Source organism: Rosa rugosa, chromosome 4, assembly GCF_958449725.1.
Source record: "Rosa rugosa chromosome 4, drRosRugo1.1, whole genome shotgun sequence".
Lineage (NCBI taxonomy): Eukaryota > Viridiplantae > Streptophyta > Magnoliopsida > Rosales > Rosaceae > Rosa > Rosa rugosa.
In genome coordinates, this window is record NC_084823.1 from 24,374,242 (window position 1) to 24,436,583 (window position 62,342).

The 62,342-nt window shown below is 38.3% G+C and overlaps 4 protein-coding genes and 1 long non-coding RNA gene across 7 annotated transcripts; 1 reads left to right on the forward strand and 4 right to left on the reverse strand.

Annotated features, from left to right (window-relative positions):
- Positions 1 to 6,535: 6,535 nt before the first annotated feature.
- On the reverse strand, positions 6,536 to 8,458 carry LOC133744534 (uncharacterized). The gene has a single exon (XM_062172629.1). It carries the CDS (start codon positions 8,456 to 8,458, stop codon positions 6,536 to 6,538), a length of 1,923 nt encoding a protein of 640 aa, XP_062028613.1.
- Positions 8,459 to 28,619: 20,161 nt separating this feature from the next.
- LOC133742459 (ion channel DMI1) lies at positions 28,620 to 39,679 on the forward strand. Of its 2 annotated transcripts, none has more exons than XM_062170120.1 (12): positions 28,620 to 29,262; positions 29,844 to 29,912; positions 30,014 to 30,619; positions 32,243 to 32,425; positions 32,739 to 32,798; positions 32,874 to 33,077; positions 34,957 to 35,205; positions 36,282 to 36,383; positions 36,966 to 37,160; positions 37,405 to 37,497; positions 38,038 to 38,298; positions 38,983 to 39,679. In XM_062170120.1, the coding sequence occupies exons 1-12, from the start codon at positions 28,792 to 28,794 to the stop codon at positions 39,199 to 39,201; spliced, it is 2,712 nt and encodes a 903-aa protein (XP_062026104.1). In that variant the 5' UTR covers positions 28,620 to 28,791; the 3' UTR covers positions 39,202 to 39,679. The 2 variants fall into 2 exon arrangements, with proteins under 2 accessions (XP_062026104.1, XP_062026105.1); XM_062170121.1 differs by having other exon boundaries at positions 28,622 to 29,262; positions 36,285 to 36,383.
- A 621-nt stretch (positions 39,680 to 40,300) lies between these two features.
- On the reverse strand, positions 40,301 to 41,576 carry LOC133745169 (protein DMP3-like). The gene has a single exon (XM_062173169.1). The coding sequence runs from the start codon at positions 41,204 to 41,206 to the stop codon at positions 40,535 to 40,537; it is 672 nt and encodes a 223-aa protein (XP_062029153.1). The 5' UTR covers positions 41,207 to 41,576; the 3' UTR covers positions 40,301 to 40,534.
- A 2,349-nt stretch (positions 41,577 to 43,925) lies between these two features.
- On the reverse strand, positions 43,926 to 46,471 carry LOC133746149 (uncharacterized). 2 transcript variants are annotated; one of them, XR_009863986.1, is made up of 4 exons: positions 45,571 to 46,471; positions 45,404 to 45,485; positions 44,663 to 44,745; positions 43,926 to 43,976 (listed from the first exon to the last, which is right to left on the reverse strand). It is a non-coding gene; the product is annotated as an uncharacterized LOC133746149 (long non-coding RNA). The 2 variants fall into 2 exon arrangements; XR_009863985.1 differs by lacking the exon at positions 43,926 to 43,976 and having other exon boundaries at positions 44,128 to 44,745; positions 45,571 to 46,465.
- A 9,967-nt stretch (positions 46,472 to 56,438) lies between these two features.
- LOC133744535 (mitochondrial uncoupling protein 2-like) lies at positions 56,439 to 57,975 on the reverse strand. Its single transcript, XM_062172630.1, has 5 exons — positions 57,899 to 57,975; positions 57,149 to 57,386; positions 56,977 to 57,047; positions 56,662 to 56,803; positions 56,439 to 56,558 (listed from the first exon to the last, which is right to left on the reverse strand). The coding sequence occupies exons 1-5, from the start codon at positions 57,973 to 57,975 to the stop codon at positions 56,439 to 56,441; spliced, it is 648 nt and encodes a 215-aa protein (XP_062028614.1).
- Between the last annotated feature and the right edge of the window lie 4,367 nt (positions 57,976 to 62,342).

Genomic DNA, 62,342 nt, shown 5'->3' on the forward strand with positions numbered 1-62,342 from the left:
TGTTCGATTGTTAAAAGAAGCCGCCCTCAACCTTAAGAGGCCTGAATCAGGTACTAATAAGGGGTTTAGGCTAAAATTAACAAAGGGACTTCACCTATTCCATATAATTCACGATCCCTTACCAAAATCATACATACAATAAACCAAGCAACGAAAAATAAGAAATAATAAACACACAAAACACAAAACCTAAAACAAGTTAACACAAAATTTTTTTTTTTTTTTTTTTTTTTATAACCACAAAAACTAGCTAAGTGAAACGTTAACCCTTCCCCCACACTTAAATCATGCATTGTCCTCAATGTAAAAACAAGTATAAAGCATACAAAGCATCAAGCAAGCATGGCAGAAGAGATAACGCAACAAATCCTAAAACAAAAACAAAATGGACGAAAATAAAAGAGAAGGGAAGAGTTCAAGAAAGCAAATCTGCGTTGATGGCTCCTCCACAGCTACGGATGAATTGGGTTGCCTCCCATGCAGCGCTTAATGTTTAAAGTCTGTCAGCCTAGACTTGCACCTTCAATTAATCCTCAGTTGGTGGCGCCTCTTGGAGGGGTACATCCTCCACATTGTGCTCCACAAACGCCTCATAGTAAGGCTTAAGACGATGGCCATTCACCTTGAACTCACTTCCAGTTGCAGGGCTCCTTATCTGTATAGCACCATGAAAAAAAACTTTAGTAACAATAAAAGGACCAACCCATCTAGAACGCAACTTACCAGGAAAAAGGCGTAATCTAGAATGAAATAAAAGAACTTTTTGACCAACTACAAAGGTCTTTCCACGAATCATCTTATCATGAAAAGCCTTTGTCTTTTCCTTGTAAATCCGTGCACTATCATAGGCCTCATTCCGAATTTCCTCAAGTTCATTGAGTTGCAACTTTCTGTGGAGTCCAGCTTCGTCCAGATCCAAGTTAAATGTCTTAACTGCCCACCAAGCTTTATGCTCCAACTCCACAGGCAAGTGACAAGGCTTTCCATACACCAAACGAAATGGTGACATCCCAATTGGTGTCTTGTAGGCCGTCCTATATGCCCAAAGAGCATCATCCAAATGTTGGCTCCAATCCTTCCTTGAAGGTCCCACGGTCTTCTCAAGTATCCGCTTGATCTCCCTATTCGAAACTTCTGCTTGCCCACTTGTTTGAGGATGATAAGGCGTTGAAACCTTATGTGTCACATGATACTTCCTAAGCAAAGCTTCAATGGTTTTGTTGCAAAAGTGAGAACCTCCATCACTAATGATAGCTCTAGGCATGCCAAACCTATTCAAGATGTTAGACTTTATAAACTCTGCAACAACCTTAGAATCATTAGTCCTGGTGGCTTTCGCTTCCACCCACTTAGAAACATAATCAACAGCCAAGAGAATATACAGAAAACCATTAGATGAAGGAAAAGGACCCATAAAATCAATACCCCATATATCAAAAATTTCGACTACAACGATAGAATTCAAAGGCATTTGATCTTTAGGTCCTAAATTACCGGTTCTTTGGCATCTATCACATGTCATACAGAATTCATATGCATCTTTAAACAAAGTAGGCCAATAAAAACCACATTCCAACACCTTCCTAGCAGTTCTATCAGAGCCAAAGTGACCACCACATTGTCTAGAATGGCAAAACTCAAGTATAGCTTTTTGTTCAGTATTAGGCACACATCTCCTTATCAATTGATCAGAACCATATTTCCACAAGTAAGGATCATCCCAAACATATTGCCTAGCTAAATTCTTAAGTCTAGCACGTTGAGCACTGAGCATATTACTAGGGAACGTTTTAGACACCAAGTAATTAACAATATCAGCATACCAAGGCTCACTTACCTGGATTCCGAAGAGTTGTTCATCCGGAAACATCTCCACTATAGGTATGGCGTCCTCCTCACTTACTAGTCTGCTCAAGTGGTCCGCCACGACGTTGTCAGAGCCCTTCTTATCCTTGATCTCCACATCAAACTCTTGAAGCAAGAGTATCCAACGAATTAGCCGAGGTTTTGCCTCCTTCTTTGACATTAGGTACCTTAAAGCTGCATGATCAGAATAAATAATAACTTTAGTACCTAATAAATAAGATCGAAATTTTTCTAAGGCAAAAACGACAGCTAAAAGTTCTTTTTCAGTTGTAGAGTAATTGAGTTGAGCATCATTGAGTGTCCTTGACGCATAGTAGATGGCATAGGGCTTCTTGTCCTTCCTTTGGCCTAGCACGGCCCCAATGGCATAGTCAGAGGCGTCACACATGATCTCAAAGGGAAGAGACCAATCTGGTGGAAGCATGATAGGAGCAGACGTCAGAAGCTCCTTTAAAGCATTGAATGCATCCTTGCAATCCTCCTTGAACTCAAACGCCACTTCCTTTTGGAGAAGACGACATAGAGGCCTAGAAATCTTGGAGAAGTCTTTGATGAAGTGCCTGTAGAAACCTGCATGTCCAAGAAAAGAGCGGACCTCCCTCACACTTGTGGGGTATGGTAAGTACTTAACAAGATCTACTTTAGCTTTATCAACTTCTATTCCACGTTTAGAAACAATATGCCCTAGGACTATCCCTTGTTTCACCATAAAGTGACATTTTTCCCAATTAAGCACAAGATTAGTCTCTTCACAACGCCTAAGTATTAATTCTAAGTTATTTAAGCAATCATCAAAGTCTTTACCAAAAACCGAAAAGTCATCCATAAACACTTTAATGATTTTCTCAATAAAATCAGAAAATATACTTACCATGCACCTTTGAAACGTGCCTGGAGCATTGCAAAGTCCGAAAGGCATCCGTCTGTAGGCAAACGTCCCAAATGGACATGTGAATGTCGTTTTCTCTTGATCCTCATTAGCAATGGCGATTTGGTTGTACCCAGAATACCCATCCAGAAAGCAATAGAACTCATGGCCAGCTAACCTCTCAAGCATCTGATCAATAAATGGCAAAGGGAAGTGATCCTTCCTAGTAGTGGCGTTTAGCTTCCTATAGTCTATGCAAACTCGATGTCCAGTCACAGTCCTCTGAGGCACTAACTCATTCTCTGCATTCTTCACAACAGTTATCCCAGATTTCTTTGGCACAACTTGAACTGGTGAAACCCATTTGGAGTCTGAGATAGGGTATATGACGCCACAATCAAGGAGTTTGATTACCTCCTTCTTGACAACCTCCATCATAGGTGGATTCAAACGTCTCTGAGCCTCCCTAGTTGGCTTGGCTCCTTCCTCAAGCAAAATGCGATGCACACAAGTGGTAGGGCTAATTCCCCTGATATCTGCTAAAGTCCAACCAATTGCAGTCTTGTGTTGCCTAAGCATCTCTACTAATCTGTCCTCTTGAGGTGACGTCAAAGATGATGAAATAATGACAGGTAACGTCTCCTTGTCCCCCAAATAAGCATACTTCAAGTGATCTGGTAATTGCTTAAGTTCTAGAGTAGGTGCCTGAATCACTGAAGGTAAAGGTTTATTAGTAGATGGGGAGATAAATAAAGAAGGACCTGACCTACTCACAAAGGGTGTTGCCTCAAGGAAGGCAACGTTTTCAAGGTGAATGTTTCCATAAGAAACTGTGAGCTCCTCCTTAGGTATGGTGGCGCCATTCTCCATGTATCCCTGATAGGAGCATTTTAATGCGACGTTTTAACTGTATTTCCCTACATTTTCTGCGTTATTTCCTTAATAAAACTCTGTTTAGGAAAGTTTCCATTCTTTGATTGGGAAAGTTCCTATTTGTAGAAAGTTTCTATTTTTGTAGTTTCTATTTATCAATTTTAGTAAGTTTCCATTTTCAGTAGTTTCTATTTTTCATTTTTAGAAAGTTTCCCATTTTCAGTTTAGGAAAGTTGCCATTTTTCATTTTAGGAAAGTTTCTATTTTTCTTACTAGTTTCTATTTTCAGGACCTCCGAGCTAAAAAGTGGAAATGAACTCATAAATGGAAAGAGGAGCTTGCGAACATCAAGACAAACAAATATGAGAGAAAACGGTCCACACATTTGAGCAGAAATGAAGAAACAAGCTTTCCTAGTGCAACCAGGAAACCCTGCGAAATGGAGGAGAGTTTACCAATGAAGTTTCCAACGCAACTATGAAAAGAAATGAAGAAAATGAAGTGTTTTGCGTTGGAAAAGAAGAAGGCTTGAAGATGAAGCAACAAAGCCCAAGAGCACTTTGAATTTTCGGCAAAATGGATCATGGCCCATCATGGCCCAAGAGATTAGGGTTTGTGACGCATGAAGAAACCCTAGGAGAGTTTTGCCGTCCAAAATGAAGAGAGAAACAAGGAGTTGGCGTCCAAAAATCAGAAATTAAAAGGAGATATTCTAGGGAGATTTTCTAGGGTTATTTTTATGGAAATACATCAAGAGATAAACCCTAGAATATCTTTTGCCGTCCAAGCCAAGAGGAAAAGGAGGAATTGCCGTGATATTCATGAAGAAACCCTAGAGAATTCGGCAAAGAGAGATTCTAGGGGAGAGTTTTAAGGAAAGCCAAAGTGTGGAGACCAAGAAACGGCCAAAAAGGAGTCTAGGTTCGTTCCCTATTTTCTCTAAGGAAGTTTGGCCGAAATTGAACTACAAAATCAGAATATATCTTTATATATTTCGGCCAAAATATTAGGGAATTAAAATGGAGTTTTGTGATTGGTTGAACCATGTCATAGGGCTTATTTGGCAAGCTATTATTGGAGGAAATTATGTGGCATTTTCAGATTAATTCCTTGGGATATTAAGAGGTTTACACGGCTTGGAGAGCAAGGAGGCGTCCAATATATATTCTCACACATTCTCAACGTCAAGGGGTCCCTTCCTTTGTGTTTTACAACTTTAGAAAAAATTCAGAAAAGCTCTCTAGCCTAGCCGTGCTCTTCTCCATCCTCTAAGGCAACCACGAAGTGCAAGCAAGGCCAAGGAAGAAGAAGACAAGCCGTGAACACCATCCATCCTCCACCTTGAAGATTGCTTTCGAAATTCAAGAGATCACATCACCTTTTCGTTCATCACCATCTCCATCTCTTGGTGTAATTCGATTCTTCCTTGTAACTTTGTTTGTATTTTCGTTGGTTATGCCTTAGTTGACACATATGTTTGAACAATTTTCGAATTCTGAAATTTTATGATTAATTACTAATTTTCAGATTCATGTTTTGCGATTTATAGTTGCTTATGTGTGAGTGTTTGATTAAATTTGCATGATAGAAATCTTTTGTATGTTAATCTTAAAGGGTTCGAAACTTTTAGGGTTTTTATATAATTGGTGCTACGAATTTAAGAACATGAATCAACTTTTTGGTTTTGTGTTCTTGAATCAATAAGTAGTAAAGGTTTTGTACAAAAACCGAATTTAATCAAAGAAGATTGCAATTAGGTGGACTTTTTCATACTAAGTTGCACATTTGAATTGATAGCCTTTCTAGATGCTTAATGCGTTAGACATGTATGATTGACTAGCTTTCTAGGGCTTGAATGCATGTTTGATAGGATTAGTCTATGTGCTTTCACTTAGATTAATTAGCGTTGAAAGTAAAATATGGGAAATTGTTTGCTTTGAACGTTTCACATGATCAATTCCTCTTGCATGACTATGATGAACAATGATGAACTTGAATCAACTTTAATCATGAGTTTCGACTTTGATCTTTGTTCTTGCATTCCATTTATAATTTTATGTTTTTGCATTTTAATTGTTTTATTAACTTAGTTTTAATTTCAGAAAAACCAAAAATCAAAAACCCCCTTTTAATTCGTAAATAATGTGCATATGTGTGAATATTATACTTTGTTTTGATTTTAATTGTTTAATTGTTTGACAATGACAGGTGTACCCTCAATCCCCGGAATAGAACGATCCCTATTTACTTATACTACTAATGACATTTCAGGGTTAAATTATGCGCTTGCAAAAAGCTCATCAATCCCACGCCATTTGCAATGGTAGAATCCATGGCATCCTCTTCCATAATCTCCATGAATTTCTGCGCAAGATCATCAAGTATATCAGTAGAAAAACATGATTGAAAATCAACTAAAGGATACCTCATAGCTTCAAAAATTTTGAAGCCAACAACTTCTCCATCAAATTCCATTGTCAAGGTGCCAGAGTACACATCAATTTTAGTCCTAGCAGTCCTCATGAAGGGACGACCAAGCAAAAGTGGCGTTGACTTGGGAGAAGGCTCCTCCTCCATCTCTAGGACATAGAAATCAGCTGGAAAGATTAGCTCACCAACCTGCACAAGTACATCTTCAACTAACCCCTTAGGGTATGCATTAGATCGATCTGCCAATTGAATAATAACATTATCATGTTTAAGTTCACCTAGACCTAGAGATGCATAAACAGAATATGGCATAACATTTATAGAAGCACCTAAGTCTAGCATGGCATTTTCGAATCTAGTAGTTCCAATGACACAAGGGACAGAAAAACTCCCTGGATCCTTACACTTTTCTGGCATTCTGCGTTGAAGCACAGCTGAGACATTCTCACTTACCTTAACCACTTCTTTTTCACGGTTTTGTCTCCTTGTGGTGCAAAGTTACTTCAAGAATTTGGCATACTTAGGAATTTGCTTGATGGCCTCAAGGAGAGGGATGTTGATTTGCACCTTTTTAAAGGTTTCTAAGATGGCCTTTTCGGCCTCATCCTTCTTGGACTTAGCATATCTGCTTGGGAAGGGCAAAGGAGAAGAAGATGGATTAGCAATAATTGAATTGAAAGAGTTAGAAATATGTCCTTGAATATTCGGTTTTGCATTGGAAGGTGGAGACGTCATTTGAGCCTTTGACGTTGCAGGGTCCTCCTCCTCTTCTAATATTGACGTTGAGATCTTCTTGGGAGGCTTAGGGAGGTCTACAAGGGTCTTACCACTCCTTGTAGTGACGACTTTGGCTTGCTCAAAGTGAGGATTTGGGATGGTACCACTTGGTAGCTTTCCTTGCTCATGAAACTTACCCATAAACTCCACAACTTGACTCATTTGCTTCTTCATCTCATTGACATCCGTAGATATAGCATTGATTTGATTCCCATGATGAGTTTGACCTGCAATCAGAGCTTGAGTAGATTTAGTTAGAGTTCGGATCAATTCATCATTAGAAGAAGAAGAAGCATTTGAATTAAAATTCGAATTAAAAGGAGTAGGGTTAGGAGGTTGAGGCTTTTGATAAAAGCCTTGAGGACGTGGTTGGAACCCTTGAGGTGCATTTTGAACATTCTCATTGTCCTTCCAACGGAAATTAGGGTGGTCCCTCCATCCAGGATTGTAAGTATTCGAGAATGGATCATTCCTAGGACGTTGGAACCCTTGTTGAAAACCTATGGCGTTGACACCTTCTTGTCCTCCACTTTCCATGAGTTGAGGGCATTGGTCAGACACATGCCCTTGCATAGAACATACTCCACACACCATGACTTGTCCTTGTGCTCCCTGAGACACAAGAGAAGTAAGTTTGTTAATTTTCTCTTCCAATTGAGCTAAAGTACTTACCTCATGGACCTTTTCACGATTTGTGGTGGTGATTTTGGACCTAGAGTTCCCATATTGTTGTTGATTCAAGGCCCTATTCTCAATAAGGATCATTCCAGCTGCAGGCTCCTTGTCAACAAACGATCCACCAGAAGCTGCATCAAGCATGTCTCGTTCCAAGCTTGTGAGCCCATCATAAAAACAAGTGAGCAAGGTCTCAGTCTTCAAGCCATGTTGAGGGCATTGAGTGGTGAGAGACTTGAACCTCTCATAGTAATCTGCGTAGGACTCATCTTGCCCTTGTTGGATGCCACTTATCTTCTTCCTTAACATGATGATGCGAGATGTAGGAAAGTACTTCTCAAGAAACGCCTTCATCATGTCTCCCCAAGATGTAATTCGTCCACTAGGCAACTCGTAGAGCCATTGCTTTGCCTTGTCAGCTAACGAAAATGGGAAGGCCTTCAACTTCAAAATATGCTCATCAGCTCCTTGAGGCTTCATGCTAGTACAGATGAACTGAAATTCCATCAAGTGGTTGTTGGGATCTTCCATAGGGAGTCCATGGAATGTAGGAAGACGATGAAGCAACCCAGACTTCAACTCGAAATCAGCTGTTAATCCCTCAGCTGCAGCAGGGTAGGTTATGCCAGTCGGTACTCCCCCAAGTGGGATGACAGATGTAGAGAGTTGCCTTATGGTGAGAGCCATTGGTGGTGGTGGTGGTAAAAGCAAAGGTAGTGGGGCGTTGGGTGGTTCTTGATGTGGTGAATGTGGTGTATGTGGTGGTGATTGATCAGATGAAGTGGTTGAAGCTTCTAATCCTCCCTCTATTCTGTTCCCTTCACTATCCAATTCAAGCTCACGAATTTGAAGTGGAGTAGAGACTTGAACGTCAAAGATGTCCGAGTTCTGCTTTAGTTTTGCAATTCGTTTTTGGATGACGTGAAGGGGCGTTTTGGTGTACTTGGGTGGTTCAGACGATCCAGACATTCATTGATCTGTAGTGAAACAAAAGAAAATAGTTAGTAAGGTATAAACAAGACGTGGACCAAGGTACACACATTAAAAACGTCACATATATGCAAGTACACACAAGGCCAATGAAAATTTTAGTGGTTAGGTACAATCTTTTACAACTTTCGAATTAATCAACTTTGATAAGAGAATTGTAAGTCAAGGTGTAGACGTGCGGCCCAGAGATTCTAATGTTAATACAAGTCTCCCCTCCTAAATCTTTTGGTAACTCTTTTCACACAGAGCCAGGTAGTAGAGGAACGATTTTGGCGGGGCTACTCCCACATAGTGGTTTACGCCCTCTTGTATGCACTTCTCGTATCCAATCAACCTAGACACCCTGTGCTACTAAGGTGCGCCTACTTGATAAAGAAGGTTGCTTGACAAGTATTAATAAAAGAACTCTCACCTATTCCGTTATGACTTACTTTCTTCTTACCAAAACCAATTATCTCGAAAATTGTCTAAGTATATGACTTTAATAAAACATCATGGACTATTGTTTTGGACGTGCGGCCCAAGTCCTTGTCTCCACACATATTTCTTCGCAAATCCTTTGGGCAACCTTACTGAAATGGCCAGTGCGGGGGAGGACGAGCACGAGAGGTAGAAACCATTTTGGCACAAGCTACTCCCACATAGTGGTTTACGCTCGTTTGATTGCCTTTCTGATTTCAAAACCCGTCATGAACGTTGTCCCCTTCCTAGTCACCATCTCACATAGGCTATACTTACTAGGATAAGGGAAAAATTAAGTGCAAGACATTTTTCAAGTGTTGACAAAAACCGCCCACAACCTTAAGAGACCTAAATTAGGTGCTAATAAGGGGTTAAGGTTAATGTCAACAAAAGAGACTTCACCTATTCCATAATAGTTCATAATCCCTTACCAAAATCATACCTTAGTGGCGTTTTTTTTTTCATCACATGAAGACTTTTCAATCCCCGGCAACGGCGCCAAAAATTGATACGTGCAAAGCATCGCCAAATTAAACCCTGAAAAATATCATCATTAGTATAGAGCAAATAGGGTATCGAACAAACCGGGGATTGAGGGTGCTAACATGTGAGAAATAATTTAAAGAATAGAATATACAATTTACGAAATCAAAGATAAAGAATTTACAACTTACATGAAAATATTTTACAAGTTTACAAGCATGCATAGAATTAGAACAAACAAAGAATCACAAAGAGTTAGAGAGAACACATACATTCACACGAATTAGAGAGAAAAGAATGAGAGAACAACAAAAATCACAACTATATATATAGACAAGGACGAAAATAAGAGAGAAAACAAGTTAGAAAAGGTTTTGGAATCCCACTCCTATTTATACACAATTTACAAATCCATATCACATTGGGAATCCATATACAAGAAGGAAACAAAAATCCCTAAAGAACACCACCAAAAATCCCTAAGAAACAAAAATTCCTAAAAAACACCAAAGAAATCCCTATTTTTTAGCAATCCCTAAAAAACACAAGACAATTTCCTAAAAACCACCAAATTAATTCCTAGAAAACACTAACACATATTTACTATTCACGGAGACACTATTCACGAATTTTAAAACATTTATTTATTTATTTTATTATCTAAGTTAACATGCTACCTAAAAACTCTAAGTTAATTTTAATTATTTACAAATATACAAAAACACATAACATAAAAGATAGGGGGGGTTTTTGAAGATTGAAGTATAAATTTTCAGAAAACATTAAAAGAATGAAAATCATTTTATTTACATAGGTGGGAAAAGAAGGATTTTTGGAAAACAATTTATCAAGAACCAATCAAGAACAACATATTCATGCATCCCTTAATCTTGTTAATTACCATGGAACATCATCAACCAAGAAACAAAGATCAACGCAACCAATGTCCCTTATTTTACTTCCCTTTACTTAGTCAATTAAGCAACGCACTTAACTCAACCTATTTCAAATGCAGGTATCACACAATCAACGCAACTCATGATCTCATGCATTCAAATCATTAAGAACAAGTGAAAGTTTGGTCAATGAACATGCAAATCCAAGTACTCAACGCAAGTCAATTCATCACATGCATAATCTGATTTCGACCTTTGTCCAAAGCCTTTACTACTTAAGTGAATTAGGGTTACAACGCATAAACCTAATTACTAGCTCCAATTACATGCAATCACTCTAAGTTTCGAACCAAAGAACAAGAACATGCAAGAGTTTTCCATAAAACAAAATCAGATCATCATTCCATAAAATCGGCAATCAACAAGAATCAAACACACATAAACACATCAAACATTGAAAAGACTATCCAAATCGCATTCAAAAATCAAAGTATCAAATCATTGTTTCGGTTTTACACAAAGAAAATCAAAAACAGAAAATCTAACTACAAGAACACTAAACCGTGAAGAATACATAGGGAAGGTGGTATGAACAACCCTTAGACACGTCCCAAGGTCCAACGCAGATCCAAGGTGGCGGCACAAAGTGAAGATCACGGCAAAGATGGAGGATGGCACGGCTAGGAACTTGTAGTAGCGAAAACCTGAAACTCAAGAGCACCCAAGTGAGAAATCGAAATTGTGGAGAAAGTTCTGAACCTTGAGACGTCTAATACACTAGGTATATATAGGAGAACGTCTCAAAGCACTCCCAATTCGTTTCTACTTGGTTTCTCCAAAGTTGTGTTGATTTAGGACTTGTTTGGCACAAAACAGATTTCCGGCAGGATTGACCTCAGTCCACTAAAACGGCCATAACTTCCTCTAGAAAATAGATATCGACGAGATGTAAAATTTTCTGGAAACTAGACATCTGTAGCTTTCCAACCATATAAAGATCATAATTTTCTGAGCTCTGAGAGATTTTGTATGCTCCGTTGAAGTTGACTGATCTGCACAGGCAGTAATCCGAATCTGTAATGGATTTGACTTTTAAAGCACAACTTAAGTCCAACTCGGTTTTCCTTCACATCACATGCCTCTCACATGTCTTCCACGCCTTATTGAAGAATGAAACGTCAAGAACTCCCTAGAACCTTCAAGAATCTCACGGCAATTCCAATCCATACTCAACTAGAAATCCAAACTCCACATTGCTTTGAAATCCGAATTCCTTGTTGCTTTCTCTTCCATGTGCACGGCATATGATCATTCTTGAGACTTCTAGATACTTCATGAACGTTCCAAGGCACTCCTAGTATGAGTAGAAATCCATATGCAAGTAGGTTTCCTAGTTGAATACTGCTTTCTTTTCCGAGATGCTTCTACACTCTTCCGGAACCTTCTTGAGTAATCCTTATCCAACAGGGACTCCTTATCACAATAGGTTTCCTTATCTGAATAGAATTGGGTTTCCTTGTCCAAGTAGAACTCCTAGTCCAAATCAGCTTCAGACTCCTACTTCAACTGGGATTCCTTCTCCTAGTCAAACTGGGAAAACTTCCATTTCTTCATTTCTTTCCATTTTTGCACTACTTGTGCCTTCCTTATCCATTTTTGGACTTTGAGACTCCATTTACACCTGTAAAACACTAACTAAGTTAAATTGATCAAGATAAAGGAAATAACTTAGCAAAATATAGGGTTTAAACATTATAAACGTCGCATTTTATGCTCCTATCATTTCAAAACCCGTCATGAACGTTGTCCCCTTTTCTAGACACCATCCTACATAGGCTATACTTACTTAGATAAGAAAAGTCCTAATTGCAAGATATTGTTCGATTGTTAAAAGAAGCCGCCCTCAACCTTAAGAGACCTGAAGCAGGTACTAATAAGGGGTTTAGGCTAAAATTAACAAAGGGACTTTACCTATTCCATATAATTCACGATCCCTTACCAAAAGCATACATAAAATAAACCAAGCAACGAAAAATAAGAAATAATAAACACACAAAACCTAAAACAAGTTAACACAAATTTTTTTTTTATTTTCTGATTTTTCTGATTTTTTATGTTGTTTTCTTTTTATAACCACAAAACTAGCTAAGTGAAACGTTAAACCTTTCCCCCACACTTAAATCATGCATTGTCCTCAATGTATAAACAAGTATAAAGCATACATAGCATCAATCAAGCATGGCATAAGAGATAACGCAACAAACCCTAAAACAAAAACAAAGTGTACGAAATTAAAAGAGAAGGGAAGAGTTCAAGAAAGCAAATCTGCGTTGATGGCTCCTCCACAGCTACGGATGAAATGGGTTGCCTCCCATGCAGCGCTTAATGTTTAAAGTCTTTCAGCCTAGACTTGCACCTTCATTTAATCCTCAGTTGGTGGCGCCTCTTGGAGGGGTACATCCTCCACATTGTGCTCCACAAACGCCTCATAGTAAGGCTTGAGACGATGGCCATTCACCTTGAACTCAGCTCCAGTAGTGTTACTTCTTATCTGTATAGCACCATGAGGAAAAACATTAGTAACAATAAAAGGACCAACCCATCTAGAACGCAACTTACCAGGAAAAAGTCTTAATCTAGAATGAAATAAAAGAACTTTTTGACCAACTACAAAGGTCTTTCCACGAATCATCTTATCATGAAAAGCCTTTGTCTTTTCCTTGTAAATCCGTGCACTATCATAGGCATCATTTCGAATTTCCTCAAGTTCATTGAGTTGCAATTTCCTATGGAGTCCAGCTTCATCCAAGTCCATGTTAAACATCCTCACGGCCCACCAAGCCTTATGCTCCAACTCCACGGGTAAGTGACAAGCTTTCCCATACACCAACCGAAATGGTGACATCCCTATTGGCGTTTTGAAGGCTGTTCTATACGCCCACAATGCATCCTCCAGTCATTTGCTCCAATCCTTCCTTGAAGGTCCCACGGTTTTCTCAAGTATCCTCTTGATCTCCCTGTTTGAAACTTCTGCTTGTCCACTCGTTTGAGGATGATAAGGTGTAGAAACCCTATGGTTAACGTTGTACTTCCTAAGCAAAGCCTCAATGGTCTTGTTGCAAAAGTGAGAACCTCCATCACTAATGATTGCTCGAGGCATGCCAAACCTACTAAAAATATTAGACTGTATAAACTCTGCAACAACTTTAGAATCATTAGTCCTGGTGGCTATCGCTTCCACCCACTTAGAAACATAATCAACAGCCAAGAGAATATAAAGACAACCATTAGATGAAGGAAAAGGACCCATAAAATCTATACCCCAAACATCAAAAATTTCGACAATGATTATAGAATTTAAAGGCATTTGATCTTTAGGTCCTAAGTTTCCAGTTCTTTGGCATCTATCACATGTCATACAGAATTCATATGCATCTTTAAACAAAGTAGGCCAATAAAAACCAGATTCCAACACCTTTTTAGCAGTTCTATTAAAACCAAAGTGACCACCACATTGTTTAGCATGACAAAACTCAAGTATAGCTTTTTGTTCATTATTAGGCACACATCTCCTTATTAACTGATCAGAACAATATTTCCACAAGTAAGGATCATCCCAAACAAATTGTTTAGCTTTAGACTTAAGTCCTTCACGTTGAGCATGCAACATATCACTAGGGAACATTTTAGATGCCAAATAATTAACAATATCTGCATACCAAGGCTCACTGACCTGAATTCCGAAGAGTTGTTCATCCGGAAACATCTCCACTATAGGTATGGCGTCCTCCTCACTCACAAGTCTGCTCAAGTGGTCTGCCGCAACGTTGTCAGAGCCCTTCTTATCCTTGATCTCCACATCAAACTCTTGAAGCAAGAGTATCCAACGAATTAGCCTTGGTTTTGCCTCCTTCTTTGACATTAGGTATCTTAAAGCTGCATGATCAGAATAAATAATAACTTTAGTACCCAATAAATAAGATCGAAATTTTTCTAAGGCAAAAACAACAGCTAAAAGTTCTTTTTCAGTGGTAGAGTAATTTAGTTGAGCATCATTAAGGGTCCTTGACGCATAGTAGATGACATAGGGCTTCTTGTCCTTCCTTTGGCCTAGCACGGCCCCAATAGCATAATCTGAGGCGTCACACATGATCTCAAAGGGAAGAGACCAATCTGGAGGAAGCATGATGGGTGCAGACGTCAGAAGCTCCTTTAAAGCATTGAATGCATCCTTGCAATCCTCCTTGAACTCAAACGCCACTTCCTTCTGTAGAAGACGACATAGAGGCCTAGAAATCTTGGAGAAATCCTTGATGAAGCGCCTGTAGAAACCTGCATGTCCAAGAAAAGAGCGGACCTCCCTCACACTTGTGGGGTATGGTAAGTACTTAACAAGATCTACTTTAGCTTTATCAACTTCTATTCCACGTTTAGAAACAATATGCCCTAAGACTATCCCTTGTTTTACCATAAAGTGACATTTTTCCCAATTTAGCACAAGATTAGTCTCTTCACAACGCCTAAGTATTAATTCTAAGTTATTTAAGCAATCATCAAAGTCTTTACCAAAAACCGAAAAGTCATCCATAAATACTTCAATAATTTTCTCAATAAAATCAGAAAAAATACTTACCATGCATCTTTGAAACGTACCTAGAGCATTGCAAAGTCCAAAGGGCATCCTTCTGTAGGCAAACGTCCCAAAGGGGCATGTGAATGTCGTTTTCTCTTGGTCCTCATTAGCAATGGCAATTTGGTTGTACCCAGAATACCCATCCAGAAAGCAATAGAACTCATGGCCAGCTAACCTCTCAAGCATCTGATCAATAAATGGCAAAGGGAAGTGATCCTTCCTAGTGGTGGCGTTTAGCTTCCTATAGTCTATGCAAACTCTATGTCCAGTCACAGTCCTCTGAGACACTAACTCATTCTCTGCATTCTTCACAACTGTTATCCCAGACTTCTTTGGCACAACTTGAACTGGTGAAACCCATTTGGAGTCTGAGATAGGGTAAATGACGCCACAATCAAGGAGTTTGATGACCTCCTTCTTCACAACTTCCATCATAGGTGGATTCAAACGTCTCTGAGCCTCCCTAGTTGGCTTGGCTCCCTCCTCAAGCAAAATGTGATGCACACAAGTGGTAGGGCTAATTCCCCTGATATCCGCTAAAGTCCAACCAATTGCATTCTTGTGTTGCTTAAGCATCTCCACTAATCTGTCCTCTTGAGGTGACGTCAAAGATGATGAAATGATGACAGGTAATGTTTCGTTTTCTCCCAAGTAAGCATACTTCAAGTGATCCGGTAATTGCTTAAGTTCTAAAGTAGGTGCCTGAATCACTGAAGGTAGAGGTTTATTAGTAGAGGGAGAAATAAACACAGAAGAAACATTACCTAGCTCGAATGGTGTTGCCTCAAGAAAAGCAACATGTTCCATTATGGAATCACTATGAATGGCCGTGAGCTCCTCCCTAGGGATGGTTGTGTCATCCTTCATGATTCCAACGCCATTGGCAATGGTTGAAGCCAAAGTATCCTCATCCATCATCTCCATGAATTTCTGCGCAAGTTCATCAAGAATATCAATAGAAAAACATGATGAAAAATCAACCAAGGGATACCTCATTGCTTCAAAGATGTTGAAGCCAACAATTTCACCATCGAACTCCATTGTCAATGAGCCAGAATAAACATCTATTTTAGTCCTAGCCGTCCTCATGAAGGGGCGGCCTAGCAACAATGGCGTTCCACTCTTTGGGGATTCCTCCATCTCAAGGACATAGAAGTCAGCTGGAAAGATTAGTTCACCAACCTGCACAAGTACATCCTCAACTAACCCCTTGGGGTATGCATTAGATCGATCTGCCAATTGAATAATAATATTATCATGTTTAAGCTCACCTAGACCTAGAGTTTCATAAACAGAATAAGGCATGACATTAATAGAAGCACCTAAGTCTAGCATGGCATTTTCGAATCGACTTGTTCCAATAACACAAGGGATAGAGAAACTCCCTGGATCCTTACACTTTTCTGGCATTCTGCGTTGAAGTACAGCTGAGACATTCTCACTTACCTTAACCACTTCTTTCTCACGGTTTTGTCTCCTTGTGGTGCAAAGTTCCTTCAAGAATTTGGCATACTTAGGAATTTGCTTTATGGCCTCAAGGAGAGGAATGTTGATTTGCACCTTCTTAAAAGTTTCCAAGATGGCTTTTTCGGCCTCATCCTTCTTGGACTTAGCATATCTGCTTGGGAAAGGCAAAGGAGAAGAAGATGGATTAGCAATAACCGAATGGAAAGAGTTAGAAACATGTCCTTGAGGTTTCGGTTTTCCGTTGGAAGGTGGAGACGTCACTTGAGCCTTGGACGTTGCAGGGTCCTCCTCCTCCTCTAATATGGACGTTGAGACCTTTTTGGGAGGCTTTTGATAGGAGCATTTTAATGCGACGTTTTAACTGCATTTCCTTACAATTTATTGCGTCATTTCCTTAGTAAAACTCTGTTTAGGAAAGTTTCCATTCTTTGATTGGGAAAGTTCCTATTTGTAGAAAGTTTCTATTTTTGTAGTTTCTATTTATCATTTTAAGTAAGTTTCCATTTTCAGTAGTTTCTATTTTTCATTTTTAGAAAGTTTCCCATTTTCAGTTTAGGAAAGTTGCCATTTTTCATTTTAGAAAGTTTCTATTTTTCTTACTAGTTTCTATTTTCAGGACCTCCGAGCTAGAAAGTGGAAATGAACTCACAAATGGAAAGAGGAGCTTGCGATCACCAAGGGGAGCAAAGATGAAGAACAATGAGCCACAGAAATGAGCAGAAATGAAGGAAAGAAGTTTTCCTGGTCCAACCAGGAAACCCTGCGGAAAGGAGGAAAGCCCACCAATGAAGTTTCCAACGTTACTATGAAAAAAAAGAAATGGAAAAATAATGTGTTGTGACGTTGGAAGATGACATGACATAGAAGTGACGCATGGAGGCCCAAAAACTCTCAAGACTTGTTGGATTTTCGGCTAATTAGATAAAAGCCCACCAAAGCCCATGGAACTAGGGTTTGTGACGCAAACCCTAGCCCTAAAGATGTTTTGCCGTGAATTTGCAAGAGAGAAACAAGGAAGAGGCGTCCAAAAATCAGAAATTAAAAAGAGATTTTCTAGGGAGATTTTCTAGGGCTACTTTTATGGAAAGAAAATACTTGGAGATAAACCCTAGAAGCTTTGCCGTGAAAAAGGAAGAGATAAACAAGGGAGGACGTGAAAACCCTAGGATTTTGGACGGCAAAGATATTCCCTAGAGAGTTTTAAGGAAAGAGAAAAAGGTGGAGACCAAGAAAAGCTCAAATGAAGTCTAGATACATTCCTACATTCCCTAAAGAATTTTGGCCGAATTGGGAAGCTTAAAATCAGAATTTATCTCTTTATTTCGGCAAGATTATTTAGGGAATTAATTCTGGAATTTTGTGATTGGTTGCACCACCTCATAGGGCTTATGTGGCAAGAAATCATTGGAGGAAATTATGTGGAGGAAGCAAGCAATAGCCGTGAGCTTTTCTAGGGTTTTGGACGGCATGGAGACCTAGGGGCCGTCCCCTATATATTCCTCTCTTCTCTCAACGTCAAGGGGTTCCCACTTCTGCGTTTTACACTTTGAAAAAAAAATCAGAAAACTCTCTCTAGCTTAGCCGTGTTCTTCTCCATCCTCTAGGGCAACCACGAAGTTCAAGCAAGGCCAAGGAAGAAGAGGACAAGCCGTGCACATCATCCATCACCATCCTTGAAGATTGCTTTCGAAATTCAAGAGACCATTCATCCCATCTCCATCTCTTGGTGTAATTCGATTCTCCTTGTAACCTTTGCTTTGTAATTTTCGTTGGTTATGCCCTAGTTGACACATATGTTTGAACAAGTATTGTTTTCTGAAATTTTATGATTAATTGTTAATTTTCAGATTCATGTTTTGCGATTTATGGTTGCTTATGTGTGAGTGTTTGATTAAATTTGCATGATAGAAATCTTTTGTATGTTAATCTTAAAGGGTTCGAAACTTTTAGGGTTTTTATATAATTGGTGCTACGAATTTAAGAACATGAATCAACTTTTTGGTTTTGTGTTCTTGAATCAATAAGTAGTAAAGGTTTTGTACAAAAACCGAATTTAATCAAAGAAGATTGCAATTAGGTGGACTTTTTCATACTAAGTTGCACATTTGAATTGATAGCCTTTCTAGATGCTTATTGCGTTAAACATGTATGATTGACTAGCTTTCTAGGGCTTGAATGCATGTTTGATAGGATTAGTCTATGTGCTTTCACTTAGATTAATTAGCGTTGAAAGTAAAATATGGGAAATTGTTTGCTTTGAACGTTTCACATGATCAATTCCTCTTGCATGACTATAATGAACAATGATGAACTTGAACCAATTTTAATCATGAGTTTCGACCTTGATCCTTGTTTTCACATTCCATCTTTATTTTTATGTTTTGCATTTTAATTATTTTGTTTACTTAATTTAATTTTCAGAAAAACCAAATCAAAAATCCCCCCTAATTTCGTGTACAATGTTTATAATTGTAAATATCTTTGTGAATATTATACTTTGTTTTAATTTTAATTGTTTAATTGTTTGACAATGACAGGTGTACCCTCAATCCCCGGAATAGAACGATCCCTATTTGCTTATACTACTAACGATATTTCAGGGTTAAATTATGCGCTTGCTTTGAGCGCATCAGCTTTGGAGGATCTACAAGGGTCTTACCACTCCTTGTAGTGACGACTTTGGCTTGCTCAAAGTGAGGATTTGGGATGGTACCACTTGGTAGCTTTCCTTGCTCATGAAACTTACCCATAAACTCCACAACTTGACTCATTTGCTTTTTCATCTCATTGACATCCGTAGATATAGCATTGATTTGATTCCCATGATGAGTTTGACCTGCAATCAGAGCTTGAGTAGATTTAGTTAGAGTTCGGATCAATTCATCATTAGAAGAAGAAGAAGCAGCATTTGAATTATAATTAGAATTGAAAGGAGTAGGGTTAGGAGGTTGAGGCTTTTGATAAAAGCCTTGAGGACGTGGTTGGAACCCTTGAGGTGCACTTTGAACATTCTCATTGTCCTTCCAACGAAAATTAGGGTGATCCCTCCATCCAGGATTGTAAGTGTTCGAGTATGGATCATTCCTAGGACGTTGGAACCCTTGTTGGAAGCGTATGGCGTTGACACCTTCTTGTCCTCCTTCCTCCATGAGTTGAGGGCATTGGTTAGATGCATGCCCTTGCATAGAGCAAACGCCACACACCATGACTTGTCCATGCGATCCCTGAGACACAAGAGAAGTAAGTTTGTTAATTTTCTCTTCCAATTGAGCTAAAGTACTTACCTCATGGACCTTTTCACGAATGGTGGTGGCTTTGGGCCTAGAGCTTCCATATTGTTGTTGATTCAAGGCCCTATTCTCAATAAGGATCATTCCAGCCGCAGGCTCCTTGTCAACAAAAGATCCACCAGAAGCTGCATCTAGCATGTCTCTTTCCAAGTTAGTGAGCCCATCATAGAAACAAGTGAGCAAGGTCTCATCCTTCATGCCATGTTGCATTGAGTGGTGAGAGACTTGAACCTTTCATAGTAATCTGCGTAGGACTCATCTTGCCCTTGCTGAATTCCACTTATCTTCTTCCTCAACATGATGATGCGGGATGTAGGGAGTTACTTCTCAAGAAACGCCTTCATCATGTCTGCCCAAGATGTAATTCGTCCACTAGGCAACTCATAGAGCCATTGCTTTGCCTTGTCAGCCAACGAAAATGGGAAGGCCTTTAACTTCAAAATATGCTCATCAGCTCCTTGAGGCTTCATGCTAGTGCATATGAACTGAAATTCCATCAAGTGGTTGTTGGGATCTTCCATAGAGAGTCCATGGAATATAGGAAGACGATGAAGCAACCCAGACTTCAACTCAAAATCAGCTGTTAATCCCTCAGCTGCAGCAGAGTAGGTTATGCAAGTTGGAACTCCCCCAGGTGGGATGACGGATGTAGAGAGTTGCCTTATGGTGAGAGCCATTGGTGGTGGTGGTGGTAAAAGCAAAGGGAGTGGGACGTTGGGTGGTTCTTGATGTGGTGAATGTGGAGTATGTGGTGGTGATTGATCAGATGAAGTGATTGAAACTGCTGATCCTCCTTCTACTCTATTCCCTTCACTATTTATTTCAAGCTCACGAATTTGAAGTGGAGTAGAGACTTGAACGTCAAAGATATCCGAGTTCTGCTTCAACCTTTCAATTCGTGCTTGGATGACGTGAAGGGGCGTTTTGGTGTACTTGGGTGGTTCAGACGATCCAGACATTCATTGATCTGTAGTAAAACAAAAGAAAATGGTTAGTAAGGTATAAACAAGACGTGGACCAAGGTGCACACATTAAAAACGTCACATATATGCAAATATACACATGGCCAACGAAAATTATATAGTGGTTAGTTACAATCTTTTACAACTTTCGAAATAATCAACTTTAATAAGAGAATTGTAAGTCAAAGTTTAGACGTGCGGCCCAGAGATTCTAATGTTAATACAAGTCTCCCCTCCTAAATCTTTTGGTAACTCTTTTCACACAAAGCCAGGTAGTAGAGGAACGATTTTGGCGGAGCTCAGCTCACTTGATTGACAGGGGACGAGACCCTTTGTCAGCACTTCTCATATCCAATCAACCTAGACACTCTGGCTACTAAGGTGCGCCTACTTGATAAAGAAGGTTGCTTGACTAGTATTAATAAAAGAACTCTCACCTATTCCGTTATGACTTACTTTCTTCTTACCAAAACCAATTTTCTCGAAAATTGTCTAAGTATATGACTTTAATAAAACATCATGGACTATTGTTTTGGACGTGCGGCCCAAGTCCTTGTCTCCACACATAGTTCTTCGCAAATCCGTTGGGCAACCTTACTGAAATGGCTAGGTGGGGAAGGATGAGCACGAGAGGTAGAAACCATTTTGGCACAAGCTACTCCCACATTGTGGTTTACGCTCGTTTGATTGCCTTCTGGATTCAAAACCCGTCACGAACGTTGTCCCCTTTCTAGACACCATCTCACATAGGCTGTGCTTACTAAGATAAGGGAAAAAAATTAAGTGCAAGACATTTTTCAAGTGTTAACAAAAGCCGCCCACAACCTTAAGAGACCTAAATTAGGTGCTAATAAGGGGTTAAGGCTAATGTCAACAAAAGAGACTTCACCTATTCCATAATAGTTCATAATCCCTTACCAAAATCATACCTTAGTGGCGTTTTCATCACATGAAGACTTTTCAATCCCCGGCAACGGCGCCAAAAATTAATACGTGCAAAAGCATCGCCAATTTAAACCCTGAAAATATCATCGTTAGTATAGAGCAAATAGGGTATCGAACAAACCGGGGATTGAGGGTGCTAACATGTGAGAAACAAATTAAAGAAAAGAATATACAATTTACGAAATCAAAAGAACACTTTACAAGTTTTACGAAAACTAGAGTTTTACAAATTACAATCATACATAAAATTAGAACAACAAGAGTTAGAGAGAGAGCACTTACATTTAACATACGAAATTAGAAGACAATGAACAATAGAGAGCAACGAAAATAACATATATATACACATAGAATTCGAAAGAAAGAGAGAAAACAAGTTAGAAAAGGTTTTGGACATCCCACTCCTATTTATACACAATTACAAATCCATATCACATAGGGAATCCATATACAACAAGGATACAAATTATTGACCAAGTCAAACAAGAAATCCTAAGTCAAAACTAACTCTAACTACTTTTCCTAAAAAACACCAAAGAATCCCTAAAATATAGCAATCCCTAAAAAACACAAACAATTTCCTAAAAACCTCTAAATTAATTCCTAGAAAACACTAACACATATTTACTATTCACGGAGTTACTATTCACGAATTTAAAAACATTTATTTATTTATTTTATTTATATTAACATGAACATGCTACCTAAAAACTAAGTTAATTTTAATTATTTACAAATATACAAAAACACATAACATAAAGATAGGGGGGTTTTTTGAAGATTGAAAACATAAATTTTCGAAAACAAATAAAAAGATTAAAAATCGTTTCTATACAAAGGTGGGAAAAGAAGAATTTTCGAAGAACAACTTATCAAGAACCAATCAAGATCCATGTTTCATGCATCCCTTAATCTTTATTAGTTACCAAGAACGCCATCAACCAAGACACAAAGATCAAAGCAACCAATGTCCCTTTTAACTTTCTTTCTGGTGTTAATCGAAATAGCAAAGCACCAAATCAATTTATTTTGAAAACCCGAACACACACATACGTTGCAAATTCGTTTTCAAATCATTAAGTTCAAGAAAGAATTGATGAACATGCAAATCCAAGCGTGTCAAAACTATTCATCACATGCATAATCTGATTTCGACTCAAAGCAAGCCTTTACTACTTTTTCGAATTAGGTTTCACAAAGCATCAAACCTAATTACTAGCAAGTTACATGCAATTCATCCTATTATGTTTGTCAGACCAAGTGAATCGTTGACATGTAATGAAGCACAAAATTCAGATTATCATTCTATCAATTCGGCAACTAAGCAAAATCAAGAATACATAAACACATCAATCATGAAAAGAACATCAAAATTATACTTTGAAAACAGTTTTGTCACATCATAGTTTCGGTTTACACAACAGATTTTCCAAAGCAGAAATTCTAACTACAAGAAAGCAAAAACCGTGAAAATACATGAGTAGATTATGGTGTGGACAACCCTTGATCACGTCCCAAGGTCCAAAGCAGATCCAAGATGGTGCACAAGTGAAGATCACGGCTAGGAAGGTGGATGGTCACGGCCTTTCTCCTTGAAGATTGCAAAACCTGAAAAACTAGAGAGAACAAGTGAGAATACGAAATTGTGGAGAATATTGTTACCCTTGAGACGTCTAATACACTAGGTATATATAGGAGAACGTCTCAAAGCACTCCCAATTCGTTTCTACTTGACTTCTCCAAGTTTGTGTTGATTTAGAACTTGTTTGGCACAAAACAGATTTCCGGCAGTCTTGACCTTAGTTTACTAAAACAGCCATAACTTCCTCTAGAAAATAGCTATTGACAAGCTGTAAAAATCTCTGGAAACTAGACATCCGTAGCTTTCCAACCGTATAAAGTTCATAATTTTCCGAGCTCTGAGCGATTTTCTATGCTCCGTTGAAGTTGACTGATCTGCACAGGCAGTAATCCGAATCTGTAATGGATTTGACTTTTAAAGCACAACTTAAGTCCAACTCGGTTTTCCTTCACATCACATGCCTCTCACATGTCTTCCACGCCTTATTGAAGAATGAAACGTCAAGAACTCCCTAGAACCTTCAAGAATCTCACTGCAATTCCAATCCATACTCAACTAGAAATCCAAACTCCACATTGCTTTGAAATCCGAATTCCTTGTTGCTTTCTCTTCCATGTGCACGGCATATGATCTTCTTGAGACTTCTAGATACTTCATGAACGTTCCAAGGCTCTCCTAGTATGAGTAGAACTCCATATGCAAGTAGGTTTCCTAGTTGAATACTGCTTTCTTTTCCGAGATGCTTCTACACTCTTCCGAAACCTTCTTGAGTAATCCTTATCCAACAGGGACTCCTTGTCATACTAGTATTCCTTATCTGAGTAGAATTGAGTTTCCTTGTCCAAGTAGAACTCGTAGTCCAAGTCAGCTTCAGACTCCTACTTCAACTGGGATTCCTTTTCCTAGTCAAACTGGGAAAACTTCCATTTCTTCATTTCTTTCCATTTCTGCGCCACTTGTGCCTTCCTTAGCCATTTTTGGACTTTGAGACTCCATTTTACCTGTAAAAACACTAACTAAGTTAAATTGATCAAGATAAAGGAAATAACTTAGCAAAATATAGGGTTTAAACATTGTAAACGTCGCATTTTATGCTCCTATCACTTAGTTAAATTAACTAGATGAATGCACCATAGTTAACCCTATTAAGCATGCAATTGCTAGTGGTAGCTAATCACTAACAAGAACACAATTAACGCATTAGGTACAATGGAAGTTTGATCAATTAAGGCCAATGACATAAGTTAGAATGCTAATCAAGCATGCAAGACTCATTGTTGATTTACCTAAGTACTTATAGGTCTTCCACTTTAATTGTAAGACCTCGGAAATTTGTTATTAATTCCTAAATGTTTCCTGGGATTAATAAGGTGTTAGTTTGTACGATTTCGTGGTTCGAGGGTGAAGTGGAATTATTTTCGGACGAATAATTATTCGAAGTGCACGTTTTAGGGGGTTCACAAATGTTGACTTTTTATACGTTTAGATTCTGTGAGAACTTCCTTCACGAAAGTCGTAGAGCGCGTCGATACGAGTTCGTGGACATGTGGAACGCGGAAATCGGAGTTCGTATGAAGAAGTTATGGCCTTCGGAAAAAGTTTCCATTTTGGTTAAATAGGAAAAAAATCCGAAAATATCAGAAAAATACCAACTTTCCATTTTCGGAAAGTTTTCTCTCTCCCCGAGCCCGATCGGCCTCTCACCTTCGCCGGCCGATTTCTTCCTCCTCCGGCCACATTTTGCTTCGATTCCAAAGGGAATCCTGCTCTCCTCAGTTCCCTCTACACGTCTGTGGTGGTGATTCGTCGTGGGAAGCACCGTAGACGACGCTACAAGGTAGAGAAGTTGCACGGTGGAGCTGCAAATCGCCTCAAATCGCCGGCCTTGGTTCTCCCAGCTCCGGCCACTATAGCTTGAGTTCTTTGAGGGCTTTTCTAGCCCAGAGGAAGTAGAAGCTACACCCAAGAAGGCTTGCAGCGATTTGATCTATGGTGATCGAATTTTGGAGTTTTTGAAACTAGGTTTTTTCGAATCATTTGGCTTGCGAGGTAAAATTCTACTTTTTGGCTCATAATCTGATTATGGTGTAGTTATGAAAGTTTCAATTGGAGTTGAGATGAAGAACTTTGATGTTGGAAGTTTTGTCAAATTTTGACTTTGGTTTGGTGGTGGTGCCGCCACTATGGTGGTGGTTTCCGGCGGCTTCCGGCCACCTCTGGGGCAGTTTCTGCTCCTCAGTGCGATCTACTCGTTGATACGAGCATTTCGATATATTTGTAATTTTTGGAAATCGTATGAGCATGTTATGAATTTTCCAAGTTTTAGGGTTTTTGGTTCGATCGGTTTTCTATCCGTGAGGATTCGGCTGTCCGATCGACTTGTAGTTTTGATATAGTGATCGTAGAAGTGTTCTGAAGACGTTGGATGGTCTCGGATGAGGATCCGACTGTTGGATCGTCATATAATTGTGTTTTGTGAATTGTGTATTTTGTGTGGCATTGAGTGTGACATTGATGTGATTAGGTGATTGATGGAATTGCGTGAGCGGAGTTTGGATGATTTTGTGCTTGTCTTGGTATTTGTGTGAAGACGCAGCTGGAGTTAGAGGTGAGTAAATCTCACGTGGTTCATTTACGAACGGATTTATTTATTACTCGGAATTACTTGTTTAATTGTTAAATCATTTTTGAAATAAATTATTTGTTTTAAAATATATGAACTTGATCGACAACGGTTCATGGGTAGGTGAAAACAATGTTTTGATATAAAATGATTTTCGAGAGGAATAATTTATAAAACTATAGTTGGTATTAGTGGTCATTCCTGCGTGACATTGTGATGTGCGTATGAACTGTGAATTATTCAGAATGTGGTTTTGTGCGTTTACTCTTTGTGGAAAATTCGTTATATCAGGGGATTGTTGATTTGTCGTGTTGAAAGAGTAATTGAGTTGGGGTAACATTTTGAGTCATGTGGGATTCTTTGTAAATGTTTTCTGATCTTCAGATCTGGAGTCACTGTGGGTGACCGTTTGCTGATCTTCGGATCTAGAGTCACTGTGGGTGACCGTTTTCTGATCTTCTGGTCTGGAGTCACTGTGGGTGACCGTTTTCTGATTCTCGGATCTGGTGTTTAATGGGAGTTGATGGGTGATCATCTACTCTAGTCGAAGTTGATGGGTGATCATTGACTATCGACTTTAGTTTGGAGATTGATGGGTGATCATTGACTTTAGTGTGAGTTGTTTAACTTCTTCATTGATTTTCCTTTTCTTTCTAATTGTTGAATTTTAAGTAATCTCCTGAACTAAGTTATATGCAGGAGTTGCTATGATTTGAATTGTGTGCTTTTAGTGATCTCTTGAACTAATTGTCTATGCAGGGATTACTGGTTTTATTTACTTTAATGATGTGAGTACAATTGTGGTTGAGACTCGTAGAGAGTCAAGAAATGTTTTATCACGTCATTTTGGTGATAAATGCTTTATGTTGAGAGGAAGGAAGTGTGATTTCGTGGTTGTGTTGTCGAGACTGAAAATGATTTGAAACGTCACTGAGATGACAACTACTTTTATTGAGACAAACGAAGGATGGTTTTGTATGTTTGGTTGTGTTTTGTGGAATTAAATGTTGTTGCTTTAATTTATCTCACGAGTTGAGAAATTATAAGCATGCGTGACATGAGTCACTTTATTTGAGTTTACTCATACGGGCTTAAAAGCTTACCGGGTTTGTTTTGTTCAATCCCGGTGCACTATTCTATGGTGTAAGGGTTTTTGTGCAGGTTAGAATATCGATTAGTCGTCGTCGAAGCTGAGGTGTACGTTGGTAGCGTGGATGTCGAATTGTACTCGTAGTTTTAAGTCTTCTGCTGTGTAGTGAGTTGTGGTGGGTGTGTTTACTTATTGAATTGTCATTCAGTTTGATTTGTAAACTCTTGTAATGTAATATGTGACTCTAAAGAACGAGTCGGTATTGACATTGTGAGCTCAGTTTGTTTTGTTGCTTAATTTAAATGAAAAAATTTTCTATGTGTTTTTCTTGTGCTTGTTAAGTTATCGCGTTTCGGATTTGAATTTATTTATTCAAAATTCGGGGCGTGACATTAATTATTAAGACCTAGAACGCTAGCAATCTTAATATGGATTCAATTACATGCTCATTAATCAAAGTATGCATCCAAAGATCAATTAACACATAAACGATGAGTTATTCACATATATTTGAAATCACAACTTTCTCTTTGAAAACCTAAAACCTAAAATATGCTTCATAGTATTCGAAAACTACATATCTGAATTGAATACTTCATCCAAATATAAAATCGCAAATCATAAAACCAAAACAAGAATTGAAATATAGTGCACGGCTAGCCAAGATTCTTGATTACTTTCTACTTCAATTACATCATTCAACCAATCAAAATATTTCATGAGAAGTAGAGAACAATCTTGAATCTTCATGAATATCTTCTTTGCTGAATTCTCTATGCAACTTCCCTCAATTTGGTCTTCATTCAACTTGTATGCAATCAGGAAACATGAATCAATATTTATTCTCTTTATTTTCTTTTCCATAATTCACACGAAGTAGATATTCTCCAAAACTCTCCATTTTATGCCTTTGCCGAAATCTTCTTGTATTCCTTTTAATTCTCACGGCAAAAGCAAGAATTATGGGACACAAACTCTTTCAAGACGTCATGGATGATTCTAGAGACTCATGTGCAAGTCACATGCTTCAATCTTTGAGCCAGACTTCTTCAATTGGATATTTTCAAAGCCCATCTTCATTTGTGACGCCATTCTTGACATTCTAGAACATTCTTGAGCAATCTTGAGTCATCTTGAAGTCACAGCATCTCCTAATGCAAGCAGGTTTCCTAGTCCAACTGGAACTCTGTCATTTCTCATTTCTGATCATCATTTTTCCGAGTTCACTCTTAGTTGACATATGATTTTTACTTCAACTGGGATTCCTTTTCCTAGTAGAACTGGGAAAACTTCATTTCTCCATTTCTTTCTATTTCTGCGCATATAACTCATTGCCTTCCATTTCTAGACTCAAAAGTACATAAAAACGAAAACTAAGTTAGAAATGATAATGTTAAGAAAATAACTAAGTAAAATGTAGAAAGAAATGCATTAAAAATATAGCAAATATTGGTCTTATCAGCTTCGCTGGCTCATACGTACAGCTCAGAACAATTCTGTTTGGTTCTTTTGTTTACCCCTAGTTGTGTCCCCAGCGTTCCATCTGGATTAGCTGGGAGAGGGAGTATGTAGAAGTTTTGTGTTTTAGTTCTGCCTCTTTTGATGTCATTGAAAAAAAAAAAAAAAAAAAAAGCACCAAAACCGAGACCTACTGAGATTGGGATTGCGGTTCGGTATGGAAATTTTGGTTACCAAAGCATTCGGATCGGAGACGTGTGGTTTGATTTGAACCCAGTTGTCTCGGTACATTTCGGCCCAAAATGCCAGGCCTTAACATGTACAGCTGTCGATCTAATAATAGAGAAAAAAGGAGAGGGAAGTAACGTTAAGAAGAGCGACTGTGTTTCAGCTCACTTTGTGTGAGAAACAGAAAGAAGGCATGCTTGATCGCAATGAAGAGTCGTCGAAGCCCGACAAGCCGGAAAGCCCACCGCAGCTGAAGAAATCACGGACTATAAGCGGCGACGATGCAACCCCAATCTTCCCGGGCCCACTGTTCCCAGCCGTTCGACGCATCTCCACCATTCCTTCCTCCCACAACTGGCCCCCGCCCGATCGCCACGCGTCGACTACTGCGGCGGACCACCGCGACTTCTCTGACCGTGACTGGGTCTTTCCGTCCTTTGTGCTTCCACAGAATCCTTCCAAACGAAGCAGCAAGAAACACGCCTCCTCCGATGCATCCACCGCTTCTCAGCTCGCGGGGGCCACCGAAGCTGCTGCTGAGAGGAAGAAAATTAAGTTGGTGCCCCAGCCCGGACGTGAAGCACCTTCAACGAGCGAGTTGACTCGCCCGAGTTCCAGGACCCGGACTCGAGATTTGAAACCTTCTTTGTTGCTGTTGTTTTTGGTAAGCCCATTCCCCATTTTTCATGGCTGATTTGGACCTCTTAGTTCTGTTTGTCTGTTAAAAAAGATTTACAAGCACAAAAGAAATGGTTTCCCTGGACTGTATTTTCACCTCGAATTATCCACTTAAAAGTCTTACTCGCAGCAACTTTTGGTCAATATCTGTTTCCCGTTATCCTTTCAAATCATATTCACACTCTTAATACCATACTAGTTCGTTATCATCCCAATAGTTTCTGATGTAATTGTAACTCATCCTAGAAACTTGAAAGGTCATATGATTGTGTATTTGTCCTTGCTGCAGTTGTGCTTTCGGTTTCGTCTGCAACAGTTTGTAAGATGAAATAACTGAAAATGAAAAAACACTGGCATGGAATGTATTTAGGGTTGAATATTAGGAACTATGAGAACCATGTCTACATTATACAATAAGATTAACTGCCATTGTCATATTTTTGAGTCGTTTATTGGCTCAATTGTGAGCGAACATACTGGATTTTCGTGAAGCAGATAGAAATGTAAATTTATAAGTAGTTTATTTGCCTTTCTTTGATCATTTGCATTTAATTTCTGTTCTTGCAGCTCACTTTCATTTGTATATTATCTGTACCTTATGCAGTTTATCTGCGGCAAAGAATTGCAAAACTTGAGGTATGTCTCATGTTTCCAACAACTTCTAAGTTTTTACCATTTGATTCTTCTTTTGACGTGCTATATTACGTTATCCTAATACTACATTGTGATGCTTTCAGGAATGTTGTATCAGTAAAAATGCTGGTACAGATGACAATATTGAGGCTTCACTGTCTGAGAAGAATCCAACAATTTTGCGTTTTCCTAATGCCGAAAGAAGAACTCTTGTTTTGTATTCTGTGGTCTTTACACTGGCCATGCCATTTGTGCTGTACAAACATCTTGATTATTTTTCCCATTTTACAATCCTCTCAAAAAACAAGAATAACAAAGAGGGGGTTCCCTTGAAGAAGAGGATAGCCTATATAGTGGATGTGTGCTTTTCTGTATATCCATATGCTAAACTACTTGCACTTCTCTTTGCAACAATATTACTAATAGGGTTTGGTGGACTGGCATTGTATGCAGTCAATAAAAATAGCTTTGCTGAAGCTCTTTGGCTTTCATGGACTTTTGTTGCTGATTCTGGAAACCATGCTGATACAGAGGGCATTGGGCCAAGGATAGTTTCTGTCTCTATTAGTTCAGGAGGCATGCTGATATTTGCGATGATGCTTGGGCTTGTTTCTGATGCTATATCAGAGAAGGTTGACTCACTAAGGAAAGGGAAGAGTGAAGTCATTGAAAGGAACCACATACTCGTTCTTGGATGGAGTGATAAACTGGTAAGCTTGAGCATCTTTAAATTGGATACACTTCCTCTTATCAAATTATTCAGTGGTACTCATCTTCAAGTGATATATTGATCCAGCTTCTACTTCAAACTTTTTGCTTGTTGTAGGTGTGCACTTTCTTTGTAGATTTGGAATGTGATCATATATATACCTTTTTGGCGTTACCCTGCATTGTGTCGAAGCATGAAATTAGCTCTTTACATGAAAATAATGAGTAATTGTAATGACATTTCTATCTTCTTTAACATGTTTTTGGAGTTTGTCTTTGAAGTAATATATTATGTGAGTCCAGTAGTTGTAGCTGGGGACTGCTTATAAGTTAGGAAAAATGACAACTTGAGTCACCTCAACTTTGCTTCATTCCACACATTGGTCACTATATTTTCGAAATCATCACTTTAGTTTAGGCACTCAACTTAAACACTAACTTTCACCTTAGTCACTAGTCTAATTTCTCCCTTAAAATTTTTTGGATATACATTTTCTCATGGATATTTTTGTCAAATTGCTAAAAATAAAAAATCAAATTTCTCCAATTTTTTTTCTACTCTCTCTCTCTCTCTCTCTTCTCTCACTGCGCACTTTCGATAACCCCTGGTATGCAATTATCAATTGATCATTGATTATTCCCACTAGATTATATACCCAATCATCCAAAAACACAACCAAAACCAAAATGAAAGCACACCGTTGGCTTGGCCCTGGATCTCGAAGAAAGCAAGTGAATCAAGTTGCTGATCTGAAAGCTTGGCAAACAGCGTGAAGGATGGCGTTGGTTTCTGCAGCCGCAACCCAGTAATCAGAATTTCAAACCACTAACACTGAAAATTATGTATCAAATTCCCTGTACTTATTCTCCAAAACCAATGTTGGTTGACCAAAAATCCCACATTCATGCCCAGATCAAAGTGCTGAGGAAGATAAATCTGGAGACAAATCTATCTTGTAATTTTATTTTTTTTTGTATTTGTTACCTGTTTTTTTTTTTTTTTTTTCTTTTCTTTTATATATCCCGTCTTATTTCATTATCAGGCCAAAAAAGAAAGAAAAAGAAATAAACAAATTGAGATTAAGATATTCAAAGGGAGAGAAGAAATGAGTGGCTATTCAAACAAGATGACTGAGATTTGAGATAAGTTTCATATTAGCTTTCCTCCAGTTTAGAGAATTAGGATTTCTACAAATTATTAAGTTTTTATAATTGTTGTTCAATATCGGATACAGTTTTGAAAAATATTTATTACTGATTTGACAAAAGTGCCCCATCTTTAATGGCTATAACAGTAAATTTAACGATGGTGACTAAAGTGAAAGACGGTGATTAAGTTTAGTGACTAAAGTGATGTTTTTGAAAGTTCAGTGACCAAAGTGTTGGATTTGTCATAGTTGAGTGACCATATGTGATTTTTAGCCTATAAGTTCTATGTTGTTTCAATTCTGTATTTATTTTACCTGGTTTAACAGACAACTTCTTCGCAATCCTATATTTATCTTCCATTGCATGTTATCATAAAATTCCCTTGATTGCTCTTTTCTTCTGCTTAGTTTAGTCATAAAAAAGTAAGGACTCATACATAAAAGTAAAAGTGGAAACTAAAATGTACTTTTCTGCAGGGTTCGCTTCTCAAGCAGCTTGCTATAGCAAACAAGAGTGTTGGTGGTGGTGTTGTTGTTGTACTTGCTGAAAGAGACAAGGAGGAAATGGAGATAGATATTGCAAAACTTGAATTTGATTTCATGGGTACGTCTGTTATATGCAGAAGTGGCAGTCCTCTTATACTTGCTGACCTAAAGAAGGTACATTAGGGTAGCTTTGATATTATGCTCATGTACCCCTACTAGGTCTACTTCTGTTTCTAGTCTTGTTGGAGTGTCCAGTTTTATCTATGCCCATTCTTCCGACTACTTTGTAGACATTTCTATTGGAACATCATTTTTCAATGGTTGTCAAAAATGCCTCCTATTTTGTTCTCATTTTTGTTCCTCCGTTTCTCTCTCGCTCCCTCTCTATCTGTTTTTCTCAATTCGTTCCTTTTCATTTTCTTTTTCTCGATTTGATCTCTAGATACTATATTTTGCTGTTCAGATTAGCTTTGTTTTCTCATTCCAGGTCTCAGTTTCGAAGGCGCGTGCTATCATTGTATTGGCATCCGATGAAAATGCAGATCAGGTTAATTCCTATTTCGACTGCCCTCTTACAGTACCCCATGCAAAACTTTAGTCACATGAGGTTTTTATATTGCAGAGTGATGCACGTGCTCTGAGGGTTGTTCTAAGCCTCACTGGGGTGAAAGAGGGTTTGAGGGGACATGTTGTTGTAGAAATGAGTGACCTGGATAATGAGCCTCTGGTGAAGCTTGTTGGAGGAGAACTCATTGAAACAGTAGTAGCACATGATGTGATTGGGCGGTTAATGATACAGTGTGCTCTACAGCCTGGTCTTGCGCAGGTATTCTTGTTAGCTATACTTCTTAAAGGACCTGATAATTGCAGTGATGACTAATAAGAGTAGATTTCACTGTAGGTAAAAAGTTTGTTTTCGCTGAGTTGTATAGATGTGATTTTGTTCCTATTTAAATAAACTTGCATAGTGAAATAGAGTTCAGTGGTATGACCACATGTTGAATGACATAGGGTTTGAATACGCTGGCCCAGTGGGTCCCATTTTTTGTGCCATGGATGAAAGCTAAGACTTAAACATTTTGCTTTGTTACTTTATACTAGTTGGATGTTATTATTGCACTTTGCTATGCATTTCTCAGCTAGTTATGATTATCTCGTATTAAATGTTAATTCTTATAGCCAAACTTTGAAGCAAGGCCTCATCTCTCGTTCTCACTCAAAACTAAGACCAAGAAAAATAGAAATATTGTATACCAAAGCGAAGAAAATCTTTAGTCGGTTCTCTACTTTCAAACAAAAGAAAAGAAACCCTACTCACGTAGCACCAAGTACAGAGTGGGGAAGCTTCCCCTACTCTCCTTTCTGCTATTTTCCTATTCCTTTCTCCTTTTGTTAAGTCTTTTGTAGTGAATACCAAGTCCCTCATGCTGACTTTATCTGATCCCTTGTCACATCTTTTTCCCTTCTCAGTGAGTCCAACCCTTCCCCCAAAACCCTCTTTGAAGTTTCCCCGATTTGAAGAATTTCACTCTTATATGCCTACTTGCTTTTGGTGATCTTTGTCTGATCCTTGTGTGTTTAAGAGTTTGTTGGGTTCAATATTATGCGCTCAATCTGCAGTTTCTTCTTGGTTGGTGAGATGTGGTGGGTTCTATGCTGGTAAGGCTTCAGTTTGTGGTGGTAGTCATGGTTTAGGTTTATAAATTCTTCTAGGGTTTTGGTTGTTTTGGTTCTGTGGGCTTGGGTAGGGATCATGGTTAATTTGGTGATGTGGGCTTTGTAATTTTTAGTGCGGCTTTTGTCCACTTTATTATTGCGGGTTTGCGCTTTTCGGCCTGTTGCTTTTGCTGTGCTGTTGAATTTGGCATCTTTTCCGGTCATCTTTGATGTAATGTTAAAGTTTCATCTACTGTAAGTTATTGATTTGATTAAAAAAAAAAAAAAAGATACTTTTTAAGGAAGGCAGTTCTGAGAACAGTCTTATGGTATTTCTCATCATACTTTTAGCGCTTTTAGCGGGATGGTTTATTTAATAGGCATCCCAGTTTTCTCCTTTGCAGAATTAGCCTTCATAAAGAAATATAATTTCCGACTTATCACAGAAAAATAACATTAGAGATGATTAGGATTCCATTGAGGGATTCCCATTCTTGATGTCTTCTAGGTTCCACTCATTGTACTTGAATGATTAAAACTGTCTACTTTTTGACTTTTCATTCAAGTATCATCAATGCAAACCTTTCCCACATTGAAAGCCATTTAGACATTGAATTGCAGTCCTACTCAATATTTGATAAACACTGAACTGGTATGATGATAATGAAATGGATTTAAAGTTTCCATAGGACTTTTTAGCAAATTGGGACGGATAAAGGGCTCTTTGCTGTTCCTGTCACATATATACGTTGTTTGTATATAGTTGGGCGTTGAAGTCAGTGGAATTTTTCCTTTAACACCGGTTTCAAGGATAGGGTGCTTATGTAAGCATATACTACATATCCCATGCGATATGAGACTAGGTTAGTGTTGCACACATACACGCACACCCACACGTGGGTAATACTTTTTTAATCAGTCTTTCTCTTGCTGTTTCTCAATCATTATACTGTATAATATCTGTTTTGCAATTCTGAGAAACAATTTATACAAGAGTTTCTCCAGTAAGAATATAGATTTTTACTAATGCATTATTTTTCTTTGGTCAGATATGGGAGGATATATTGGGATTTGAGAATGCAGAGTTTTACATCAAAAGGTGGCCTCAGTTGGATGGTCTTCGTTTCGAAAATGTGCTCATTTCATTTCCTGATGCAATTCCCTGTGGAATCAAGGTTGCCGCTGATGGTGGAAAGATAAATTTAAATCCCGATGATAAATATGTTATGAAAGAAGGGGATGAAGTTCTTGTTATAGCTGAAGATGACGACACTTATGCTCCATCTGCCTTTCCAGAGGTTATTGATCTTTTCTCTATGTAGCAACAAACTATCATGAAGTAAAATATCTATATTTGTCTATGTAGCAACCATATAACTAGGACTCAAAATTGTGAGGACGTTTGGCAAGATTCAGCTGGAATCATGCTATTGTTGGGTGGGAAGCTGTTGAACAGTTTATTGTTAATTTTTGGCAGCCCACTCACATCCATGCAATGGTTCGGTGAGCTACCAAATAGTTGGCTTGCTGAGACAGCGTGGTTGTGGGTGAAGATAGTGGGCTGTTACTAGGGTTGTGGTGGTTCACGGCCATTAATGGTAGTGTTTTTTATTTATTATTATTATTATTATTATTTTTATTTATTTATTTAAATTTTTTTATTTATTTCTCGTGTTTTAAAACATTTGGAGAGGTATAGTGAAAAGTGAAAATTGATTGTTTTAGGGAAGAAATGATAAAAGGTAGTGTATAGAGGATCCCTATAGTCAAAAGGAAATGTTCATTGGGTCCCAGCTAGTGAGTGACAAAACATAAATAGTAAAATAATAAAGTTCAAAGACTGGATAATAAAGTTTGAAGGGTTTAGTTGGAGGTTAACTTTTGTGGTGTAGCCAATTGTTACATGAAAGTACTACATAGTTCCTCAGCCGATTGTTACGCAAAGAACATGTTTGATTGAGAAATTTTTTTGGGAGGGTTGGAGATGCTATTATGCTGCGATTAATATTTGGGATTTAATATTTTAAACTATAGCATCTTTCTTTTCTCCTTCTGTCCCTGTGTAGCTCTAATGCACTATGTTGCTCAGCCATAATTACTTAGTATACACATGCTAGTCAAATTTACGGCACAGGTTTCTGGTTGTCAGTGGACTGTGAACATGTATTCACTGTTGTTATAATTCACTTTCTCCTTTCTCATGAGATCAATAGTTTTCCAACAGTAATTACTGATAGTGTATCTAAAATTATCGACTCATTTGCTGCATGATCTCAACATTACATTATCCTTTAGTCCATTATAGGTGTAGTTAAAGAGAATATGCTTTTATTTTCCTACCGAACATGCCTGAGCTCCTGTTTTGTCCTTTCAGCAGGTATGTGCTGGCCTTTGTCCAAACACTGTTGAACCTCCCAAATACCCTGAGAAGATATTGTTCTGTGGCTGGCGTCGTGACATAGACGATATGATACTGGTAACTCAATTAATACAATATTTTCTTTTTCCACTGTTTTAGTCAAGGTATGCCTGAGTAACAAAATTGTTTTGGTTTATGTGGGATGCACAAGAAGTTACCTATCCCCAGAGTGACAGAAAATCTATTTCCAAACCTGATACTGAAAGTATCTAACTGTTTCCTCAAAACGCATGATGCTTCCACTGAAATCCTCACTCACTCTCTCTCTCTCTCTCTCACACACACACACACACACACATTCATTCATGGTTGGGCTGGGTCTTTTGGATGTCGAGAGGGTTACCTGTATGTATTTTTTTGTACAGTACTTATGTTTATATTACATTATCTTTTTAGTATTAGACAAAAACAAACTTGCCTCTCTCTCTCTCTCTCTCTCTCTCTCTCACATTCATTTATGGTAGGGTTGGGTCTTTTGGATGTTGAGAGTGGTAGTATCAGGATAAAAACAAAAGCAAACTTGGTGAATATTAAACGATAAAATGGAAGAGGAATAAAAGGTCATTAAGTGGAAAATTGGAATCCATGCATAGCTCAGGTTTCGACTCTAACTTGATTTGTTGATTTACCATTTTTCAGGTTCTAGAGGCATTCTTGCCTCTAGGTTCGGAACTTTGGATGTTCAATGAGGTTCCAGAAAAAGAAAGAGAGAAGAAACTTACAGATGGTGGACTTGATATTTCGCGATTGGAGAACATAAAACTCGTTCACAAAGAAGGAAATGCTGTGATTAGACGGCATCTAGAGAATCTTCCCTTGGAGACTTTTGATTCTGTATGTATCAAAACCTCATTTCAGAATTTGGTCACGACCTGCATAATGTTTTCAGCTGGACCCTAACTGTGCATAACTGGTTATCGTTAAACGAACTGATATAATATGAACCACTTATTTCCTTGACCATTGACACAGATTCAAATTCAATAAAATGCTATGCCTTTAGACATAAATTGAGTCTGTTTGAAAGTTTCCTTAGTAGACTCTATTTTTTAACTGATAGCTAACTCTAAGCCGACAGATATTAATTCTTGCAGATGAATCACTAGAGGACTCTGTTGTGCATTCTGACTCGAGATCCCTTGCCACTCTTCTCCTTATACGAGATATACAGGTAACTTCAATTGCTGCATCCTATAGAAGACATGTCACCCGAAAAAAAAAGAAAAAAGGCTTGCATAATTGCTTATCAAAACCTGTGATAATATCTTGCTTTGTTTTAGAGTGGAATCCTTTAGAAAGGGGCACCATGTTTTGGCCCACACCACGGTTGGTGGAATGATGCAAACGATTCATTATTAAGTTCCTTTGAAGAATCTCCCTTTGAACCTTACTCTACTAGAGTAGTTTGTTTGTTTTTTATTTTCTACACCTGAATGTGATGTGCTACTGTATGATCATCTAATGCATCTTCTCTTGCATGCCAAAAGGTCATAAAAAGTGGTGGATGGTTATCCTATCACTTCTACTCGTATCATATCTAAGTTTGTCACTCCTGTTTGCTTAATTAATCACCGATAAAAAACATTTGTCGCTCCCGCTTGCTTAGTGAATCACAAGAAAAAACTGTCGAAGCATTATCATAGATTTGATAAAGTTGAATCACCGTGTTTTGTTTACTAAACAATGATACTTCTTTGGTTTTGGGTTGCAGTCAAAGCGTCTTCCTTACAAAGAAACAAAGCCAACTTCCTTATCTGCATTTTCGCATAGCTCTTGGATTCGTGAAATGCAGCAAGCTTCAGACAAATCGATAATTATAAGTGAAATTCTGGATTCTAGGACTAGAAACCTGGTCTCTGTTTCCAGAATCAGTGATTATGTGCTGTCAAATGAACTGGTTAGTATGGCACTGGCAATGGTGGCTGAAGATAAGCAAATCAATCGCGTTCTTGAGGAGCTATTTGCGGAGGAGGTACTCTCCAGTCTTTCAGGAATTTATGTTATATGATCATGCTGTGATAGTTTATATGTGCATTAGGAAAAAAAAAAAAAAAAGAACAGTGCAGTGTAAGAATTTCTATGCTTTAAATAGAAAAAGGTTATCAATATTGATTTAGGGTTTAGGAGTTTATCGTTAAAAGATGTACATTAAAACACACTTCCAATATGAATGTTATTTCTATAATTAATACACATTGGAGAAAACCAAAGTTTAAAATATTGGCCATGAAAAATATGATGAAATTTAAATTTAAGGAATCGATATCAGGGATTGGTAGATAGTTTATGGATAAATTTAAAGATAAAGTCAACACTGGGGTGCACACTGTAGATGATATGGTCATCTACATGCTCCTACATTATCTCTCTGCATAATCACTGTTACACTATTTAAGCAGCACTTTATGAGTTTCTTGTCGTGTAGAACAGTAGAAGGGTTTTAAGCTAGTAGCTTTGTTAAGCATAAATGTGTTAACAAAAAGCCAGTAGTTTACTTGAAATTTCTGTTCTAAGCTTTTAGTTGTAGACAATAGCGCTACAGCTGTTCTTTTTTTTTAATAGCTTCTGCTTTCATAGTTGATTATGCTTCTGTTTTGATAAGTAGTTGAAATTAAGAACTGAAACTCTAGGCTTGGATTATTGTGGTTGGATGCAGGGGAATGAGATGTGCATAAAACCGGCTGAACTCTATTTATATGACCAGGAAGAGCTCTGCTTTTATGATATAATGCTTAGGGGTCGTCAAAGGCGGGAAGTTGTGATTGGATATCGCCTTGCAAATGCAGAGCGGGCCGTAATCAACCCATCACTGAAATCAGCAGTACGGAAATGGTCTCACGATGATGTTTTTGTGGTCATCTCCGTAAGTGAATGAAATGCCATTTTCCACATGTAATAAAATGGTCTACGCGTAGCATCTGCACCTACCAAACCATCTCCCTACTTGTTGCAGTAACTAATTTAATGAATTCATGGCTTTAGTCATTGGCTAGGCTTACTATGCTGGAAGTAATTGGTTACTATACTGGAAACAAATGGTTTGATTTCAGGGAGGAAGAGAATTGGAATTGTGTAGTGCCTGTTCATATTGAAGAAGATGGTGTCCTCACCAACTCAAGTTCTTGGTAGATAGTGCCCAAAAGGGCTTTGTATCAATATCTGCACTGTAACTTAAAATCAGAGTATTTAGTTGCCTATATGGTGTAACGTGTAAGGAATCCTTGTAGTTGAAGAATGAAAAGATAGCTAGTGAAGTATAAACATGTTGTATTGACAGATTCCTGTAAACTAGGATCATAGTCACAAATAACAACTAATTGATTCTATATGAGAATTATATCATTTATTGCAAATTGTATGTCAAAATGATGATCGTGGTTTTGCATAAGCCGAGATGGGTCTGATCATCTCCCAGTACAGCCAGAATACGGACAACAGGTAATGCATTCAATATGGGCAACAATCTGCAGCTTTCATGACGATTTTTAAATGCAATTTTGTTGCCCTGAATGATGTTCATTTGCCAAAATTGTCCGTTTGTTTTTGAATCAAATAAATATGTATATCATTCATCTCAAGCCAGAGCAATCATTACATGCCGTTTGTTAGGAACACAATCCTAGGGTTTGAACGTCATTGAAAGTTTCAAAAAGAGATTTCATGGATCTCGATCGGGCGAAAATGGATTTGAAGTTTCTTAATTTAAAATTTGGAGCTTTTCTGAAATCTTACACATTTTTAAAATCTCTGACTCTTTGAGCAAACAAATTACATGTTTTTTTATTAATCTGGATACAAAAGGAATAGTAGTAAGCCTACAGAGCAACTGGAAAAGGTATCAAATTATAGACACCGAGGAGGGCAGACTTGGGATCCCGATACGTCAAGTTGACATGAGGAAGTACCCCATTTTAACCTCTGAGCATAATTTGTTTTTAATTTCAACCTGAATTGCGTTCCAGAAGCTTTAGGAATCAAAATGAAAAGATAATATGTAGGTAATTAATTTATTCAGCTGCCGAGGCAGACAATTCAATTCCACATGTATGTTACGTGCACACTTGTTCCACTACCTAAACTCATTGACCTGGCTAAGAAATAGTTAAACAAGCCTTGCACGCGAAACATACAAAGGGTAAACACAAAATGGAAAGAAAATTAGGGTAAATACAAAATTCTATTAAAAAAAAAAAATATGTGGAAGAAAATTAGGATTTGCCAGGTGAGAGTGGGTAGCCAATGCCATGTCTTGTGGTGGGGAAGACGACAAAGAGCAAACTGCAAAGGAGGCCAATACCAATGGGAACAATGTCCAAAACCTCCTGAGTTTCGTGAGCAGGCATGGGATAAAGGCAGCCCAAGACGTTCTTGTCCCTGAAAGCCACAGCACCAAACACCAAGACGGACAGAAGGGCATGAACCAAATCCATGAATCTCAGCTTGTACTTGCTTAAATCGGGAAGACCTGCTGCGGCAGGGTATTCGAACAAGAAGAGGCCCTTGGGAGTGGCTATGCCGTAGTACACCTGTCCGTTAGAGGCCTTGACGCTGTCGGTGAAAGAGGCCACGAAGCAGGAGAGGGCGAAGAGGAGGAGCAGGATCGAGGTCATGGGACGCGTGGCGGCGTCGCAGGAGCCGTTGTTGGTGAATACTGGTATGAGGAGTTGGAAGGCCAGGAGGGTGCCCGTGGGGAGCAGGTTGGCTAGGTTGGCTGTGCTCGTTAGAGTTTGAGAGAGGGCGCGTTGGGATATGGAAGGTTGAGCCTGAGCCTGATCAGTCTGAACCTGCAGAGGTTGCCTATCCTCATCCGGTTCGGTGGTGTCGCTGCTTGAATCTGATACGGATGCTACTGGCGCTGCTTTAGTTGGTCTCAGAGACATGTTTTGATAATTGTCCCTTACAATGGTGATTCAAATGATCGATCGAGGTAGCTAGCTAAAGATGACTTGGATTAACGTACGGTTGGTTGTGGAATAATGCTCCGGCCGGAACAACTGTATTTATAGAGAGAACAAGGGAGATTGAAATGAAAGAGAGATGTACATTTGTGAATGATTAAGGTTGACGAAACATATATGAGAGGAAGGTTGGTTGTTGTTTCTCATTTCCATGGATCGGAGTTTCCTGTTAGGTCAAGCTTTTGACATCTTCAATCCTCTCGTGCGTGTTTAATAGCTTAACGTTTTGTATTTGAATAGTATATAGAATAGACTAACGATGTCAATTACAGCAATCTTGACAATTTATTCATGCAAAGCTACAGATCATCCCGCTCACCAAACCCGGCCACAAGCTTCTGGAGGAACCTCCTCCTGCTTTACTACGCACGCTATCCACGCATATTCTCTGCAACTCAACTTGCTTGGTCATTATTTACTTTAATCTGTTTCTTTTAGAATATAGACTTTTGCTGAGCAACATTTTGCCTGACAGGATCTGCCCCGAATTCCACACTGAAATCTGAGGTGGCCATGTGGGGCCCATCTTAGGAATAACTCTACCGAAAATTCAGCAGAGTCACCCCTAAAAACGGACTGCCCAAAACCCCTAAAAGTGTATTCACACTTCTAATAAACCATCCTTATTCTTCTGGAGCCACCTTGCTCCCCAAATCACAACAACTCCACAATAAACAACTGAAATCCGACAATACAACATAATCCAAATACACAAGTGTAACTCCCAAAAATGTTGTCCCACAGGTTATCAGAGCAATCTAAAAGACGAAAAAGAAATCAAGATACAAGTAGGTTCAATAAATAACCTACAATAAGAAAAACAACAGCAGCAAATGCTATGCCCTGAATCCTACTATGCCAAACCAGCTACTCTGCAGACTGGGCATTTGAAACCGTAGGGTCCAGGGGAAAGTAGATAAAAAAACATTAGCGTGAGTGGACAAAAACAAGTAACTGTAAAGAAAAATGGATTTTATACTTTCCCACGTTTATTCATTTAAAAACCCGATGCATGCGACAATTAAGGAAAATAAATCGAATGATGTTCAGCTCAAGAAAACCGACTAGCCCTGCTAGTCACAAACAACCAAGTAAAAAGACTGAAACTCTGATACTCAAGAAAATAAGACTAGCCCCGTTGGTAAAACAAAATCGGACTAGCCCCGCTAGTCAAGTAACAGTAGAGTATGGAGAAGAAGTTATTACCATACGAGTAAGAGAGCCTCCGAGCATCCCATGCTCTTTGGTCAACTCACCCACAAACACATAGTAAGTGGGGAGGAGTACTAATAGTCTAGCTACCAATAAAATAAAACGACCCAGGTATGGTGGAGTAAAATCATACGAAAACCGAAAACCAATAAGACTTCCCCAAATCTGTCAAATAAAAGCTCGAGTACAATTCCCATCCGTACTCGAAGAATCGCATGATAAATCACATGAATCAACGACGTGTCCCACACGCCGAAAGGATATTCCCGAATCCATCAACAAATGAATATAATTTCCTTGAAAATCCTATTTTCGAAAGCCTTTCAAAAATCACAAAATTGACGAATAAAATATAATGTTTAATTCCAGAAAATCACATCGGAAAATAATTCGTCGAAAATCAACATAAATCATAAATCCAAGTTCGAGCATAGAAACGCATATTCGAAAATCATGATGGAAGAGTCAATCGATAAACCAGACTATAATCCGAAACCAAAATAATATGCTCGACGAATATTATGATAAATAAGCAAAGTATTAATTCGAGAAAAATAAATGCATGCATCATTACTTAAAACAAAAGTCCACTCACAGTATACAACTAACGTGGTTCCCAAGCATAAGGATTCTCGTCGAGCGATGGGTCGGTACCTCGTCCTGTACACAATTATATTCCGTAAACAACAATTTGACAAATAAACACGATTCTAAAACAAAACCCGAAAACCCCTCGTAAACCAATATCTCCATTCCTTTCCGGATTCAACCCAAACTTCACCACTAATATCAATCCGTCGATTACAGTATTCAATAGCGGAAAATAAGGGAAACCCGAAGGTCGGATTCCCATAAATGGACATCCGAAACTCCAAACTTAATTCACAATCGATAACAAACTTCTCCAATTCCCACCAAAATCACACTTACAAGTTCTACAATTCACAAGTAATTTATCTAGATAAAAACAGAAGCCCAAAATCCTGTCTTACATGTGGTGACCCGAGAGGGGGTCCCACAGTGCCGCGACTCCGAGCCAATGAGGAATCGACATGTCACGAATGGCATCTCGATAGCTCATCAACCCGAAACCGCAAGGCCTTTTGAGTTTAGGTTGTTGGTTTACAAAACACTTTCTTGGACAAATCATTCTAGCAACCTAACAACACATTTTCAAAAGCGGAATTCGAAATGGGCTAAGAGTTTTGGGCTCGCGATCGGAACCCAATTTGGAAAATAAAACAGATCACCGAGTAACTACAAGTATGGGAGACGCGCCCCAGGGTTACGGGTCTCCCGAAATTTTTGTAAACGAGTAGGAAATAAATAAATAAAATAAAATAAAAAGTAACTAAACAAGTGATTTCAAAACCCAACAAGGGACCAGAACCTTCTTTTGAATAAGTCAAAGAAGAATGCGCCAAGCCGAGCCATATGCCTCCCTCGTACGCTCCCCGACCACATGCTCGAAACCTGCACACTATAGTAGGGGTGAGCTTTTGTCCTCGCATGCCCAGTAGGGGCCGACCCAACCATGCTAGGTTTGAAAGATAATATACTTAAAAATATTTACTACATAATATTGTGCACGTTTATCAAAAAATGCTTTAAGAAAAGTGGCAACCACAAACATTTGTTTTCTTTCATAAAACATGTGCAGTATGCTTCACACACTTGGAGCTCCGAGATACTTACCTGCCGGCTAAAATAAGATAAATCAGTGACCGACCTGGTTCGTCCTGAGTACGAGAACCGGCCAACTACTCTGTAGTACTTCCGACTACAAGTAGCGAAAGTGTCCATTTCCTGGCCCTGAGTCTCCTATGACTGGTTCACTGTCTATACTCACTTTTTCTCGACAAACATAGGAGCACGGCCCCCTCCGGAGGTTCACGGTTATCGACACCGTGGGATCCCTAGGAATCTACGCGTCTAGGTCCCATTCACTTTCAGGTCACAAGTACACACATACAAGGGTACAGTATCTCAACATGCAAGTCTAGCCTCGGTTTTCACAATTTGCAATTATCAGTTCTGAAAACACATGTATCACGAGGCATCGACTAATGAACAACCAAAAACGTTCTTGCAGGCAACATACTATCATAGTATAGCATTCCACATATACTGAAAAGTCTCTAACAAGGAAGGGACAGCTCACCCTACCTGGATATGGAGTGCTCGCCCAAACTTAGCTTCGTTTCAGATTTTCGATACTTCTCCCAATTTCATGTGCACACGCTCGAGTCCTTTAACAAAAATTAAATCCGATAAGTAATTGATTCGTAAATCACACTGTTCAATTCCTTTATAGGTTACCCAATTACCCTTATCCAATATTTAATGGCATCCATTCCCGAACAATTCACTTAGCGTAGTAAGCTTATTCGGGATATGGTGATCATACTTATTTCCTTAATATATTTCAAGTCAATCAGTTTGACCCCTTTTACTTAATCGTTAAACGTTAACAAATATAAAGTAATTACCATTCCCGAATGATCACATATGGCGACACTAGAATACTCCCGATTTCTAACCTTGTTTCATGATGAATCTTATTTGAGTATATAAAATCCATTATCTTCATTGTCAACTTTCCTTAACATTATCCACAACATTAACTCATTTTCATAAATTGTCCATTCTCATTAATCGATTTCTTTCTATGTCAAACATAACCTTTCGCACATACATAATCTCATTCGCATTAACTCATTCACATTCGGTCGAGCATTTGACCTGAAGAAAATATTATCTTTAGTCAAACTTTATTTGTATTCAGTTTCCAGCCATTCAATCAAAAATGATTCAAACTCAATACTTTTAATCGATAAACCACAACAACAACAATTCAAACATCACCACACCAACAGTTCTCGAGTAGCTAGAGACCCAGACCCTTACCATGTTCCTTAAAAGAATTCCTTGACTTGGTGCAGCGGTGGTTTTCGATTCACTGCCCTACATCCAAACCTCAGGTCTCCATCTCCACAACAGAAGAACAACTTAATTAATTGATCCCAATGTCCAAACAATAATCAAACTCATAATTCAAAGCCTGCATTCCTTACCCATTTTCAGTTCTGCCGAGGCCACACTCTTCACCCTGTATCGCACCTATTTCCCCTTTCAATAGGAACTGACCCAGGAGCTTCTTCTCTCCAGAAATCCCAAATTTGCAGACTCCACAAAACCTCCCATATTCCAAATCAAACAACACAAAATTAGGGTTTACTCTATTCACACCAGAAGCTCCAGCTAAAGAGAAATCACGGAAAAATACCTAATCGAGAAGTCCTGACGATTTCCGGCGACGGAGCTACCGTGGCTCATACGCCAGCGACGGCGCGTGAAGCGCGTGCGGCGGCTCTGGTCGGAGTCGGAGGTCGGGGCCCTAGGGTTTTGGTGTTTGACAAGGCGCTGATTCGATTCTTGATGGTGGTTTCACTCGGTTTGAACTGGAGACCGGAAAACGAAGACATGCAGAGGTAATACTCCGGTGACGGTGCGTGCGGTAGTCTTCCGGCGTCGATCGTCAGCGAAACTTTGGGGTTTCAATGCTCGGTTTGGTCTGGGCACGTTGGTGTCGGCGGTGTGTTGAAATGATGGTCGGAGATGGAAGCTCTGGCCGGCCAACCCGGCGGGACTGTGGTGGTCGTCTGTGGAGATTAACGACGACGCTTAGTGGTGATCTCAGTTGGGCTTTGGTCAGATTTTGGTGCTGGTTCGATTAGTGGTGACGGTGTGGTGAGATGGTGGCCGGAGCTGGAGTCTCCGGCGGTGTCAGAGAGAAGGAGAACGAAAGAGAGAGGTTGGGGTCGATGCATGGCTTCAATTTCTCTTGGGTTTGGGTCGCATCTTCGTGCTGCATTGATGGGTGGTGGCGATTTTGCAAGGTGGTGGCCGGAGATAGTGGCTTCTGGCGCTTGCAGAGGGAAGAAGAAGAAAGAGGGGGCGAGAGGTCGGGAGAGAGAGAAGGGAGGACGCGGCTGCAAGGGAGAAAAAGGGAGAGTTTTGGTTTTAGGGTTTCCCACTTTTCCTATTTATACTTGTGTACGTGAAATACCAATTTTGCTCTTGCGATGAATTACGGAACTCTCCTAGCTGATTTCCTTCGGGTTTTTGGGCTCTTAACTTTCCTTTCCCTTGTCCTTAGTAATTTCTCGACGTCGTCCTAAACCTAAAACTCGATTTCGTTAGAACTAAAAATTAAAATCGTCACTACAAGTCTACAACTCAATTCGCCTTCTTTTCAAATTTGCTTCGACGATCTTTGCTTCAATGAACTTTAGTAACCTTCTAGGCCCAAATGAAAGAAATCTCGGCCCAAACCTAAATCATAAGGCCCAATAGGTGGTCTCGATACCAAAATAATTTCCAAAATAAATTCCTTCACTTAAATTACCTTGCGGAAAAATCTTATTGTCGAAAAATTACCTTTAAAAAAATTAGACGAAAATTTCGGGGGCTCACATTACACGCCTCTACGCGCCACCCACAATGGAGGTGCGTGGGCCCCACTCGCCGCCGGCAACTGTTAGGTCCATAATTACCTAGTAATTATTCCCCTAATCTTGCACTTTTGCTTAACCTTTGTGTTTATTTATATATATTTATTATGTTTTCCTTATCATGCTAGGAAATGATGGAGAAGCTTGGGAATGCACTAAAAAGTCAATCTTAGGACATTTTCCTACTCCGGCTAGGAGAAACCGAGCTAGGAAAGGAAGGAGTGGCAGACTAACCAAATGAACTCCAAATGAGTTGAAACTTTTCAGATCCATTCTAGACATCCCAAGGATCATTTGTTATGAAGAGTGCAAGAGCTATTTTGGAATGAAAGGCCTTCAAAAGATTGGTGCAAGTTTCTGCACTAGAAGACGAAAACTATAAAACCGGAGCTGTACGGATTTCGGCAGCATTTCTGGCCAAACCACGGTGAACTAAGCTCTGAAATTTTACCAGGAAATTTTACCAGCATTTCTGGCCAAACCATGGAAGAACATTTGGTGTGAAGAAGTCGAAGGTCAATTCCGAAGTCTCGGTGGAGATTCAATTGAAGGAAGAAAGGAGAAGAAAGTGCGCAAACGGACAAAAAAAGAAGTCAACGAAGGTCAACGCCGGATTCCAGACATTTCCGGCCAAGTTCGCCGGCCAAGAACATGTGTGGAGGACAAGAAAGAACTGATTAGTGTTAGACTTTAGGTAGGAAGACTTTAGGTCTAGGTTATTTTGAAATTCAAAATTTGAAGATGACAAGTGGTCATATTCTTACACCTTACACCTTTGTCTCCCATTTATTACCTTGTTCCCTTACACAATGACCCTTCTACTCTTACTTTTTCTTCTCCACCAAAATATCTATGGGCTTTCTAGGTCATTTGTACGTGGAGTTAAAGACTAAATCCACATTTTGTGCTTACACATTTGTCAATCACATCTAGCCCTTCATTTCCTTTGATCTCCACCCTCCATTCATCACTTTTGGCCTATAAAAACACCCTCCCTTCATTTGGACGTTTTTCATCTTCTCCTCTCACTCTCTCACACATCTCTTCACACATTTCTCTTAGTTTCTTAGCTTTGTGTAGAGATAGGTGTATAGCTTCTTGGGTTCTTGGTTTTTTCCTTACCAAAACCGAAATATCTATACACTTTTGATCAATCACAACTCTAGTTTCATATACTCAAGCCTTGTTCATCATTGTTCTAAGAGATTTGTGGAATTGTATGGTGTTTTTGGTTCCTTTCTCTTATTAGAAACCAAAAATACCATACTAAGAAGCATTTCTCACTTTGTTTTGCATCTTGGAGGGTAGAAAGTGTTCTTAGAGGTACGGTTTGGATCTTTTTGGAACCAAACCCGTGGGTATTCCTTCCTTTCTCTACTCCTCTCTCTCTTTACTTGATGCTTTACAAGTTCATGGCTTTAATTTGTGTAATTATGAGTTATGAGTAGAATAAATTTGGGGCTAGGATTTAGCCCTAGCCGAATTTGTGTACAAACTATGTAGTTAAATTTAATATGGATCATGCCATGAATTTCTACTTTGCTAGTTTAATTGTTCTTCATTTATGCATCTTAGATTTGTCACCTAAGGTTTGTAAGTGTTGATAATTTCATGGAAGTATGCTAGGCTTGACAAACTTAGTAAACTAAAGAATGTTGCAAATGTAGAAATGGTAATCTTGTGATAATCAAATAAGGTTGCTTGGGTTCCTTACAATTGGGCTTATCATGTGGGTGTGGGTAAGATTTCCGATAATCAAGGGACTTAGCTTGCATCTACATAGGTCTACTTGTATCCGATAATCAAAGAAGAGTTATCTAAATGGTTCGTAGGAGAGTTATTTTCGATAATCAAGGGTAGCTTAAATACATTCTCTAGTATAATTGTTTCTTGGTTACTCGATAATCAAGAGAACCGAGGGGGATTCCATCTTGGCATGAGCATGTTAGATTTGGTTACTTAGAATTTGCACAAAGGAGGTTAGGTGTGATGCCTTACAACCCCTTTTATCTCATTTGATCAAATCTCTTACACTTTGTTAGTTTACTTTGCTTTATTTGCACTTTAATTTTAATATAGTTAAAATTAATTCAAAAACCAATTCACAACTATCCATTGTTAATATCACTTTTGGTAGTTAGGCTTCCAAAGGGCCAAAACTATTGAACTTGTAAAAAGGTAGACTTTGCATGTGTTTTCTAGGTTTATTTTCACGGTAATCTAGCTTAGGGTAGAGTTACTCAATCCCTTGGGTACGATACTCTGAGCTAGATTACCGTGAAAATAAACCTAGAAAACACATGCAAAGTCTACCTTTTTACAAGTTCAATAGTTTTGGCCCTTTGGAAGCCTAACTACCAAAAGTGATATTAACTCTACCATTGTTAATATCACTTTTGGTAGTTAGGCTTCCAAAGGGCCAAAACTATTGAACTTGTAAAAAGGTAGACTTTGCATGTGTTTTCTAGGTTTATTTTCACGGTAATCTAGCTTAGGGTAGAGTTACTCAATCCCTTGGGTACGATACTCTGATACGCGCAAAAGCATCGCCAATTTAAACCCTGAAAATGTCGAGCGTTAGTATAGGATAAGCAGGGATCGTTCTAAACCGGGGATTGAGGGTACTTACATGTGAAACGAAATTAAGGAGAAGAATTTACAAAACAAACGAAAATAACAAGTATATATAGACAACAATTCGAAAATTACAAAGAATCCAAGTTAGAATTAAATTAGTAGTCATACTCCTACTAGAATACATCTTACAAGTCATAGTCAAATTAGAAATCCATATACAACAAAGAATACTAATCATACACAAACTAGAAAACCAAATCCAATTAGAAAACAAATTCTAAACTAACACGAATTAGAAATACAAATACAACACAAACACAAACAACAAATCTTAATTAAACTCTAACTACACAAATCCTAAAATACTATTCACAAAAACACTATTCACGGAATTAAAATATATTTTCAGATTATTAACATGTTATTTACGATTTATATGCAGCCTAAAATTCTAAGTTAATTTTATTTATTTACACAAACAAGAAAAAGTAAAGATAGGGGGGTTTTGAAGATTGAAAACATAAATTTTCAGAAAACAAATAAAGAACAAAAATAATTTCTCTACAAAGGTGGGAAAAGAAGAATTTTTGGAAAACAATTCATCAAGAACCTTTCAAGAACAACATATTCATGCATCCCTTAATCTTTCTTAATTACCATGGAGAGTTATCAACCAAGACACAAAGATCAAAGCAACCAATGTCCCTTTTAACTTTCTTTCTTAAGTCAATCGAAATAGCAAAGCACCAAATCAATTTTATTTCGAAAAGAAGACATCACACAATCAAAGCAACTGCGTTGAAAATCCGTTTTCAAATCATTAAGTTCAAGAAAGAATTGATAAACATGCAAATCCAAGCACTCAAAGCAAGCCAATTCATCACATGCATAACCAAATTTCGACTCAAAGCAAGCCTTTACTACTTATTTCGAATTAGGGTTTACAAAGCATAAAACCTAATTACTAGCAAGTTACATGCAAGTCATCCTTTTTGTTTGTCAAACCAAGAAAATCGTTAACATGTAATTAAGCACAAAATCAGATTATCACTCCAACAATTCGGCAATCAACAAAGATCAAGAACACATAAACACATCAAACATGAAAAGCACATCAAAATTGAATCCAAAAATCAGTTTGTCACATCATAGTTTCGGTTTAAACAACAGAAATTCCATAGCAGAAATTCTAACTACAAGAAAGCCACAACCGTGAAAATACATGAAAAGATGATGGTATGAACAACCCTCGATAACGTCCCAAGGTCCAAAGCAGCTCCAAGGTGGTGCACAAGTGTTGATCACGGCTAGGAAGGTGGATGGTAACGGCTATGCTCCTTGAAGATTGCGAAAACCTGAAAACTAGAGAGAACAAGTGAGAAATCGAAATTGTGGAGAAAATTGTTCCCCTTGAGACGTCTAATACACTAGGTATATATAGGAGAACGTCTCAAAGCACTCCCAATTCGTTTCTACTTGACTTCTCCAAGTTCTTGTTGATTTAGGACTTCTTTGACACAAAACAGATTTCCGGCAGAATTGACCTAAGTGCACTAAATCGGTCATAACTTCCTCTAGAAAATTGATATCGACGAAATGTAAAACGCTCTGGAAACTAGACATCCGTAGCTTTCCAACCATATAAAAATAATAATTTTATGAGCTCTGAGATATTTTCAGCGCTCTGTTGAAGTTGACTGATCTGCACAGGCAGATTTCCGAATCTGTAATGGATTTGACTTTAAAGCATAACTTGAGTCCAACTTGGTTTTCCTTGCCATCACATGCCTCTCACATGTCTTCCACGCCTTTTTGAAGAATGAAACGTCAAGAACCCCCTAGAACCTTCAAGAATCTCACTGCAATTCCAATCCATACTCAACTAGAAATCCAAACTCCACATTGCTTTGAAATCCGAATTCCTTGTTGCTTTCTCTTCCATGTGCACGGCATATGATCTTCTTGAGACTTCTAGATTCTTCATGAACGTTCCAAGGCTCTCCTAGTGCAAGTAGAACTCCATATGCAAGTAGCTTTCCTAGTTGAATACTGCTTTCTTTTCCGAGATGCTTCTACACTCTTCCGGAACCTTCTTGAGTAATCCTTATCCACCAGGGACTCCTTGTCACACTAGGTTTCCTTATCTGAGTAGAATTGGGTTTCCTTGTCCAAGTAGAACTCCTAGTCACACTAGGTTTCCTTCTCCTACTTCAACTGGGATTCCTTTTCCTAGTCAAACTGGGAGAACTTCCATTTCTTCATTTCTTTCCATTTCTGCGCCACTTGTGCCTTCCTTAGCCATTTTTGGACTTTGAGACTCCATTTACACCTGTAAAACACTAACTAAGTTAAATTGATCAAGATAAAGGAAATAACTTAGCAAAATATAGGGTTTAAACATTATTAACGTCGCATTTTATGCTCCTATCATACTCTCACTTTCCCTTTACTAAAACTTAACCTCCTATACTTGGGAGTAGGAGATATCATATTTGTACATATTTTTCTACTCAATGATGTCCCCTACAAGTTTTTGGCGCCGTTGCCGGGGATTGAGGTCAAACTCAATCCCTATTAGGTTGTCGTGGGACTAGAGAATCCGTGTCGTCACTACTACAAAAACATGATTTAAGGACATTGAAACAGTGTCCTTAAATACATACAAGAACTCTTTAAAAAAGAGTCCTATCCGGGAGTCATTATAAGTCTAAAACAAGGACACTGGAAATGTGTCCTCTTTTCTATACGAGGACACAGTTTGTGTGTCCTAAAAGCTCTGGATGTGGTGTCCTTAAATCCATAAGAGGACACTTAAATTGCATCCTTAAATCATCTAATATGTGTCCTCTTTTCTATACTAGGACACAATTTGTAATACCCCGGAAAATCCAAATTAAATTCCGTGAATTTTTAGAAATGATTTCACGATAGTAGGAGCGAGTACGAAGCTTGGAGAAGTTGTGGAATTAGTTCGAACGATTTTATTTTCGAAAACGAACGTTTTTAGGGGGTCAACAAAGTTGACTTTTTATACGTTCAAAATTTGGGAAAACTTCCTTCATGAAAGTTGTAGAGCTCGTCGATACGAGTTCGTGGACATGTGGAACGCAATATTTGGAGTTCGTATGAATAAGTTATGAATATTTGAAAATTGAGAATTTTCTATAAATACAAAAAATCAGATTTCCCAAGAAGGAAACCCGAAAATTTCCAGATTTTTCTCCTCCTCGCTGCCTTGGCTTCACGGCGTCACCACGACTTCATCCGGCCACCTATGGCCATGAAATTGATATCAATCTCTTCGCCTTGAAACCAGCTTTCCATTCATATATGTCTTGCATCCTATCATTCACCATAGACAACGAATCGAAGCAAAGAAGGTCAGACCATTTTTCATGCATTTCTTCAAATTCCAGCCAACTCCGGCAAAGGTAGGAGGGGAGACCAACTGGGCTTTGTTCGCCTTGCCATGCTCTATAAACTCACCAAGTTTCACATCTCGATTCAACCCGAGGAAGACGAATTTCAGATTTGAGCGATTTTGGGCGATTTCGGCCTCTTTCTTCTTGAGGTAATTTTCGACCACTTCCGGTCATTTTTAGACTTCATGCTAGTTAGGAAAGTGGTTGGGCTTGATGAGATGAAGAGGAGCAGCCCGGCCCCGACACCATTGGCGGTGGTCGGCGGCGGCTCTGCCACTAACTCCGGCGGCCCTTTCCGGCCAACTCCGGGGGTCAAAAATATAGTTTCTGTGCATTTTTAGATTCTATATTTCAATACGATCATTTCGATATATTATACGCAATTTTCGGATATCGTATGATTTAGTTATGAATTTTACGATTTCGAACGATTTCGATTGTTCGACTAATGATCTGTGAAGATCGGACCGTCTGATGGACTTGTAGTTTTGATATGTTGATCGTATGACTGTCCCAATGACCTTGTGTGGTCATGGGCGAAGATCCGACCGTTGGATCTTCGTATAATTGCAAAACAGTGATTCGGGAGGCGATTCGTGAGAATCCGTCCGTCGGATTTTTATATAAGTTAGAATCCGACCGTTGGATTGTCGTTTAAGTATGTTTTGGAATTGTTAGCTAAATTCAAGTCACATTTGATTAGGTGATTGACGGTTTGAGTTGGTGGACGATTGTGGATCGTATTTTGAGCTGAATTGAAGACGCAGCGGGATTATCGAGGTGAGTAAACCTCACGTGGTTCATATTACGAACCCAATACATTTAATTACGTTATTTTATTGCAATCATATGAACTATAGTTGGTATTAATAGGCATTCCTGTGTGAATGTCTATATATATATTATTTACGTGAAATAATATGTATTGTTGGAGTTGTGTTGAGTTATTGTTGAGAAACAATATATTGTGAGAGGTATTGAGTTTATTGTTGAGAAACAATATATTGTGAGAGGTGTTGAGTTTTATTGTTGAGGAACAATAAATTGTTGTGATCTGTGGAGATCACTAGGTCACGAGGTGACCATGGCATCTATTAGTGAATCACGCTCTCGTACCGGGCTGGTGGTTATTAATAGTATTAAATCGTAATCACGTCTGTGGCCGGACGAGTGGTTACGTTCAGTTAGAGCTCTAGTCTGTCTGCCAAATGTGGAGTGACCTTATGAGTGAAATTGAGAGTAACTCATAAGTGTCAATATATATATGGTAACCTTATGAGGGAAATTGAGAGTAACTCATAAGGGTCTATATATATATATGAGTCTGTCTACCAAATGTTGGGAAATCTTATGAGCGAATTTGAGAGTAACTCATAAGTGTCTATATATATATATGAGAGTGAGTGATCTTATGAGCTAAATTGAGAGTAACTCATAAGTGTCTACATATATATATGAGAGTGAGTGATCTTATGAGCTAAATTGAGAGTAACTCATAAGTGTCTATATATATATATGAGAGTGAGAAAGTAACGTGGGTTTGTGGTAGTCTTGAAATCTAATAAATCAACAGTTCTTTCTTGTTTACTCATACTGGCTGTAAAAAGCTTACCGGGTTTTGTGTTGTTGCAACTCCCGGTACACTATTCAAATTGTGTAGCGGGTAATCCTACAGGACAGGAGAACCAGGACGGTGATCGCGCGGTTAGAGCAATTGTTAGAGTTTTACAACAATTGTAAGTTGTGAGGTGTGTTATGCTCATTTGAGCTTTATAATATATTGTGAGAGTGAATTGTAATAATGAACTCGAAGTTTCGAGATTTGGATTTTGTAATTGTAATTATTCAGGTTTCGGATTTGAATTTATCATTCAAAATCCGGGGCGTGACACAATTTGTGTGTCCTAAAAGATTTCAAAAGGGAGTCCTTAAATCCATAAGAGGACAAAAAATACATTCCCATATGTGTCCTCTTTTATATACTAGGACATAAAAATTATGTCCTCAAAGATCTGGAAATGGAGTCCTTAAATCTATATGAGGACACAAAAAATACATTCTCATATTATCAAAAGTACAAAAGATGACACATAGAACAAGTCCTTATATGAGAACTTATATAGAGGTCCAAGATCCAAGACAAGTAATCTACAAATACCACAAGCTCATCTCATTAAAGGAGAATAAAAATCCAAAATGTACTACTACTACTATTTTGACCAATTTAATTCAAAGTTGCTGCTGCACTTTCCTATAGAGTAGGTTTTACATATATATAACTTCATAATTCCAATAAATAAGAAATCTGCAAATATGCTAACTATTTTACTTCATCTTGGATATATCCATCAACCTGCTTTGAGCGCTCTACTTGAACTACATCAACCTCTTCTTGAGTGTAAGTGTTTTTTCCCTTGAACTGAAATGATCAATGGATATTACATTATAGTGGATATTACACTAAAAAAAGAAGCTACCCAGTAAGCATGCACAAGTAATCACAATCACCAGTGCACGCGCACGAACACACACACACACATATGTTTTTATTCCAGCAGTACCATACAATTAATGTTGGCTACTAAATTTCGATGACATGCATACACACACCTATAAAAATAAAAAATATTTACTCCAGCAGTACCATACAATTAATGTTGTAGATAATGCTACTAAATTTCAACTACATGCATACACACACCTATAAAAATAAAAACAGTTTGCTAGATATAACATCAACAGTAAGTTAGATTGAAGGAATAACAAGTAAATCTATCCATTGAAATAGTATTACTAAACTTATTTATAATTGATGCACTTGGAGTTTCAAGAATTTCTTGAGCTGTCCATACATTGAACTCATGCAAGCTTACTAACTTCTTGAACATAAGAAAAAGAAACAAGAAACTTTTCATCATTACTAATTTTTTTATGAAATCATTCAGGCATGAGACATCTAAGTAATCTAACTAAAAGTGAAATAACAAACAGAGGAAGTCCCATAAGGGCTTCAATGAATGCACTGGTACACACTAAGGAACTAGCTACTTAATTATTATTCAAAGGAGGAAGGGAGAGAGAGAGAGAGAGAGATAGAGAGAGAAGAGAGAGAGAGAGAGAGAGAGAGAGAGAGAGAGAGAGAGAGAGAGAGAGAGAGAGAGAGAGAGACTTCAACTATTAAAAGTTCCTTACACCTCTAGTACGTTGTCAATCTTTGGTCTATCTATCATTGAATATACTCTTATTTAAAATTCTATTTTATATTTACAATTGAGTTAGTAATAATTCCTTACACCTATGTCATTAGCATTCAGTTCTTGAAAGCCAGAGAGTCACAATATATGCTGATGAAGAATTAGGATTCATGGGGATTATCATCCTATATGTAGAAATTATCAATAACTGGCGATCTATAATAATACTTGAACTTCAGAGATTGAAAGCAATTACCTCCTCCACTTGATCATAACTAGCTAGCTCAGCAGCATTTATAATAGCATTTCGTGCTACATTTGGTCCCAGCCCAGTCCATAGAGCTCCTAAACCTTCCTAATTTTTGACAACACAAATAAACAAATAAGTAAGATGATAAGGTCATATATAAAGAAAGAAGGGGCAAAGAAGCACATTCTTCTACTTTAAGAAAACTAACCTGCCTCGCTATAGTGAAATAAGTATCTTTAGCTCCAGAGTAATGCCTAGGAACTCCGCCGGGTAATTTTCCTTCAGCTTGGAGTCGAACCTTTACAAGGTCTGTTGGATTAGCCACTATGATAGCCAGAGCACCTGTTGATGTAAAAGTTTGTCATAAAATTAGGAAGCTAAATTTCCCAGTTTTCAATTCAGAAGGCAAGGAATATATACACAGTAATTTCGACACCTTTACAGATGCAAAACACTTGCATACAATTAAGATAACACTCACATACAATTAAGGTTAGCGGGATGGTTGCACTAATCAGTTAATAGTGCAGCAAGCACTCTATGGTATATAGGAATAACTCTAACAAAAACACTGCCAACAAGGAAAAGTTTGACCTGTTCAACAAGTAGTTTATGGATATACAGAATGTGTCACAAAGATTGCATTAAACAGGCAATTCAGGATGTATTACGGAAGAATAATATTAAAAACTCACAGGATCATATAACCTAATTCTTAAGCCTCCATAGATGCATTGTCGCTGTAATCCTGGAATTATACTATTCCAAGGAGCTGCTAAACCTTCTTCCCTAGCAATGGTAGCCATAGTACCCAACAAGCCCCTATATTTAGGTGCACCAGCTACATCCCCTACAACTGCTTTCTTTTGGAGCTGGAGCCTAACTTTAGCGGTGTCCAACAGAATGGTACAAAACTGCAAAAGAACATATTTCCTGTCATATACCAAGCTGTGATTCTTACTAATACACACGGATACATGAAGTTGAGGGCGTCCTAGAAATTGTACTTCTGTTGCTTAAGTTGGACTAAATCATGCCGGCCAAGACATTTCGACTCTAACAGTCTAACCTAACACAATCACATATATGATCAGTCATGTATATCAAAGAGACGAGAGAGACAAATCACCATTCCTCATTGCCTTTGAATCCACATTATGCAATTTCCATATGCATCATACCAGGCCCTAAAGTTTAACTTCAACTAATTTAGAACATAAACCCATAAAACCGAAAATGTATTGACATCATGTAAACTCTGGATTGCTCAACACAAAATTCAGCATAACCCAAGTAAGAAAATGCACTGATGAAGCTAAAAAGTACATGAATTTAAGCTAAATGATCATCAAACCACCGACCCAGATAAGCAAATTCCACAACTATAAACTAAAACCAACAAAAAAGAAGTGAAATTTAGATATAAAGAGAAGGACGATGGATACCTCGGCAAAAAAGTAGTGAAGGCACTGCACAAGAACGTTTGGAAGAATGAGATCTCAGACCTGGGGCTGAGATCCATGATAGGAGCATTTTAATGCGACGTTTTACTTGCTTTTCCCTACATTTCTTGCGTTATTTCCTTATTAAAACTCTGTTTAGGAAAGTTTCCATTCTTTGATTGGGAAAGTTCCTATTTGTAGAAAGTTTCTATTTTGTAGTTTCTATTTTTCATTTTTGGAAAGTTTCCATTTTCAGTTTAGGAAAGTTGTCATTTTTCATTTTAGGAAAGTTTCTATTTTTCTTACTAGTTTCTATTTTCAGGACCTCGGAGCTAAAAAGTGGAAATGAACTCACAAATGGAAAGAGGAGCTTGCGAACACCAAGGGGAGCAAAAATGAGATGCAAAGGACCACACAATTGAGTAGAAATGAAGAAATGAAGCTTTCCTGGTCCAACCAGGAAATCCTGTTCGAAAGAGGAAACTGTGTGAAGCAAAACTCTGAAGCCCATTGAGATGTGTGATCGAAATTATGATGGACATGACGTTGGAGACATCAAGGCTTGAAGAGGACGCAAGAAGGCCCAAGAATTATCAAGCAAGATGGACTTTCGGCAAAAGTGGATAAAGCCCATGTAAACTAGGGTTTTGTGACGTCAAGAGAAAAATGTGGAGACTTAAGAGTTTTGCCGTCCAAAGCAAGAGGAAATCAAGGAAGAGTTTTTAAAAAGGAAAATATATTTTCCTTGGGGATTAAATTTGCTGTGTAATACTTAAGGAGAAAAACAAGGTGACAACATGGGAATTAAAGATGATTGATTGAGGATTTCAAGGAGAGATTTTCTTGGGAGACTTTTATGGGAAGGAAATATTGTTGGAGGAATAATTTGGTGTGATTGCCAACGTGAAAATCAGAAATAATCAAGGAGATGACGCCAAGAGAGATTCAAGGGAGAAATAAAAGGAAAGAGAAAAAGGTGGAGACCAAGAAAAGCTGAAAACGTGTCTAGGTGCATCCCTAAATTCCCTAAAGGAATATTAGCCGAAATTCATGAAGAAAATCAGAATAATTCCAAGGAAATTCGGCAATTAAATATTAGGGAGGTATTTTAGAGAATTTTGATTGGTTGGAACACATCACACGGATTACTTGGCATTCTATGATTGGTTGGACTACGTCACAAAGCTTACTTGGCGAATTCTCATTGGTGGAAGCTATGTGGAAATTTCTGATTGCTTTGTGAACCCTAGCCGTGCTCCTATATATACCTACCTCTTTGACGTTGAAAGGGGTTCCACATCCCTTAGAAAAATTCAGAAAAATTATATTGTTGCCGTGAGCTTCTCTCATTTTCTCTCCATCCTCTAAAGAAAGCTACGGAGTTCAAGCAAGGCCGAAGGGAGAAGAAGGAGCCGTGACTATTCCTCCATCATCCACCATTGAAGACTTGCTTTCAAGCTTCAAGGATCACAACGAAAATCATCCATCCTCATCTTCCATCCACGGTGTAATTCGACCTCTACTTTGTAACCTTTGTTTGAATTTCGTTGGTTTGCTTTAGTTGACATTCATGATTGAACAAAGTTATTAATTTCTGGAATTTTTATGATTAATTGAGAATTTTCAGATTCATATTATTGTAATTCGAGAGTTACTTATGTGGGTTTGTTTAATTAAATTTGCGTTATAGATAACTTTTGTATTTTAATCTTATGTGGTTGCAAACACTTAGGGTTTCGATATAATTGGTGCTAGGTTTAAGAACATGAAATCGACTTTTCGTTTTGTGTAAACTTGAATCAAAGTAGTAAAGGTTTTGAGCAAAGATCGAATTTAATTAACGAGGATTGCAATTAGGTGGACTTTTCCATACTAAGTTGTACACTTGAGTTGATAGCCTTTCTTTATGTGTAATGCGTTAAACATGACATGATTGACTAGCTTTCTAGGGTTTGATTGCATGTTTGATAGGATTAATCTAGGTGCTTTCGCTTAGGTTAATTAGCATTGAAAAGTAAAATATGGGAAATTGTTTGCTTTCGAACGTTTCACATGATCAACTCCTTTCTCATGACTTAGATGAACAATATTAGGGTTTGAATCAATTTTAATCATAAGTTTCGGTTTTGATATTGTTCTCTCATTCCATTTGTATTTTTATGTTTTTGCATTTTAATTGTTTTGTTAACTTAGTTTTATTTTCGAAAAAACCAAAAACAAAATCCCCCATTTTCGTAAATAATGTTTATACTTGTGAATATTATACTTTGTTTTAATTTTAATTGTTTAATTGTTTGACAATGACAGGTGTACCCTCAATCCCCGGAGTAGAACGATCCCTATTTGCTTATACTACTAACGATATTTTCAGGGTTAAATTATGCGCTTGCAAAAAGCTCATCAATCCACCATGTTGGAAATTGAAAAGTTCTAGCAAGATTCAAGCCCTTGCAATACTCATAAAACTTAGCAAGGTGCTCAGCCTGCAAAACAACAAAGCATAAAGGAATTAGCTCAATCAAAGAAACAAACAAAATCGGAGGATATCCATATCTAACTAATCCAGCAGCTTACATAACTACGTCTTATAACTTAATGACAGTTATCTTTTCTACTTCTAAGTTCTAACTACATTTGGAGAGGTTAAAATTAAATTTTATCTTTTCTAAATGGCCTATAGCATCTCACATAAGCTCTAGCAAGTTATCTCACACACTGTAGGCACATAATCCTATAACAAAATTTGGAGAATAAAAACAGAATAAATGTCATAAATTAATGAAACAAGCTGAACATAATAGTGATCAATTATGATGAAATTAAGACCATGCTTTTTACAGTGGGGAAGCTATTGTTGGTATAAGAGATTAGCATGGAATTTTTTCCAATGGGTAAAGCTATGGTATGTTAACATTTCTCATACATCAACTATTTTTACCACTTTGAGGACTAATATTACTATTTTGAGGACTCATATGGTAAACTAAGAAAATTTACCACTTTAAGGACTCATGTTACCACTTTGAGGACTAATATTACTATTTTGAGGACTCATTTTACCACTTTTAAGGCAATTGCATGCATGCAATACGTACGTTAACACATTGTATAATTTTCCTTTTCCAATAGCTCCATATTCCCAACAATTACGTACTTGATGAATCTAGCTCTGCTAATCTTTTTTCTGCAACTTTGCTTTCTTGTCCTTTCACCCTTTTAGCTAACTAAGCTCCATGCTCATTCCATAATCTAGTTTGACTCAATTTGCCTCTGCCTCTCTTCCTTAGTTTTCTACTCAAATTAGAGCCAAGACAGAGATTGTTCAACAACATTGTTCAAAATGCCAACACAGTAAGAGCAAACACTAAGTGCTTCAATTACAAATACAAAACCACAAACAAACACAGCTAACTCAACTTAAGTAATTCTCAAATGCACAAAACAACATGATGATTGTAGAGGTCGGTCCAGCTGCTTTTGCCACCCATCAAAGGAACAACCATGCATGATACGAAACCACAATCTTGAACGTCAATCTTGCCCACCTCCAACCTATAGTTTGAGAATATGCAATCTTACCATGAAATGAAACAACAATTAAACAATGAAACACTAATATCAGTACTAATATCCCTTAATACTTACGAACCTCATCTTTATAAAATTGCTTCCTCAACACTGCACCAATTATACCCCAAATTTGAGGTGAAGATTCTCAAGATCAGAAGACGTTACATACCATATCCATCGGATTAAGCGACGGAGGTGGAGGGGAACATGTTGCTACTGCTACTTCGATCAAGTGCTTCGCACGCCATCAGACGAGCCCAACACTAGTGACCCGACCGTTGAATCGGGTTCGACAAGAGAAGAGACTAAATTGAGATACCCAAAAAAAAAAAAAATTCCCTGATCCAGGTCAAGCTAGTGGCCACCAAGTTCTTCGAATCGCAATTTGGTGGGTAACATCAAGATCGAAGAGAAAGAGATCGAGAGGAGTTATGGGAGAAAACGAGGGTTTGGGTGAAATAGAGCATTTCAATTAGAAAACAGATTTAGTAGAAGGATGTAGAGGCAGCGGCAAACTTTCATTAATTTAAAAATACTAGTGAAAGCAAGCCAACGGAGAGTTATGAACCGGTGCCAACAACTGTTACCTAGAACCAAAATCATACAGATCTGGGCAGAACAAAAAGTGATGGACAAATCGGGAACAAGAGAGAATTACCCATCTGCAGTGAGTGAATTTGTTTTACCCATAGCTGAAGAATATGAGCTTCAACTTGGTTTGGTTCATACGACGAGGTACAGATAGAGACGAGAGAGAGTGAGAGAGAGAGGTGAACTAAAAATGTCCCTGGAAAAAAAGAGGGGGGAATGTCAAAAGTTAAACGAAAAAAATGCGGGGCAGCTCCTGCTTTTTTTTGGCTCGTCCTTGAAATGTTAT

Bases quoted from the DNA above. Each gene is read 5' to 3' on its own strand.
- LOC133744534 (XM_062172629.1), bottom strand. From the start codon at position 8,458: ATGTCTGGATCGTCTGAACCACCCAAGTACACCAAAACGCCCCTTCAC.
- LOC133742459 (XM_062170120.1), top strand. From the start codon at position 28,792: ATGCTTGATCGCAATGAAGAGTCGTCGAAGCCCGACAAGCCGGAAAGC. The intron at 32,426-32,738 runs GTACATTAGGGT...TTCTCATTCCAG, and splicing joins TACTTGCTGACCTAAAGAAG to GTCTCAGTTTCGAAGGCGCG. The intron at 32,799-32,873 runs GTTAATTCCTAT...TTTATATTGCAG, and splicing joins CCGATGAAAATGCAGATCAG to AGTGATGCACGTGCTCTGAG.
- LOC133745169 (XM_062173169.1), bottom strand. From the start codon at position 41,206: ATGTCTCTGAGACCAACTAAAGCAGCGCCAGTAGCATCCGTATCAGAT.
- LOC133744535 (XM_062172630.1), bottom strand. From the start codon at position 57,975: ATGGATCTCAGCCCCAGGTCTGAGATCTCATTCTTCCAAACGTTCTTG. The intron at 57,387-57,898 runs GTATCCATCGTC...GGTATATGACAG, and splicing joins TTCACTACTTTTTTGCCGAG to GAAATATGTTCTTTTGCAGT. The intron at 56,559-56,661 runs GTTAGTTTTCTT...GTCAAAAATTAG, and splicing joins ATTTCACTATAGCGAGGCAG to GAAGGTTTAGGAGCTCTATG.